This window comes from Carcharodon carcharias, chromosome 7 (assembly GCF_017639515.1).
Source record: "Carcharodon carcharias isolate sCarCar2 chromosome 7, sCarCar2.pri, whole genome shotgun sequence".
Lineage (NCBI taxonomy): Eukaryota > Metazoa > Chordata > Chondrichthyes > Lamniformes > Lamnidae > Carcharodon > Carcharodon carcharias.
Genome location: NC_054473.1, coordinates 5868929 through 5941017, shown reverse-complemented (window position 1 = coordinate 5941017; position 72089 = coordinate 5868929). Strand labels below are relative to the sequence as shown.

Here is a 72089-nt window from a genome sequence, read left to right as displayed (position 1 = left end):
AATTAGGGAGAACAAGTTACAAGCATGAGAGAGAGTGTCCATGAGTCTCTGTAGCTGAGTTTCCAAGTGGGTTACTAGCACAGCTTCGTTAGGGTAGAGGAGTTCTCAGAACCGGACACAATGTGCTTTTGTCCTCATTTTCAGCCTTGATAGATTGTCAGGTTTGCCACCTTGACCTAGTGTGCAAAAAAACTCCTTCCATATCTACAGGGAAGGCAAAGGTCAGGAACATGGTGAAGATGATGCCAAACAGAGTGCGGGTGAGGACACAGACCTGTTCCCCTCCATTCTTAACCCTGAAACTCTCTGAAGTTGAGCCATCAAACTGTATGTTGCAGAAGGAGTGGATGAGACTAAGGGGTTTTAGTGGACAGCCAATTTTCCCAAAATCTTGTTGAGTCCTGCGCTGCTGACTGTTGAATGCTTTAAAGAGATCTACAAAAGTAAGGTAAAGAGAGATATCCTCTCCCTGCGCATCTCTTGTAATTGGAGTTGGTGATGATCATGTCCACAGTAGATCGGCCAGCACAGAAACCACACCACAATTCCAGGTACACTCAGTCCACAAGTAGATGGGGTCTTTTAAATATGACCCTAGCAAAGGCCTTCCCCCAAGACGCTAAGGAGTGAGATACCCCTGTGGTTGTTGCGGTCTCCCATGTCACTTTGTTTTTATATAGTGTGAACATTTTTGCATCGTGCATCACCTGTGGAACGGAGTCCGCTTTCCAGCAGAGAAGGAGATGGTCATAAAGATGTTTATAAGGCCTGTGCCCTCAGCACCTTGCTGTATGGCTGTGAATCATAGATGACTTATAACCAAAAGGAAAAGAAGCTCAACAATTTCGATCTTGGGCTGTCTGCGGCCCATTGAGGGTACATCCCAACAGGACAAATTCACAAATGCAGCAGTCCTCTCGAAGGTGGAGCTCCCTAGTTTGTTAGCACTCATCAAACAGAGGCATCCTCACTGGTTCGGGCACATTTGCAGGATGGGAGATAGTCACAAACCCAAGGACTTTCTGTACGGTGAGGTAGCTGGAGCCAGAAGAGCAGTGGGATGTCCACAGTTTGAAGGATGCTTGCAGGTACAACATGAAGGGCCTAAGTACTGATTATTGAACCTTGGACTGATAACAAAGGAAAATGATGGCACCTCCTGTAGCTGGCATGCATCACCACATTGACCACTGGCTACAGCACCTTGGCAACAAAGCCAAAAACACCAACCCACAATGACACCTGGTACTTGCGGCAGAATCTGTCTCTCAAGGACGTTTAACAGGAGGCTCTGGTGTAGTGGCATTGTCACTGGGCTAATAATCCAGAGACCAAGGGTAATGCTCTGGGGACCTGGGTTCAAATTCCACCACAGCAGATGGTGAGATTTGAATTCAATAAAAATCTGGAATTAAGAATTTGATGATGACCATGAAACATGTTGTAAAACCCCATCTAGTTCATTAGTGCCCTTTAGGGAAGAGAATCTGCTGTCCTTACCTGGTCTGGCCTACATGTGACTCCAGACCCACAGCAATGTGGTTGACTCTTAAATGCTTGGAACCTACACCACATGAACTGCAGTGGTCCAAGAAGGCAGCTCACCATCACCTTCTTAAAGGCAATTAGGGATGGGCAGTAAATGCTGGCCTAGCCAGCGATGCTCTCATCCCATGAATGAATTAAAAAAAGGCAGTTGGTGAAGTCAAAAACTAAGACACAGAACCTTTCCTTGAGAGTCTATTGACTCTGTTCGGTGTCAACACTCCTTACCCACACCCATTGTTCCAGCTATTCCCTATTTATATGTGTTCAAGCACACATCACCTGTTTCCCTTAACAACATCATTGATATTAACAGACCTTAACAAAGTAATTAATAAGACATTAACAAAGGATTGGCCTTTTCAGCCATCAGCAAAGATGTGCTATATGAAGGCCACCGCCCCCCCAACCCCCCCCACCCCCACCACCCCCACCACCATCTGAGATGGATTGTTTGCTGTGTGTCCATCATCTTTCATAGATGGAAGGATGCCAATGTCTAACCAGGTCCAATGTAAATCAGCAAGCACGGGGGTGATGGATGCCAATGTCTAATTAATTATATTGTTACAGTTTAATGGCAATCATATTGTTAAGCAGGTGATGGGTATTTGTATACCTATAAATGGGGATAGCTGGGACACTGGTGGGTTAGAGCTAGTGTTGACGATGAACTAAGTCAATAAGCTCTCTCCAGCAAAGAAAGCTGCTGCGTCTTAGATCCAGTTAACAATGGGCGAATGGTACACAGTGTGAATTAGGACATGAGAAGGTGAGTTTTGAAGAAGTTCAATGTTACAGAGGGTATAACATGAGAAACCAGCCAGATGTACATTGGAATAATCGTGTCAGGTAGCAAAGCCACGGACAGTGGTTTCAACAGCAGATGAGCTGAGGCAGTTTGGAGTCGGGCGACATTACAGAGATGGAAATAGGCGGTCTTAGTAATGGTGACAAAATATGGTCAGAAGCTTATTTCGGGGTCAAAACCCAGAAAGATTGCAAAACAATCTAGTTCAGCCGCAGACTGTAGCCAGGGAGAAGGTTGGATTGGGAAGCTGGGGTAAGGAGTTTGGAATGGAGACTGGTGACAATGGCTTCGATCTTCCCCAAATTGAATTGGACGAAATATTGGTCCCTGTAGTGCTGGATGCTGGACTAGCAGGGACAGTGGAGAGATTGAAAGGTGTGATGATGAGGTAAAGCTAAGCAGTGTCAGGGTACATCTGAAAACTGACATGTCACCCAGGGACAGCAGGCGAGAAATAGGAGGCTGCCAGAGGTTAACGGTGTGGTGTAAATGTTGTTTACATTTTTAAAAAATCATAGAATCATACAGCACAGAAAGAGGCCGTTCGGTCCATCATGCCTGTGCTGGCACTTTGAAAGACCCACCCAATTAGTTCCACACACCACTGCTGTTTTCCCATAACCTGGCAATTTCCCCTTTTCAAGTATATATCTCAGCTCTTTTTGAAAGTTATTATTGAAGCTGCTTCCACTGCCTTTTTAGGCAGAACTTTCCAGATCAATCTTGCTGCAGAAAAAGTTCTCCTTATCTCTGTTCTGGGACTTTTTGCCAAATAGGTTAAATCTGTGTCCCTCTGGTTACTGACTCTCCTGCCACTGGAAACAGTTTCTCCTCACTTACTCTATTGAAACCTTTTTTAATTTTGACCATCTCTATCAAATTGCCCTTCTTGGCTCTAATAGAACAACTTCTCCAGCCTCCCTACAAAACTGAAGTTGGCCCATTCACACTGACCATGTCACATTGACCATGTCACATTGACCATTCACACTGACCATTCACACTGACCATTCACATTGACCATGTCACATTGACCATGTCACACTGACCATTCACACTGACCATTCACACTGACCATGTCACACTGACCATTCACACTGACCATTCACATTGACCATGTCTCACTGACCATTCACACTGACCATTCACACTGACCATGTCACATTGACCATTCACATTGACCATTCACACTGACCATGTCACACTGACCATGTCACACTGACCATGTCACACTGACCATTCACACTGACCATGTCACATTGACCATGTCACACTGACCATTCACATTGACCATGTCACATTGACCATGTCACACTGACCATTCACACTGACCATGTCACATTGACCATGTCACACTGACCATGTCACATTGACCATTCACACTGACCATTCACACTGACCATGTCACACTGACCATTCACACTGACCATTCACACTGACCATTCACATTGACCATGTCACATTGACCATGTCACACTGACCATTCACACTGACCATGTCACATTGACCATGTCACACTGACCATTCACACTGACCATTCACACTGACCATTCACACTGACCATGTCACATTGACCATGTCACACTGACCATGTCACACTGACCATTCACATTGACCATGTCACACTGACCATGTCACACTGACCATGTCACACTGACCATTCACACTGACCATGTCACACTGACCATGTCACACTGACCATGTCACACTGACCATTCACATTGACCATTCACACTGACCATTCACATTGACCATGTCACATTGACCATGTCACATTGACCATTCACACTGACCATGTCACATTGACCTTTCACATTGACCATGTCACACTGACCATGTCACACTGACCATGTTACACTGACCATTCACACTGACCATTCACACTGACCATGTCACATTGACCATTCACACTGACCATATCACACTGACCATGTCACACTGACCATGTCACACTGACCATGTCACATTGACCATGTCACACTGACCATTCACATTGACCATGTCACACTGACCATTCACACCGACCATGTCACACTGACCATGTCACATTGACCATGTCACATTGACCATTCACATTGACCATTCACACTGACCATGTCACATTGACCATTCACACTGACCATGTCAAACTGACCATGTCACATTGACCATTCACACTGACCATTCACATTGACCATGTCACATTGACCATGTCACACTGACCATGTCACACTGACCATTCACATTGACCATGTCACACTGACCATTCACACTGACCATGTCACATTGACCATGTCACACTGACCATGTCACACTGACCATGTCACATTCACCATGTCACACTGACCATGTCACACTGACCATGTCACACTGACCATGTCATACTGACCATTCACACTGACCATGTCACACTGACCATGTCACACTGACCATTCACATTGACCATTCACATTGACCATGTCACACTGACCATTCACACTGACCATTCACACTGACCATGTCACATTGACCATGTCACATTGACCATTCACACTGACCATGTCACATTGACCTTTCACATTGACCATGTCACACTGACCATGTCACACTGACCATGTCACACTGACCATTCACACTGACCATTCACACTGACCATTCACATTGACCATGTCACATTGACCATGTCACATTGACCATGTCACATTGACCATGTCACACTGACCATTCACACTGACCATGTCACATTGACCATGTCACATTGACCATGTCACACTGACCATTCACATTGACCATGTCACACTGACCATTCACACTGACCATGTCACACTGACCATGTCACATTGACCATGTTACACTGACCATGTCACACTGACCATGTCACATTGACCATGTCACACTGACCATGTCACACTGACCATTCACACTGACCATGTCATACTGACCATTCACACTGACCATTCACACTGACCATTCACACTGACCATGTCACACTGACCATGTCACACTGACCATTCACACTGACCATTCACACTGACCATGTCACATTGACCATGTCACATTGACCATTCACACTGACCATGTCACATTGACCTTTCACATTGACCATGTCACACTGACCATGTCACACTGACCCTGTCACACTGACCCTGTCACACTGACCATTCACACTGACCATGTCACATTGACCATTCACAATGACCATATCACACTGACCATGTCACACTGACCATGTCACACTGACCATGTCACACTGACCATTCACACTGACCATTCACATTGACCATGTCACATTGACCATGTCACATTGACCATTCACATTGACCATTCACACTGACCATGTCACATTGACCATGTCACATTGACCATTCACACTGACCATTCACATTGACCATGTCACATTGACCATGTCACATTGACCATGTCACACTGACCATGTCACACTGACCATTCACATTGACCATTCACATTGACCATGTCACACTGACCATGTCACACTGACCATTCACACTGACCATTCACACTGACCATGTCATACTGACCATTCACACTGACCATTCACACTGACCATTCACACTGACCATTCACATTGACCATGTCACACTGACCATGTCACACTGACCATTCACACTGACCATGTCACATTGACCATGTCACATTGACCATGTCACACTGACCATTCACACTGACCATTCACATTGACCATGTCACATTGACCATGTCACACTGACCATTCACACTGACCATTCACACTGACCATTCACACTGACCATGTCACATTGACCATTCACATTGACCATTCACACTGACCATGTCACACTGACCATGTCACATTGACCATGTCACATTGACCATGTCACACTGACCATTCACACTGACCATTCACACTGACCATGTCACACTGACCATGTCACATTAACCATGTCACACTGACCATTCACATTGGACCATGTCACACTGACCATTCACACTGACCATGTCACACTGACCATGTCACACTGACCATGTCACATTGACCATGTCACACTGACCATTCACATTGACCATGTCACACTGACCATTCACATTGACCATGTCACACTGACCATTCACACTGACCATTCACACTGACCATGTCATACTGACCATTCACACTGACCATTCACATTGACCATGTCACACTGACCATGTCACACTGACCATGTACACACTGACCATTCACACTGACCATGTCACACTGACCATGTCACACTGACCATTCACACTGACCATTCACACTGACCATGTCACATTGACCATGTCACATTGACCATTCACATTGACCATGTCACACTGACCATGTCACACTGACCATGTCACACTGACCATTCACACTGACCATTCACACTGACCATGTCACATTGACCATGTCACATTGACCATGTCACACTGACCATTCACATTGACCATTCACACTGACCATGTCACATTGACCATGTCACACTGACCATGTCACACTGACCATTCATATTGACCATGTCACACTGACCATTCACACTGACCATTCACACTGACCATGTCACATTGACCATTCACACTGACCATGTCACACTGACCATGTCACACTGACCATTCACACTGACCATGTCACATTGACCATGTCACATTGACCATTCACATTGACCATGTCACACTGACCATGTCACACTGACCATGTCACACTGACCATTCACACTGACCATGTCACACTGACCATGTCACATTGACCATGTCACATTGACCATGTCACATTGACCATGTCACACTGACCATTCACATTGACCATTCACATTGACCATTCACACTGACCATGTCACATTGACCATGTCACACTGACCATGTCACACTGACCATTCATATTGACCATGTCACACTGACCATTCACACTGACCATTCACATTGACCATGTCACACTGACGATGTCACACTGACCATTCACACTGACCATTCACATTGACCATGTCACACTGACGATGTCACACTGACCATTCACACTGACCATTCACATTGACCATGTCACACTGACCATTCACACTGACCATGTCACATTGACCATGTCACATTGACCATTCACACTGACCATGTCACACTGACCATGTCACATTTACCATGTCACACTGACCATTCACATTGACCATGTCACATTGACCATGTCACATTGACCATTCACACTGACCATGTCACACTGACCATGTCACACTGACCATTCACACTGACCATGTCATATTGACCATTCACATTGACCATTCACACTGACCATTCACACTGACCATTCACATTGACCATTCACACTGACCATTCACACTGACCATGTCAAATTGACCATTCACATTGACCATTCACATTGACCATTCACACTGACCATTCACACTGACCATGTCACACTGACCATGTCACATTGACCATGTCGCACTGACCATTCACACTGACCATTCACATTGACCATGTCACATTGACCATGTCACAATGACCATTCACACTGACCATTCACACTGACCATGTCACATTAACCATGTCACATTGACCATGTCACACTGACCATTCACACTGACCATATCACACTGACCATGTCACATTGACCATGTCACATTGACCATTCACATTGACCATTCACACTGACCATGTCACACTGACCATGTCACATTGACCATGTCACACTGACCATTCACACTGACCATGTCACATTGACCATGTCACATTGACCATTCACATTGACCATGTCACACTGACCATGTCACACTGACCATGTCACATTGACCATGTCACACTGACCATTCACACTGACCATGTCACATTGACCATGTCACATTGACCACGTCACACTGACCATGTCACACTGACCATTCACATTGACCATGTCACACTGACCATTCACACTGACCATTCACACTGACCATGTCATACTGACCATTCACACTGACCATTCACACTGACCATGTCACACTGACCATTCACACTGACCATTCACATTGACCATGTCACACTGACCATTCACACTGACCATTCACACTGACCATTCACACTGACCATGTCACATTGACCATGTCACATTGACCATTCACATTGACCATGTCACACTGACCATGTCACATTGACCATTCACACTGACCATGTCACACTGACCATGTCACACTGACCATTCACACTGACCATGTCACACTGACCATGTCACATTGACCTTTCACATTGACCATGTCACACTGACCATGTCACACTGACCCTGTCACACTGACCCTGTCACACTGACCATTCACACTGACCATGTCACATTGACCATTCACAATGACCATATCACACTGACCATGTCACACTGACCATGTCACACTGACCATGTCACACTGACCATTCACACTGACCATTCACATTGACCATGTCACATTGACCATGTCACATTGACCATTCACATTGACCATTCACACTGACCATGTCACATTGACCATGTCACATTGACCATTCACACTGACCATTCACATTGACCATGTCACATTGACCATGTCACATTGACCATGTCACACTGACCATGTCACACTGACCATTCACATTGACCATTCACATTGACCATGTCACACTGACCATGTCACACTGACCATTCACACTGACCATTCACACTGACCATGTCATACTGACCATTCACACTGACCATTCACACTGACCATTCACACTGACCATTCACATTGACCATGTCACACTGACCATGTCACACTGACCATTCACACTGACCATGTCACATTGACCATGTCACATTGACCATGTCACACTGACCATTCACACTGACCATTCACATTGACCATGTCACATTGACCATGTCACACTGACCATTCACACTGACCATTCACACTGACCATGTCACATTGACCATTCACATTGACCATTCACACTGACCATGTCACACTGACCATGTCACATTGACCATGTCACATTGACCATGTCACACTGACCATTCACACTGACCATTCACACTGACCATGTCACACTGACCATGTCACATTAACCATGTCACACTGACCATTCACATTGGACCATGTCACACTGACCATTCACACTGACCATGTCACACTGACCATGTCACACTGACCATGTCACATTGACCATGTCACACTGACCATTCACATTGACCATGTCACACTGACCATTCACACTGACCATTCACACTGACCATGTCATACTGACCATTCACACTGACCATTCACATTGACCATGTCACACTGACCATGTCACACTGACCATGTACACACTGACCATTCACACTGACCATGTCACACTGACCATGTCACACTGACCATTCACACTGACCATTCACACTGACCATGTCACATTGACCATGTCACATTGACCATTCACATTGACCATGTCACACTGACCATGTCACACTGACCATGTCACACTGACCATTCACACTGACCATTCACACTGACCATGTCACATTGACCATGTCACATTGACCATGTCACACTGACCATTCACATTGACCATTCACACTGACCATGTCACATTGACCATGTCACACTGACCATGTCACACTGACCATTCATATTGACCATGTCACACTGACCATTCACACTGACCATTCACACTGACCATGTCACATTGACCATTCACACTGACCATGTCACACTGACCATGTCACACTGACCATTCACACTGACCATGTCACATTGACCATGTCACATTGACCATTCACATTGACCATGTCACACTGACCATGTCACACTGACCATGTCACACTGACCATTCACACTGACCATGTCACACTGACCATGTCACATTGACCATGTCACATTGACCATGTCACACTGACCATTCACATTGACCATTCACACTGACCATGTCACATTGACCATGTCACACTGACCATGTCACACTGACCATTCATATTGACCATGTCACACTGACCATTCACACTGACCATTCACATTGACCATGTCACACTGACGATGTCACACTGACCATTCACACTGACCATTCACATTGACCATGTCACACTGACGATGTCACACTGACCATTCACACTGACCATTCACATTGACCATGTCACACTGACCATTCACACTGACCATGTCACATTGACCATGTCACATTGACCATTCACACTGACCATGTCACACTGACCATGTCACATTTACCATGTCACACTGACCATTCACATTGACCATGTCACATTGACCATGTCACATTGACCATTCACACTGACCATGTCACACTGACCATGTCACACTGACCATGTCACACTGACCATTCACACTGACCATGTCATATTGACCATTCACATTGACCATTCACACTGACCATTCACACTGACCATTCACATTGACCATTCACACTGACCATTCACACTCACCATGTCAAATTGACCATTCACATTGACCATTCACATTGACCATTCACACTGACCATTCACACTGACCATGTCACACTGACCATGTCACATTGACCATGTCGCACTGACCATTCACACTGACCATTCACATTGACCATGTCACATTGACCATGTCACAATGACCATTCACACTGACCATTCACACTGACCATGTCACATTAACCATGTCACATTGACCATGTCACACTGACCATTCACACTGACCATGTCACATTGACCATGTCACATTGACCATTCACATTGACCATTCACACTGACCATGTCACACTGACCATGTCACATTGACCATGTCACACTGACCATTCACACTGACCATGTCACATTGACCATGTCACATTGACCATTCACATTGACCATGTCACACTGACCATGTCACACTGACCATGTCACATTGACCATGTCACACTGACCATTCACACTGACCATGTCACATTGACCATGTCACATTGACCACGTCACACTGACCATGTCACACTGACCATTCACATTGACCATGTCACACTGACCATTCACACTGACCATTCACACTGACCATGTCATACTGACCATTCACACTGACCATTCACACTGACCATGTCACACTGACCATTCACACTGACCATTCACATTGACCATGTCACACTGACCATTCACACTGACCATTCACACTGACCATTCACACTGACCATGTCACATTGACCATGTCACATTGACCATTCACATTGACCATGTCACACTGACCATGTCACATTGACCATTCACACTGACCATGTCACACTGACCATGTCACACTGACCATTCACATTGACCATGTCACACTGACCATTCACACTGACCATGTCACACTGACCATGTCACATTGACCATGTCACACTGACCATTCACACTGACCATTCACATTGACCATGTCATACTGACCATTCACACTGACCATGTCACACTGACCATGTCACACTGACCATGTTACACTGACCATTCACACTGACCATTCACACTGACCATTCACATTGACCATGTCACACTGACCATTCACATTGACCATGTCACACTGATCTTTCACACTGACCATTCACACTGACCATGTCACATTGACCATGTCACATTGACCATTCACACTGACCATGTCACACTGACCATGTCACACTGACCATGTCACATTGACCATGTCACATTGACCATGTCACACTGACCATGTCACACTGACCATTCACACTGACCATTCACATTGACCATGTCACACTGGCCATGTCACACTGACCATGTCACATTGACCATGTCACACTGACCATTCACACTGACCATTCACACTGACCATGTCAAAACCCTTTCTAATTTTAACGGTCCCTATCAGGTCACCCCTCAGCCTTCTCCCTACTAGCAAAAAGCGCCCCGGCCTGTTCAACTTTTCCGGATACGTAAAAGCTTTCAGAGTTTAATTTTACACAAGGTCATCTCGTTCCAGTTTAACAGAATCTCTGTTAACTCAACAGGCTCCTGTGGTGATTAGTCGGGACCACCACGATGTCAGCGGGACAGACAGCCCGTACAGAGAAACCTCGAACATTTACGATGGATCAGCATTTTGTGCAGGTTGGTTTCATTCGCTGGATGGACTCTATAAAAGAAGCGTCAGTGGAATGGGAAGAGGCCATTCAGCCCTTCGAGTCTGTACTGTCTGCCATTCAGTTAGGTCATGACTGAACTCCATCCACCCACTGTGGTCCTGTAACTCAACACACTTACCTAACAAAAAAACCTATCAATCTCAGTTGACCTTGAACCATGGACCTGTGTTGACTCTTTGAAAGAGTTGTCCAACTTACTGCCACCCTGCCCACTCTTTCCCTTTTCATCTTCAGCTCCCTGCCTGAAGCCCAGTCTGACCCACAGCACCGTGACCTCCACCGCGTGTAGGGCAAGGAGGCAGGTCCCAAATCCACCCCAGCCGGAACAGGGATCAAACCCCATGCTATTAGCACCAATCTGATCGACACCGGCCCTCCAGCCAACTGAATCAAGCGGCTGCCCAAGGCATCCCAGTTGCTGTGGCAACATACACTTTTACATGTAGTCTGGAGATATGGACAGTGATGGCAGAGGCTCCAACATCCTTTCTATCACATGGTTGACCAGGAATCTCTCCCGTTCTCACCGCCTGCCATTGGCATGTGTTGGAAAGATTTGTAAGTTGATATTCAGCCTGTTTGGCCAGATTGCAAACGCACCTTCTTTGGCCATCAAATCTTGGAATGGGACGTGAATCCAGTGGTCCAGGATCAGAGGCAGAGATGCTACCCACTGCACCAAAAGACCTTCTCTGTGGGCCTTTAACAGGCCACAGATTACGTGCGTTGTAAATGTCAAGGTCTCTCCACACCTGATTCTGCTGTCTTGGCCCAAGAATAACCATGGCTCAGACACTTCTGTCAGGAACTGTGGGCAGGCCACTGAGACTGGAGAGGGGGTGGGGGGGACTTCTGGCAGCTGGAGATTGACAGGCAGAAAGTCTAAAAATCCTGCTGGTGCATTGTGGGCATGGGTGGGGGGGGATCAAAAATCACCCATTGCAGCAATCATCAGCTGCTGAAACCATCTTTTATTACCCGTGGAGCTGACTATTTCAACACACTCTAGGCTGGCTTCCCACTTCCCACCCTCCGTCAACTTCAGCTCAGTCAAAGCTCTGCTGCAAACCCTTTGCACTAAACCCCACTCACTCATGACCCCCCTGTGATTGTTCACCCACATCGGCTCCCGGTCTTGCAATGCCCCAGTTTTAAAATTCTCATCCTCATGTTCAATGGTTTCCCCATTCCCTATCTCTGTAAGCTCCTCTAGCCCCTACAATCCTCTCTATCCCTGGAACTTCCTCCAGCCCCTACAATCCGGTGGGATCTCTGTGTTCCTCCAGTTCCAGCCTCTTGAGCATCACCAATTTGAATCGCTCCACCATTGGTGGCCGTGCTTTCAGCTGCTAAGACCTAAGCTCTAGAATTCTAAAAGGGTTGGATGAGTAAAAGTGGGAGGAGGCTCAAGTGGAGCATAAACACCAGCATGGACTGGTTGGGCCAAATGGCCTGTTTCTGTGTCGTATATCCTATGCAGTCCTATGCATGTAACTTCCTCCCTAAACTACTCCACCTCTCTCTTCCTTTAAGACGTCCTTATAACTTAAACTTTTGGACCAAGTTTTTCGGTCACTTACCTGAACACGCCCTTACATGACTCGGTGTCAAGTTTTCTGTTTAATAATCGCTCCTGTGAAGCACCTTGGGGGCATTAAAGGCGCTATATAAATGCAAGTCAATGTTGCTCCTCTTCAGTTTACTGCTGGACTTCCCTGTGACAATGCCCACTCCAAACATGAGGAACGCCCAGGCACCAGCTCCACTGACAGCATTCCAGAATGTCCCAAACACATCCATGGAAAACTAAGAGGAGAAGGCTCAACAGGAGGAAAGGGTGATAAATGGATGGTGTTTGCTAATCAGAAGCCAAACACCACTCGCTCTGAACAGTATGACTAACATTGCCCATGTTTCCCCTCTTTATTCCCAGACATGGCGGTGCAGAACTTTGTTGGTGATTCTTTCCGAGGAGCAACTTGGGTAGCTTTGCACAACGGTGGAGGTGTGGGATGGTGAGTGTGAAACGAAACATGCTAATGATTGAACCTTTAGCTGAGCGACAGAGTCGCCCACCTTGGAGGAGGTGAAAGGTTCAAATCCTGGCGAGCAGAGACTGCAGTAGAATCATACAGCACAGGAGGAGGACACTCAGCCCATTGTGCCGGTACTGGCCCTTTGAAAGAGTTAATGACCACAACAAATTGTTCATATATAAGAGTCTCTAATGTAATAAAATGTCCCAAGGTGCTTCACAGGAGCATTATAAAACAAAATTTGACGCTGAGGAGATATTAGGACAGGTGATCAAAAGTTTGGTCAAAGAGGTGGGTTTTAAAGAGATTCTCAAAGGAGGGGAGTGAGATAGAGAGGCAGAGGCAGAGAGTTTTAGGGAGGGAATTCCAGAGCTTGGGTCCAGGCAGTTGAAGGCACGGATGCCAGTGGTGGAGAGATTAAAATCGGGGATGCTCAAGAGGCCGGAATTAGAGGAGACCTTGGAAAGCTGTAGGACTGGAGGAGGTTATAAAGATAGGAATCGGTGAGGCCTTGAGAGTTCTATACTTTGCCCATAGCCCTGTATATGGAACAGACTGTCCAACGAGGACTCACATCCAGACGACTGCCCACTAGATCAGGGGTTTGTACCATCCTCTCCGAGTCGGAGGGCTGGGAGTTGGGTTCGAGACCCCATCAGACATCCTCAACTGGTGGAAGTCAGCGTGCTAACTCTAAATACTAGTTAATGTCCAGCACTTTCTGCAGGTCAATATGCCTGGCTCTCTGACCACTCCACATCATAAAGGTAGGCCTCTTTAGCCTTGGTGGTAGTCCATCAAAAGAGACGGTGCTCCAGAAATAAAACCATAGGGGAGACAATGGGAAACAACCTGAGCTACTCTACCCCTAGTGAGTGACTCAAATGTGAACAGCAATGGAGAGGGTTTGGAGGAGGATGATGTGGTCAACAGTGTCAAAGACAGATTGAGAAGGGAAGGAGGAAGAGTTTACCTGAGCCACAGTCACATAAGGGTGTCATTTGTGACTTTGGTAAGGCTATCTCAGTCCTTTGACAGTGCGGAAACCTGATTAGAAATAATCAAACACAGAGTAATGGGAAAGATGGGCAGAGATCTGGAGGACGATAAAGCATTCTTTCTGGTGATTGTGCCCCTTCAAAGGCCAATATCTCCTCCCTGAGGTACCCTGAACTGAACCAGTGCTCTGCACAACTCCAACATAATTCAAACCCCTTTGTATGGGGATATCAGTAGATGATAATCCAGCAGGTTCTATGAAGGGCCCAAAAGGGATTACTTCTCACACAGAGAAGATGAAGATGAAAAACTCTCTGCAGATATCCAGCATCTGTTCAACACTTGGGTTCTGGCATTGAAAGCTTTGGTGATATCAGATACTGTTGGGTTCTTTTTAATATCCTCCACAATAGTCCATAAATGTTATTTCACTTGTGGCTTCAATTACGCTAACTCTCAACAGCAGTGAATATTTGAATCTTGAAGACTTAATTCAATTCCTAATGTACAGTGAACTGTAAGGAGAGTGCAATGCTCCGCACGTTTCAATATGAACCTTACTGGATCACTTCCACATTTACATTCATCGTTAAACAAAGCTAAGATAAAAATGCTAGGGCTCCAACATGGGTTGCCAGCCAGGCTGAGAAACTTAACACTGAAAAGGCAAAGTAAATGCAGCATTAGTGCTTCAGCGATGTTAAGCTTGGATTTTAAGCCCTGTAGATCTGTGAAGGAAAGGAAGATTGAAGAGGTGAGGGACTCCAAGGTTTCGGAGCCTTGGAAAAGCAAGAATTAAAAGCGGAAAGGTGTGCGGTGTAGATGCAGGGCAGCTTGTGAGGGTGGGGTATACAGGGCTGAGGAGGGATGAGAAGGAAGGTCAGAGGAGCACTGATCAAAGTCATTTTGATAAAAGAGTGAAAACTATCCAACAATTAACTCCAGGTTAATGAAAGGAAAGCTTCCTGGAGGAAAGGATCCAACTGAAATTACTTTTGAGTGATCTCAGCCCAGCTCCTTGGTGCAGAGCAGCAACAGCACAAAAAGGCAGCACAGCGCTGTCACGGGAGGGGGTAGCTGGTGTACATTTAGGAATAACGGTGGGGAGCAGGAATTGGGGAAATTCCCGGCTCAGCCTGCTCAACGCGGGAGAATGTGCCCACAAAGGCGGGATTTTCATAGCCGGGGGCTGTGTGTGGGGGGTGGGGGGCAGGTACTGGCGGAGGATGGGTGCAGGCTGGAGTTGGGCCTGCCAGACCGGGGGAAGGGGTCGGAGGCAGACACAGTGTGTGGAGTCAGGCTGGTTGAAAGGCCCATCTTGGTGCTGTGGGTCTTTGCCCCAGTTATAATGTAAAACGTAAGGCCCTCTGGCCCTCACTCCTCACACCCCTCCCCTCGCCCTCCACACACTCCCCATGGCCCATCCATGCCATTTCTCCTTTGCCAGATTGTGCTCCCTACTCACCCCCTTGCCCCTCATGTCCCCTTTGTCAACCTATGTCACTTCCATACCTATTCACCCACTATACACAGGATAGAACCAATGAACCCTATAGTGACAATAGGATGTGTAAAAAAAAAAGGCTTTAAAAATAACCATTCAGTCATTACTTTTCACTATGTTAAAAAAAATCCTTTCACTACAGTCCAGTAAAAGTGTCAATCATCCAGGCCAGTGCATAAATAGAGGGTGAGGCTCGGGGCCTTCACTTGCCTTCTGGGAGGAGAGACAGCCGGACCTGCGAGGGACACCTCTACCTGGGCAGCAGATAAATAGAGGGTGAGGCTCGGGGCCTTCACTCACCTTCCAGGGTGGAGACAGCCAGAGCTATGAGGGACACCTCTACCTGGGCAGGGGGCTGAGTTTGAAAAAAAGTGGTGACATCACAGGAAAACTGTAAGTTCTTCAGTTGGTGAGAAGCTGCTGTTAGGGGGTGTCTTTAAATAGCTTAAAACTAGAAAAACGTATCATTTATAAAGCAGTAGCTAGTTGGATTTCAGTGAGGAACGCTAGCAATAGGAAAGTAAAGTTAAATCAAGTCAAAGTGATGTAGAGTAATAAAGTAAACCAAAGTAAGATAAAGTTAGTGTAAGTGTAGTAAACCTAAGTTGCTGGTAATTTATTCTACTCATTCTACTTACTCTAAGTGTAATAAATAGTTTTTAGAGTTACGGGGTAGCAGGTCAGCTCGGCCAAGTGGAGTGTGCATCCTGCGGTACGTGTGAAGTTGTGGACACATCATGCGTCCCAGACAAACATCTGTAGGAAGTGTTACCAGCTGCACAAGCTTGAGCTCCGGGTTTCGGAACTTGAGCGGCGGCTGGAGTCACTATTGTGCATCTGCGAGGCAGAGGACTACAGGGATAGCACGTTTAGGGAGGTGGTCACACCCGCAGGTCAGAAGCGTACAGCCAGAGAGGGAATGGGTGACCACCAGTCAGTCTAAGAGAACCAGGCAGGTAGTTCAGGAATCCCCTGAGTCTATCCTGCTTGTTAATCGGTTTTCCATTTTGGGCGCTGATGAGCACCACGGGCACCATGGGCAGCCCAGCTGTACAGTGGGGGAGGAAGGAGAATGGAAGGGCAATAGTGATAGGGGATTCCATAGTCAGGGGATCAGGCAGGTGTTTCTGCAGCAGTAAGTGTGACTCCAGGATGGTGTGTTGCCTCCCTGGTGCCAGGGTCAAGGAGCAGCTACAGGATACCCTGTGGGGGGAGGGGGATCAGCCAGAAGTCCTGGTCCACATTGGCACCAACGACATAGGTAGGAAGAGGGATGAGGTCCTGAAAGCAGATTACAGGGAGTTAGGAAGGAAATTAAAAAGCAGGACCTCAGAGCAGTAATCTCAGGATTACTCCCAGTGCCACGTGCTAGTGAGCATAGGAATAGGAGGCTTGATCGATTAAATACGTGACTGGAAAGCTGGTGTAGGAGAGAGGGCATCAGGGTTCTGAGGCATTGGGACCAGTTCTGGGGCAGGTGGGACCCGTACGAGCTGGATGGGTTACATCTTAACAGGACTGGGACTGATATACTCGCAGGGAGATTGACGAATGCTGTTGGGGTGGATTTAAACTAGCTTGTCAGGGGGGTGGGAACCTGAAGGGAAGCCCAAATTGGAAGAAAGTAAAGTTGGGCCAGAATATTGTCACTGGCGTGTGGGATTGGGCCCGACACGCCAACGTGTAACATGGCGTAAGATGACATCGGGCGTGTGTCCCGATTCATCACGCGTCATTTCGTTCAGTGGATGCACACCGGAGTCGGTTGCGCACTCGCCGAGCTGTCAGCAGTCTATTAAGGCCATTAAAAAAATAATTAAAGCTCATTAACAACGCTGCCCGTCCAGTCTTAAAGTTGGCGGCAGGCAAAGAGCCCAAGCGGCCTTTGCGTTTTCCAGGAAACCTCATCCACGGGCGGGATGAGGTCTCCTGAAGGTTTTATAAAATAATTAAATAATTGTTTCCACATTCACAAACATGTCCCAGCTCGTGTGACATTGTCACATGAGGGGACATGTTTAAATAATTTTTTTACTTTATTTGTAACAAAGTTTTATTATCAACCGGATCTCCCTGCCTCAGGGAGACCTCTGTGCTCTTTCGCATGCATTCTCTCCCTCCTCCTCTACCCACACAGGTAGCGCTGAGCGCTACCGGCCACACATTATGCTGGGCAGGCCTCCATTGGCTCCATGCCCGCCCGCGTCCCCTCTCGAACAGCTCGCCCGCCAACTGAAAAATTCATCCCTTGGCAAAGGGAAGTAGTAGTGAGACCAGAAGGTGGGAGAAACAAAGCAGAGCATTGAGTGTGCTTTGAAGGCAGAATGATGTCAAAGAAACACAGTTAAGGACACTCTCCACCTGAATGCGCGCAGCATTCACAATAAGGTAGATGATCTAAAGACACAAATAGCGGTAAGCGGGTATGATATAATTGCCCTCACGGAAACATGGTGACCAAGACTGGGAACTGAATATTCACGGATATTCAATGTTTAGGAAGGACAGACAGGAAGAGAAAGGAGGTGGAGTTGAGCTGATAATAAGGGATGGAATCAGATCATTAATCAGGGAGGATCTCAGATCAGGAGAACAATGTGTGGAATACGTTTGGGTGGAGCTAAGAAACAGTAAAGGGCAGCAGAGACATTGGTTGGAGTTGCTTATAGGCCACCAAATGGTAATGGTAATGTGGGAGATGGTGTTAATCAGGAGATGAGAAAAGCATGTAGCATGGGCAATACAGTAATCATGGGTGACTTCAATCTGTATGTAGACTGGGTAAACCAATTGAGCACTAATGCTGTGGAAGCCAAGTTTCTGGAGTGTGTTAGGGATGGTTTTCTAGAGCAGTATGTTGAGCTATTGACCAGTGGACAGGCTACTTTAGATCCAGTATTATGTAATGAAAAAGGGCTAATTAATTATCTTGTCGTAAAAGAACCTTTAGGGATGAGTGACCGCAATATGATAGAATTTTACATTATGTTTGAAAGTGAGGTAGTTCAATCTGAAGGAAGGGTGTTAAAATCGAATAAAGGAAATTATGAAGGTATGAGGGGAAAATTGGCTGAGGTGAATTGGGAAAATATATTAAAAGGTATGACTGTACAGGGGCAATGGATAGTTTTCAAAGAACCATTACATAGCTTACAGCACCAATACATTCCTTCAAGGTGCATAGTTCCCAAAAAAATCAGTCAATCGTGGCTGACAAAGGAAGTTAAGGATTGTATAAGATTAAAAGAAAAGGCTTATAAAGTTGCCAGAAGTAGTAGTAAACCTGCGGATTGGGAGGTTTTTTAGAAAAAAACAAAGGAAGACCAAGAAACTGGTAAAGAAAGGGAGAATAGAATATGAACGTAATCTAGCAAAAAACATAAAAACGGACTGTAAAAGCTTCTACAGGCATGTAAAAGGAAGCTTTTGACTAAGACAAATGTGGGTCCACTACAGGCAGAATTCACAATGGGGAATAGAGAAATGACAGAGAAGCTAAATGATTATATTGTGTCTGTTTTCACTGAGGAAGACACAGGAAATCTCCCAGATTTAGAGATCCAAGGAACTAGGGAGGATGAGGAGTTGAAGGAAACTAATATAAGTAAAAAGGTTGTATTGGGGAAATTAATGTGTCTGAAAGTTGATAAGTCCCCGGAACCTGAACTTCTGCCAGGGTGTTGAAAAAGGTTGCTATAGAGATAATGGATGCGTTGGTGATCATTTTCCATAATTCTATAGATTGTGGAATGGTTCCTGAAGATTGGAAGGTAGCAAATGTCACTCCATTATTTAAGAAGGAAGGGAGAGAGAAAACAGGGAACTACAGACCTGTTAGCCTTACATGAGTAGTAGGGAAAAAGCTAGAATCTATTGTAAAGGATGTGATAAATGGACATTTGGATAATAATGATCTGATTGGGCATAGTCAGCATGGATTTGTGAATGGGAAATCATGTTTGACAAACTTGTTGGAGTTTTTTGAGGATGTTATTAACAAAATTGATAAAGGAGAGTCGATGGAGGTAGTATACTTGGATTTTCAGAAGTCATTTGATAAAGTCCCCCACAGGAGGTTGATTAGCAAAATAAAAGCACATGGGATAGGAGACAATATGCTGGCATGGATTAAGGATTGGCTATCGGGCAGTAAATAGACAGTAGGAATAAACGAAAACAAAAACAGAATTACCTGGAAAAACTCAGCAGGTCTGGCAGCATCGGCGGAGAAGAAAAGAGTTGACGTTTCGAGTCCTCATGACCCTTCGACAGAACTTGAGTTCGAGTCCAAGAAAGAGTTGAAATATAAGCTGGTTTAAGCAAAGTTCTGTCAAGTTGAAATTATGTCCCCTGGTTCTAGACTCCCCAATCAGGGGAAACATCTTCCCTGCATCTACCCTGTCTATTCCTGTAAGTATCTTGTAGGTTTTCAAGTTCTGTCGAAGGGTCATGAGGACTCGAAACGTCAACTCTTTTCTTCTCCGCCGATGCTGCCAGACCTGCTGAGTTTTTCCAGGTAATTCTGTTTTTGTTTTTGTTTTGGATTTCCAGCATCCGCAGTTTTTTTGTTTTTATAGTAGGAATAAACGGGTCATTCTCACATTGGCAGACTGTGACTAGTGGGGTACGACAAGGATCAGTATTTGGGCCCCAGCTGTTCATAATATATATCAATGATTTGGATGTGGGGACCAAATGTAATATTTCCAAGTTCGCAGATGATGCAAAACTAGACAGGAATGTGTGTTGTGAGGAAGATGCAAAGTGGCTTCAAGAGGATTTGGACCGACTTAGTGAGTGGACAAGAACATGGCAGATGGAATATAATGTGGAAAAATGTGAGGTTATCCACTTTGGTAGAAGGAAAAGATACGCAGAGTATTTCTTAAACAGTGAGAGATTAGAAAGTGTAGATGTACAAAGGGACCTGGGTGTCCTTGTCCATAAGTCACTGAAAGCTAACATGCCGGTGCAGCAGGGAATTAGGAAGCTAATGGAATGTTAGCCTTTATCACAAGATGGTTTGAGTGCAGAAGTAGTGAAGTCTTGCTTCAATTATATAGAAACTTGGTTAGACTGCACCTGGAGAGCTGTGTGCAGTTTTGGTCCCCTTACCTCAGAAAGGGTATTATTGCCATAGAGGGAGAGCAACGAAGATTCACCAGACTTGTTCCTGGGATGGCGGGACTGTCTTATGAAGAGAGATTGGGGAAACTGGGCCTGTATTCTCTAGAGTTTCGAAGAATAAGAGATGACCTCATTGAAACCTACAAGATACTTACAGGAATAGACAGGGTAGATGCAGGGAAGATGTTTCCCCTGATTGGGGAGTCTAGAACCAGGGGACATAATTTCAAAATAAGAAGGAAGCCACTTAGGAACGAGATGAGGAGAAATTTATTAACTCAGAGGGTTGTGAATCTTTGGAATTCTCTACCCCAGAGGGTTATGGAAATTCAGTCATTGAGTATGTATAAGGTAGAGATTGATAGATTTCTAATTAACAATAACGTAAAGGGTTATGGGGATAGTGTGGGTAAAAGGCATTGAAGTGTTCGATCAGCCATGATCATACTGAATGGCGGGGCAGGCTTGATGAGCTGAATGGCCTTCTCCTGTTCCTATGTTCCTATAACAGAAACAGCAGGCAATTGAAATCACTTAACCTTGAACAAATAAACAGTGCAATTGACAGCAGAGATCAGAGAGTCAGAGCTGTCAATCAAGCAATGTCCTCCCTGGGGCTCAGGTGTTTCATCAGAGTAGTGGATGTCTGGGCTTTCAGCCAAGCCTCATTATATATTCTTGGCTATAGGGTGCATTAGTTCTAATATAGTGTATAGTACATCAATGGGCATGGAAGTGTCATGGCTTGGCATGGGGGTCATCAGGGACCATGGGGGGAGGGCCATAGCTTGGCACAGGCAGCATGAGGGCCCATGGATGGTAAGCAGAATAACTTGACATATGGGGCATGGGGGGCCATGAGGGTAGGCAGAATGACATAAATTGGCATAGGGGGCATAAGAGGCTGTGGGGTGGGTGGAGGACAAAGCTTGATGCGGGGGCATAAGGGACCATGGGGGATGGGTGGGAGACATAGCTTGGCAAAGGGGGCATGCTGGGCCATCGGGAGTGGGTTGGGGGGTCATATCTTGGCATGGGGGCATGAGGAGGACCTTTTGAACTTACCTTTTGAAAGTTACCTCATGCAGACTGTGGTTCACGACACCTTTGAGGTGCCATGAACCACGGGCCCTTTAAAACCAGGCCCGACTCCATTAAAATTGTGAAGGAGGAGGGGATCCCTATCTCCCCAGCGGAGCCAGCGAGGTCAGCAGAGCTGGGCGAGGGCTCGCAACTTGAACCCGAACTCTTAAAAGGCATTCTTGAAAATCGCACAGCCCAGGAACGTGGTCACAATCCCGGTATCGAGGTCCACCTGCCATTCTTAAAGAGCTCTCGAGTCATCCCACTCCATGCAAAACCAGGCCAATGTCTCCCTGATGCACAAGGCTGCTTTCATCCAACGATAGGTCACAGACCCTCTGGAATTTGCCAGAATTGAAGATCAATCTCCAGTCAAAGCTGGGAATTATCCAGCAGAAATATTATAGCAGCATTTCCTTTGAATAAATTGTTTATCATTTCTAAACGTGTTGCAGAAGCGAAGAAAAGCTGTTTGACTGACAGTCAAGAATCAACCAATCAGTTAACACTCTGGTCACTTTCCAATTGAATTGGGAAGCCGGGACAAAGAGGATGGTTAATGCCAGGCAACCAATGGCGTGCCTGTGGCTCATGGCTAAGGGTGGGAGGCCATGTGATGACCAGAGACTTGTCCAACCAGAGTCAGCAACACTTTCTTGTTGATGGGACAGTATAGAGGGAGCTTTACTCTGTATCTAACCCCATGCTGTACCTGTCCTGGGAGTGTTTGATGGGGACAGTGTAGAGGGAGCTTTACTCTGTATCTAACCCCGTGCTGTACCTGTCCTGGGAGTGTTTGATGGGGACAGTGTAGAGGGAGTTTTACTCTGTATCTAACCCCGTGCTGTACCTGTCCTGGGAGTGTTTGATGGGGACAGTGTAGAGGGAACTTTACTCTGTATCTAACCCCGTGCTGTACCTGTCCTGGGAGTGTTTGATGGGGATGGTGTAGAGGGAGGTTTACTCTGTATCTAACCCCGTGCTGTACCTGTCCTGGGAGTGATTGATGGGGACAGTGTAGAGGGAGCTTTACTCTATATCTAACCCCGTGCTGTACCTGTCCTGGGAGTGTTTGATGGGGACAGTGTAGAGGGAGATTTACTCTGTATCTAACCCCGTGCTGTACCTGCCCTGGGAGTGTTTGATGGGGACGGTGTAGAGGGAGCTTTATCTTATATCTAACCCCGTGCTGTACCTGTCCTGGGAGTGTTTGATGGGGACGGTGTAGAGGGAGATTTACTCTGTATCTAACCCCGTGCTGTACCTGTCCTGGGAGTGTTTGATGGGGATGGTGTAGAGGGAGTTTTACTCTGTATCTAACCCCGTGCTGTACCTGTCCTGGGAATGTTTGATGGGGACAGTGTAGAGGGAGTTTTACTCTGTATCTAACCCCGTGCTGTACCTGTCCTGGGAGTGTTTGTTGGGGACAGTGTAGAGGGAGATTTACTCTGTATCTAACCCCGTGCTGTACCTGTCCTGGGAGTGTTTGATGGGGACGGTGTAGAGGGAGCTTTACTCTGTATCTAACCCCGTGCTGTACCTGTCCTGGGAGTGTTTGATGCGGACAGTGTAGAGGGAGCTATGCACTGACTGGGAATGTTTCTCATTGGTATGCAGGGGAGAGGTGATAAATGGTGGCTTTGGGCTAGTCCTTGATGGCTCTCCGGATGCTGAGGAACGAGCTAAGATGATGCTAAACTGGGATGTCTCCAATGGGGTGAGTGACAGATTTTTTCCACTATGCTTCTACTTTCTCTTTTATTGAAATTAGATTAAATCAGCAAATGTTTGCTTGTGTGTTAAATCATAAAATGGTACAGCACAGAAGGAGGACATTCGGCCCATTGTGCCGGTGCTGGCTCTTTGAAAGAGCCATCTGATTACCTCCATTCCCTTGCTCTCTCCCTAAAGACCTCCGAATTCCTCCTTTTCAAGTATATATCTTTTAGTACTGTTGTGTTTACTTCCAAAACAACTTAGATCGCACCCTGAACGTGTAAACCATCCCAGTGCATCCCGCACATAAGTGTTATGAAGTAAAATTTGACCCTGAGCCACATTAGGAGATATTAGTTCAGATCACTAAAACCTTGGTCAAAGAGGTAGGTTTAAAGGAGGAAAGAGAGGTGGAGAGGTTTGGGGAGGAAATTCCAGAACTTCGAGGCCCAGGGAACTGAAGAAAATGGTGGAATGATTAAAATCAGGGATGCACTTGAGGCCACGAGAGGAGGCGCACGGGGCTGTAGGTTTGGGGGAGGTTACAGAGCTAGGGAAGGGGCCAAGGAGAAATTGGGGACAAGGGATAATCATTTTAAAATCGAGGCTTTGTTTAACCAGCAGCCAGTGCAGGTCAGCGAGCACGGAGGTGATGGCTGATTTGGACATGGTGTGAGCTAGGACGTGGGAAAGCAGAGTGTTGGATGGCCTCAAGGTTATGGACTTGAGGGAATGTGCTGGAATAGTCATGTCTGGGGGTGATAAAAGCATGACTGGGCAGTAGATGGGCTGGGGGTGAGGTGGAGTCAGGCATCGCTATGGAGATGGGAATATATGTCTTAGTGATGGCACAGATATGTGGTCGGAAGCTCATTTCGGGGTCAAATATGACACCAGGGGAGGGAATTCCAGATCATAATAGCTTGCTACATAAAAAAAAATCGCAGCTGACATCTGGTTCTTGCTGATTCCTTTGACCTGTGTCCTCTGGTTACCGACCCTCCAGCCAGTGGAAATAGTTATTTACTCTACCCAAACTCCTCAAAATTAAATCTCATTTTAACCTTCTTTGATGTAAGAGGACTAATCCCATTGTCTGTGGTCTAGTAACTGCCCAGAGGGAGGTCCTGTGGTGCAATGGGAACTCTCCTTGCCTCAGAGTCAGCCCGGGGTTCAAGTCCCACCCCAGGACTTGATGGTCCAGGAAGGTGTGTTAACAACACAGGCTGATTATCAAATCCTTCCAACACATGTCCACAAACAGCAATTAAATAATGACAAGATAATCTGTTTTTCATGATGTCGGTTGAGGATAAATATTGTCCAGGCCACTGGAGAGAATTCCCCCAATCTTCTTTGAAAAAGTGCCAGGGAATCTTTCACATGCACACGAGAGTGGGGGGTGGGGTGGGGGGTGGGGGGGGGGGGGGGACAGGACGGAGGGTCTGAAAGGTGCTATAGAAATGCAATGTCTTTGTGCTGCAGGTCGCTCGTCGCTGCTGGTCTGGCAGTTGCAAGGCCCACGAGGCGATTTGCAGAACGATGAAGGAGCACAGTGCCCTGAGGGTAACACTCCCTCACCATGTCGAAGATGAGGGGATCCTGGACAAGGCGCTGCAAAATTAGGAAGTAGGACCACCACACAAACTGACTGTGCACCCGCATCCCCCCCTCCCCCCACCTCCCCCCTTCCTCCCCGCTTTCCCCCCCCACCCCGCCCCCACTTCCCCCTGCCCTGTCAGATCCAATCATTCTCTGAATTTGACTGAGATAAATGTGAATTATTTGGAGTCAAAACCGTGTAATGGTCTGAGAATAAACAAGACATTGTTCACAACAGCTTCTGTTACCATCTTTTTTTTTCTCAATTTGCCTCTCTCTAAGGTGTCATTTATCACAGGATATTGGAGTAATTGCAGTGCTTTGCGGGTTGTTGCCATTCCAAATGATCTGTATGGCAACTGCCAGTGTTAATGATCTTGAATGATGACTGCAGAGTGCAGCCACCATTGCTCTTGTTCTAACTACATAAGACTGCCTTGTTTCACTGTCTTAAACCACACACGTCAGGCCAACTGTTTCAGATCAGTGAGATGGGCTTGGTGATAAGTCTCTTTAAACCTGTGTAACATACACCAAGCACCAAGGGGCGGGTTTGAAAGGTAACTAATGGTTTTGTCTGTTAACAAATTGCTCTGCGAGAATTTTAACATCTGTTTTGACCTGGAAAGCATTTGTTTTACATTTGTCTCCAACTGACGGTGTGTTTCATGTGTCTATGTCAGGGGAACAGAGATTTGAAAGGACTGGTGCTGCCTGTCTTCTTCCCTTTTAACCCTCTCCTCTGAGAGTGGGCCCAAAGAAACCGAGCTGGGAAGAGTGAGGTCCAGCTTTGAGTCTCCAGATCAGGGTGTTCTGGTGCAGTTTCAGGCCCAGTTCCTATTTTAACCAACTGGAGTTAGTGTTTTTCCTGTCAGGTCAAACCCAAAGTGCAGAGAAGCCAGAACTAGAAGGGGCCCCCACAAGGTGAATGAGTTGTATTTGTGCAGCACTTTTCCTGACCTTCGGACAGCCCAGAGATTTTCGCAGCTAATGAGGTATTTTTGTGACCTTCCCTTGCAATAGTCCCGATGGGTGGAGTTTCCTAACATGCGAACCAGGGACAGATTCTCATCCTCTGGGAGTGCGCTTTGGGGAGATAGCGACACTCATCCCAGTTTTCTGCATTTGTACTTTGTCCCTTCATTGTGCTTTGCTGCCACTTGCTGGTGAATGAGGAGAAGTAACTCTACAGCCCCAAACCTCCCTACCTCTGTAACCTTCCCATGACCTACAGCCCTCCCTATCTCTGAAACCTCCTCCAGCCCCTACACCCCTCCCTATCTCTGTAACCTCCTCCAGCCCCTACACCCCACCCTATCTCTGTAATCTCCTCCAGCCCCTACACCCCTCCTTATCTCTGTAACCTCCTCCAACCCCTACACCCCTCCTTATCTCTGTAACCTCCTCCAACCCCTACACCCCTCCCTATCTCTGTAACCTCCTCCAGCCCCTACACCCCTCCCTATTTCTGTAACCTCCTCCAGCCCCTACACCCCTCCCTATCTCTGTAACCTCCTCCAGCCCCTACACCCCTCCCTATTTCTGTAACCTCCTCCAGCCCCTACACCCCTCCCTATCTCTGTAACCTCCTCCAGCCCCTACAACCCTCCCTATCTCTGTAACCTCCTCCAGGCCCTACAACCCTCCCTATCTCTGTAACCTTCCCCTGCCCTACACTCCTCCCGACCTCTGCAACCTTCCCCTGTCCTACACCCCCCCGACCTCTGTTACCTCCTCCAGCCCCTACAACCCTCCCTATCTCTGTAATCTCCTCCAGCCCCTACACCCCTCCCTATCTCTGTAATCTCCTCCAGCCCCTACAACCCTCCCTATCTCTGTAACCTCCTCCAGCCCCTACGACCCTCCCTATCTCTGTAACCTTCTCCTGCCCCTACAACCCTCCCTATCTCTGTAATCTCCTCCAGCCCCTACAACCCTCCCTATCTCTGTAATTTCCCTCTGACCTATAACAGCCCAAGATCTCTGCGCTCCTCCAGTTCTAACCTCTTCAGCACTCCCGATTACAATACTTTTTTCCAAAGGTATACTTTAGTCATAAAATTTATAAAAGAACATTAGAAAACATTTCAAATTGAATATTAACAGTGTTAACTGAATATTATTAAAGTGCAATAAAGTTCAACATTTCTCCATACAACATGTCCCACTCTGCAGTGCCTCAGTATAAGTGTAACACTCTTGTTATTTACAATATACATTCCATGTCAGTCACAACGCCTGTGTGGTTCTACACCATTTCCAGCCCCTCGTTGTACTATAGCTGAAAGTCCTTAGACAGTGACCTTTCCCCATTGCCTCTTTCCACTCCAATTCACCTCCCCCATATCAATATATCCTTCTATTCTTTTTTCGCTCATATATATCTAGTTCCCCTTAAATGGATCAACACGATTCACCTCAACCACTCCCTGTGGGGGTGAGTTCCAATTCTTCCCACTCTTTGGTAAAGAGGTTTCTCCTGAGTTCCCGATTGGATTTATTGGTGACTGTCTTATATCGATGGCTCCTTATTTCTGGTCTCCCTTACAAGTAGAAACATCTTTACATCTCCCCTATGGACCCCTTTCATAGTTTTTAAGGGTCTCTGACATATCACCCCCTCAGCCTTCTCTTGTTGAAAGAGTCTGAGCCTGTTCAGTCTTTCCTGATAGCTATAACCTCTCAGTTTCCTGATAGTTATAACCTCTCAGTTTTGATAGCATCCTTGTAACTCTTTTTTTGCATCTTCTCCAGTGGATCCATCAAGATGCTCCTCTGTGTGGCATCCTTTTCTTCCTACACTGATTTTGGAGATCATTACCAGGGAAACGAATCCGAACCTCCTCAATAGCCAGCCCATGTTTTCATTCCTGCACAGTGCCAGCAGGGGAGTCTGACCAGGCTTATCCCGATTCACTCAGCTGCCGGAATCCGGACCATGTTTGCACAGCTGCGCCAATGTGTGACGAGTGTGATCCAGATCCTCCAACTGGGACAGACTCCAGGTTTCCCTTCAGTTGTGATGAAGAATAGGTTGAGGCTACCTCATTACAGAATGGTCACTAACCCCTCGCTCCTGCTCTCTCCTCCTTGCTGTTGGACCTTACCACCTTACTACAGTAACCAAGAACTCAGTAACATTCAGCAGGTCTGGCAGCATCGGCGGAGAAGAAAAGAGTTGACGTTTCGAGTCCTCATGACCTTCTGAGGACTCGAAACGTCAACTCTTTTCTTCTCCGCCGATGCTGCCAGACCTGCTGAGTTTTTCCAGGTAATTCTGTTTTTGTTTTTGTTTTGGATTTCCAGCATCCGCAGTTTTTTTGTTTTTAACTCAGTAACATTGCCCATCTCCCCCTGCTCTTGCCTGCTACAACACAGAGGGGCAGCACTTTCACCATAACTCATACCAAGTCTCATTCACCTATCAGCCCTGTGCTCACTAACATACATCGGAGCTTGGCCCAATGATGGTTTGACATTAGCGTTCTCACCTTTCCTTACTGCTTCATGGCCTTGTCCCTCCCTCTCTCTGAAATCACCCTAAAACCCTCCCAAGATCTCCACACTCCTCCAATTCCGACCTCTTGAGCATATTCAATCATAATCGTTCCATTAACAATGCACTTGGAAAGATCAGAACAAGTCAACATGATTTTATGAAAGGGAAATCCAAATGTGTTTGAGTGTTCTGAGGATTTGTCTAGTAGGGAAGATAAAAGGGAACCAGTAGATGTTGTAACCTTGGAGTTCCAAAGGTATTTGTTAAGGTACCACAGAAAGGGTTCATACACAAAATAAGGGCTCATGGGGTTGGTGGCGATATATTAGCATGGATAGAGCATTGATTAATAGACTGGAAACAGAGAGCAGGGATGAATGGGGTATTTTCAAGTGGGAAGGATGTGACCAATGGACTGCCTTGCTGGGGCCTTCACTGGCAGGATGTGCCTTCAGCTGCCTGGGCCCTAAACTTCAGAATTCCCTCCCCAAACCTCTCCACTTCTCTAGTCTCTACCCCTATCTCTTCCCTCAAGACTCTTCTAAAAAACTAACTCTTTGACTAACCAATATCTCCATGTGTGGCTTGGTATCAAAATTTGATTACTAACACCATTATAAGGTGCCTTGGGAAGTTTTACATAATGAAATATGTTTCACATTCATGTTGTTATTGCAACCCAGCCCAGAGACATGCACACCAAATGATGGTGACACTCTCAGTGCAGTACTGAGGGAGTGCTGCACTGTCAGAGGGTCAGTACTGAGGGAGTGCTGCTCTGTTGGAGGGTCAGTACAGAGGGAGTGCTGTACTGTCAAGGGTCAGTACTGAAGGAGCGCTGCACTGTCAGAGGGTCAGTACTGTGGGAGAGCTGCACTGTCAGAGGGTCAGTATTGAGGGAGTGCTGCACTGTCAGAGGGTCAGTACTGAGGGAGAGCTGCACTGTCAGAGGGTCAGTACTGAGGGAGTGCTGCACTGTCAGAGGGTCAGTACTGAGAGATCGCTGCACTGTCGGAGGGTCAGTACTGAGGGAGTGCTGCGCTGTTGGAAGGGCTGTACTGAGGGAGTGCTGCACTGTCAGAGTAAAAAATTCTCAAATTCTAGAACGGTCCCAAAAGATTGGAAGTTAGCAAATATGGCATCGCTAATCAAAAAAGGAAGGACAGAGGAAACAGGTAACTACAGGCCAGTTAGCCTGACATCAGTCATTAAGAAAATGCTGGAATCTTTTATTATGGCAGTCTTAATAATGCCCTTAGAAAAGCATAGAATGATTAGAACAAGTCAACATGATTTTATCAAAGGGAAATCCTATTTGACAAATTTATTTGAGTTTTTTGAGGATTTTACTAGTGAATGGGTAACCAGTAAATGTAGTAAACTTGGATTTCCAAATGTATTTGTCAAGGTACCAGACAAAAAGTTCATACACAAAATAAGGGCTCATAGAGTTGGTGGTGATATATTAGCACGGATAGAGGATTGATTAACAGACAGGAAGCAGAGAGTAGGGATAAATGGGGCATTTTCAAGTTGGCAGGCAGTGAATAGTGGAGTGCCGCAAGGATCAGTGCTGGGGCCTCAGCCATTTACAATCTATATTAATGGTTTAGATGAAAACACAAATAATATATTTAAGTTTGCTGATGATGCAAGCTATGAGGAAGACACAAAAGGGCAGAAAAGTGATTTGGACAAATTAAGTGAGTTTGGTAACAACATGGCAGATGGAGCATAATGTGGGGAGCGTTATTCATTTTGGTCATAGGAATAGAAAAGCAGAGTATATTTGAAAAGGCTGTTATGACCCCAGCTGGTGTTATTCACTGAGCAAGCGAAATCCCAGAGGGAAACTTGTCTTACAGATTATAAACTTTTTAAAAAAATTCTACTGATCCCAGAAGCATAGAATTCCAGTAATGCTTTGATGATTTTAAAACTAAAAGATTTATTAACAAGAAGATGAATTAAGCACACAAAATTAAAGTTACATAGTTAAAACAGTTTTACAAAACAGCCCCAAAAGAACCCACTTGGTCAAAACACACAAGTAAACACCTTCTTGGTGACACTCCATTATCGATTATTCAGCTTTAAAAATCCAGGAATATTACCCAAGGCAAAACTGCTGTCACTTTAGTAAAGGTGTACCACATGCTGTAACTTTTCTATGGTTCTATGACTTCTCACTCTCTTCCACTCTGCTGTGGAAATCCAGGAATATTCAGAGACAAGTCTGCTTTCTGAGGCAAAGACTTTTTTTGGTTTCTGGATGGCACAGAGCTGGTCCCAGGGCATCTCCCCCACACAGCCACCACAACTCAACTCAACATCTTTCCTAAAAAAATCCCTTTCCCCCTTTCATCTTTGATTCCACTGTCCTCAGTACCTTCTTGAACTCAAAGTTTCCAAAATAGAAAAATATTTCATGTTTTCCTATTGCCTCCCTGTTCAGGTCAAATAAAAGTTAATAACCTATCCCCACCTATCACCTAATGTACATTTTCAAACCCCAGCCTCTTTACTTGAAATCCAACTTCTCCAGAGCCTCTCATTACAAATGCATGCATCTAGCACTTTTACCTTTCATTTCTCAGTTCCCACAGACAAGCTATCTTTACTAGCCTCCCCCAAGTTTAATTAATCATGGAAACACACACACACACAACAACTTTCTTTACAGAATAACACCATATTCCCAAAATATATTTTTTAAAAGTCCATCTTCACAAAGGTGTAAAGCTTGTAAATGTTGGCATTCAGAGAAACGGGGTGTGCTTGTACAAGGAGCACAAAAAAAAAATCACATTGTTAACCCCATTACGATCTGGTTAGGAACCATGAACATTTAACGAGAAATTTGACTACTGCATTTAACCAATAGAGCCACATCACAAGATTTCACTTTTTTTTAAACAAAGCAAATTTCATTGTATATAAAATTAAACAAAACAATCACTATTAACTTAACAATATGGTTTATAACTACATATGTGATACACAACAATCTTGAAGTTACTTACTTCCATTAGGACCACTATAAGTATGCCAGCCTTCTGGAGAATTCACCTCGGCTCCGTCTGTTGTCAGAGGTAAAACTTGCATTTACCATCTCTTGACTGTGGAGGCCTCAGTCCCTCATTCTGGTTACTTTTCAAAATTTCTGGGCTAATCACCTAGTTGTTTTCTTTGCCACAGGACACTGAGGCCCACTGCAGATTCTCTCACTAGTTTCAAAATAGGAAATCTTCAAGCTTCTGGTCCCTCACAAAATTCTAACTGACAAAATTCTGACTGACATTAAAGCCTCATCCACATTCCACACATTCAATGATGAAGTTAGTTTTTTTATCAATCTGCTTACAGCACAGGTCTATCTTACTGTCATTTACTTTGGCCATCTTCTAATGATCAGCAAACCACACAAGGTCCAAATTGCAACTACCACTCTCAGCAAACACCCTGATAAGTTGAAACCAGAAAATCCCTCTAATCGCCACCCATTTCCATGATAACATCGCCCGCTCAGGGGCTGTCCTCAAACCAACCTTTAGATTAATTATCCCTCATTTACATTTTTGTTTTGCTCTGATCAAGCTAATGTGTTTTATAGTTTTTTAGGGTTTACTAAATGTTCTAAAATTAACTTGGCTCTACCTCCCGTCTTTTATGGAATGCCCGTCTTGCAAGGATTGCAGGCGTCATGTTCTTTAGCTAAGTAAACCCACCTGCTGTTTTATAAACTCTATCTCTTCTCTATTAAACAAGATTGGGTCATCTTTTGAAGTGCCATTTCTTGAGATGCTTTGGCAATCTTTAAAGCTCAGCATTTTAATTACCTTAACATTACAACTTTAATCTTTCCAGACTAAAAATTACCATGAACGATGAACCATATATTTGCAACAGCACGCAGGTACAGCAAGCAATTAGGAAGGCAAATTGCATGTTGGTGGATGCTGAGAGGTTGTTTCCCCTGTCTGGGGAATCTAGAACACAGGGGCACCATCTCAGGGTAAGGGGCTGATCATTTAGGACTGAATTGAGGAGAAATCACTTCACTCAAAGCGTTGTGAATCTTTTGAATTCTCTACTTTGGAAGATTGTGGATTATATTTTTTATTTGTTCATGGGACTTGGGTATCACTGGCTAGGCCAGCATTTATTGCCTTGTTCAGAGGGCAGTTAAGAGTCAACTACATTGCTGTGGGTCTGGAGTCACATGTAGGCCAGACCAGGTAAGGATGGCAGATTTCCTTCCAACTAATCCCTCTAGCATTTCCCCACTATTCTCCAGAGCGGGTGGAAAGTGTGTGAAGATAGGAAACAATCAGATAAAAAAACAAGTACAGGATTTGAATACAGAACATATTTGAAAATCACAAATGTTATATCTCAGAAGGAGGCCATTTGGCCCATTGTGTCTGCACTAGCTCTCCAAATGAGCGATTTCCTTACTGCTACTCTCCCACCTTCTTCCCATAACCCTGTACATTCTTCCATTTCGATTGAACCTGCCTCCACCGCACTCTCAGGCAGTGCATTCCAGACCTTAACCGCTTGCTGTGCGGAAACGCTTTTTCTCATCTCACTTCTGCTTCTGTCGCTGATTGCTTTAAACCTGTTGCCTCTCATTCTCAATTCTCTCTCGAATGGGGCAACACTTGCGTCCTATTCGCTTTGTCCCACCACCCCTCATGATTAGGAATGCCTGGATCGTGCCTCATCTCAGCTTTCTTATCTCCGAGGGAAGCAGCTCCAACCTCTTCAACCTGAGTTCATGACTGAAGGTACTCATCCCTGGAACCATCCTCGTGATTCTTTTACGCACCCTCTCCAATGGCTTCACATCCTTCCTAAAATGTAGCACGCAGAAGAGAAAGCAACATTCCAGCAAAGGCTGAACTAGTGTCTTACACAAATTTAACATCATCTCCTTTTTCTTATACTCTATGAATAAAACCGGAGGATGCTCTCCTGCTTTATTAACTACTCGTCTTAACATGTGCCGCCACCAAATATACAAGAATTTACTTGGATATTAAAATGCAAGTCAGTCATTCTGATCCTTTTTCAACGCCTGGTTCCTGATCCTGATCCGGATGGGCTCCGATCCGATTCCTGGTTTTACCGATGCCCGGTTACCAGTCCGGATCCGGATGGGCTCTGATCCGCTCCTGGATGTACCACTGACCAGTCACTGATCCTGATCCGGATGGGCTCCGATCCGCTCCGGGATTTCCGACTGCCCGGTTGCTGATCCGGATCCGGATGGGCTCTGATCCGTTCCGGGATTTCTCCTCCGCCCCTCCCCCCCCCCCCACCCCCCCCCCCCCCCCCCCCCCCCCCCCCCGCGCGCTGGGAGCCGTTTCCCGCCGGAGCCGCGGGGAGACCGGGGATGGAGCAGCAGGGGCTGGGCCCGGGCCCGAGCCTGAGCCTGGGCCTCGAGTACCAGCAGCTGCCGCGCACACAGCCACACGGAGCGGAGGAGGCGGGAGGCCGGGCCCTGGAGGCCGAGGCCCCGCCGCTTCCAGGCGAGGGCGGGCCGGCCGCCCAATATTCGCTGTTCCTGAACCAGGCGGCCGAGTGCCGGGCGGCGGCGGCGGCGGCGGCGGCGGGCGGGGAGGGCGCCGGGCGGGCCGAGCCCGAGATCTTCGTCGTCTTTAACCTGGCGGGAGAGGCGGAGCTGGAGCTGGGCCGGGAGGGCGAGGCCGAGGCCGAGGCCGGGGTCGGGGTCGGGGTCGGGGCCGGCCCGGGGATCCACCTGGGCCCAGGCCTGGAGGCCGAGCCGCGGCCTCGAGTGGCTCCGGCGGGCCGCCCGCCGGCTCACCAGAGCCGCCTGCTGCTGGAGGCGGAGGAGCCGCCGCCGCCGCCGCCGCCGCCTCTGCCGCCCCCTCCCGAGGGCCCCGGGCTCCTGCTGGAGCCGCCCCCGGCCCCTCTCCTCAGCCCGGCCGACAACCCGCCCGGCCTCCCCGGGGAAAGGGCCGGGGCCTCGGCCTCTCCTGGCGGCCTGTCCGGCACCATCACCATCAACAACCGCAACCTGGTGGTGCGGATCGAGAACGGCCTCCTGATCGTGGCGGCACCGGGACCGGGCCCGGGGGACGGGGAGGCCGCGGCGGGGGGCCCGGCCGGGGAGGAGGCCTCCCAGGCCCAGGCCCAGGCCCAGGCCCAAATCCAGCCGCCGGCCGCGGCCTACGCCGACCCGGCCACCCCGCGGCTCGAGGAGCTGCCGCCGCCGCCGCCGCCGAGGAGGAGGAGGAGGCCTCCGCCGCCCTCGGGCCTGGAGGAGGAGGAGGAGGAGGAGGAGGAGGAGGAGGCGGGCGGCGTCGGGCTGGAGTGCGGGGCCGGGCCGGCGGTGGGCGCCTCGTACGGGGACCTGATCCTGACCGAGAGCGGGGACGTGCTGATGAAGCTGTCGGAGGGCCTGGGCCTGGGCCTGGGCCGCGGCAAGGCCTCGGGCTCGCTGTACCCCTGCCCCGAGCACGACTGCCGGGAGGCCTTCGACAAGAAGCACCGGCTGAAGGTGCACCTGCTGTCGCACAGCCCGCGGCCCTTCCGCTGCTCGGTGCCCGGCTGCGAGTGGGCCTTCACCACCTCCTACAAGCTCAAGCGCCACCTGCACTCCCACGGCAAGCTGCGGCCCTTCGGCTGCCAGGCCGAGCGCTGCGGCAAGCGCTTCACCACCGTCTACAACCTCAAGGCCCACATGAAGGCCCACGTCCAGGAGCTGGCCTTCGTCTGCGAGGTCTGCTCGCAGCCCTTCGCCACCGCCCTCAAGCTCAGCGGGCACCGCCGCAGCCACTTCGAGCCCCAGCGGCCCTTCAAGTGCGACGTCCCGGGTAAGTCGGAGAGCCACGTTCTCCACCCCACCCCACCCACCCCCCCCCAGGGGGGTGGGGGTTGGGGGGTCGGTCGGTGGGGGGGAAGAAACAACCGCAAAACAGCGGCGGCCCAAAGGGACACTCGGGGCGGCCGGAGGTAGCGAGGGACGGTGAGCAAGCGACCTCCCCGGAAGGCATTTGATAAAGTTCCCCACGAGAGACATTGTTGACTAAGCCCGCGGCATTGACCTGGTTAAGGAATCAGTTGAACGGGAGGTGGAATAGGAGTGTGGGCAGGATGTGACTGTCGGTGTCTCGCAAGAATCTGTGTCGGGTCTTCGCCTTCTTTATTAGAATAACGGGATAGAAAAGCACCTATTGATGTTTGCTGATGACACTAAGGCTGCGTTGTGCACAGCGTAGACAAAGCGCAAACCAGTTGTGTTGAATGGCCTGCAATGGCGTTGCTTCTAACACCAGAATCGTAAATCACAGAAAGGGACCAAAATCAAAAATACTGTAGATGCTGGAAATACTCAGCAGGTCAGGCAGCATCTGTACAGAGAGAAACAGTTAACGTTTCAGATCAATGACCTTCCATCAGGACAAAAAGTCATCAACCTTGGACATTGGACTCTGTTTCTCTCTTTGTAGGTGCTGCCTGACCTTTTGAGTGTTTTGCAACATATCAGTTTTTATGACGTGAGGCCATTCAGCCACTCTCTGAATGATGTTAAGAGAGCAGTAGGCCCACTTGATTGGCGGCTTTAGTTTTTACCAGACAGGCTAGTTTCTCAACAACAATGTGACCGTTGTTCTGTGGCACTACAAGGGAGCATGAATTTGACTCAGAGCTTGGTTAAAGTGATAGGTTTTAAGGAGGAGAGACACAAACATCATTACTGTGATTCAGACACTAGGCTACCCATGGATAGTGCTGTGGGAGTTCTCATGCAGGTGCATGTCTGTAGGATTTTATTGCAGCTCTGTGGGCAGTTTGACTGAGACATTCAAATGGACACTTTTGTATTGTAAATGTGGACCAACAACTCGAGGTGGAAGATATGGCATGCGTGTTTTGTTTTAAAGTTGGCAAAACTCATTCTCTGTTGCAGGTTGCGAGAAGACATTCATCACCATCAGTGCCCTCGGATCTCACAATCGTTCCCACTTCCGAGATCAGGAGCACTTCACCTGTTCTTTCCCAGGCTGTGACAAACGTTATGACAAAGCCTGCCGCTTGAAGATTCACCTGAGAAGCCACACGGGTACGATGATAAGTGGAGCAGTCTCATTCAGCCAAGGCTTATTCACTAAAGCTCTTAAAGGGATCTCACTCTGGGTAACTCTTGATGACAGGACTGTGCTGTTTAAAACTGGCTGTCATTGTGGAGTCGCTGTCATTGTCAAAACAACTCTTGCTTTCAGTGACTGAAAGCATTGGCACTCATCCCCTTGTGTGGACACTGCCATCACATTAATAGTTTCCCTAAATTTGAATGGCCTTTTCCAGCTGCAGCCTGGTGTCAGTTATTGTTATTCTACTGTTGGCTCTGTACTGTAGTCACAGACAGACGCTAAATGCACACAATTCCTAAGTCTTATGGGCTTGGTGCATTTAATGCTATGAGAATATTTTCTCAGTGTCGTATCATCATTGCTGGATGTTAAAATTTTAGCTTGGTTGGAATGCTGTAAAATATTTTAGCTCAACTGGAATAAATGTCACCGCAGATTTTTAAAAGGACAATCTTTCTTGTGCAGGTGAAAGACCCTTTATATGTGACTTCGATGGCTGTGGCTGGTCGTTCACCTGCATGTCAAAATTACTACGACATAAAAGGTAAATTGAAAAGCCCAAAAATCAGTGTTAGTTTTCATAGGGATTTAATTTACATCAGGCCGCATGTGCGAAGCTGAATTTTATTAATTGAAGCATAATACAGCGTCGTCGCTGTTGTAGCGTGAGAGACGCAGAGGCCCATTTGTACATAGCCAGGGCCCACAAACAGCAGTGTGATGATGAGCAGACCATTTGTTTATTGTTGAAGACATCGGGGAATTGCCCTGCTTTTCAAAACAGTGTTGCCCACTGAGCTGTGGCTGACACATGATGGGGGCAAATGGCCCCCACCTGTATGCTTTAAACATCTCATTTCATTCCCAGGATCTCGAAATGCCTCAGTCTTCTCTTATAAGCTAAAACATTTTAAAATGTTATTCAGATCAACCATGATATAATGAATGGCGAACAGGCTTCTGAGCTGACTGGCCCCCTACTTCTAAAACTAGCCTGGTGTTAGCTAGTCAATATCATTATTTCCCATCTTCTCTTTTCCCCTTTACAGCCTTGGTGCATTCCTCGTGTGTGACCTTTAGTACTTCACCCAGGTCTCAGAATAAATTGCATCAAGTTTCTGGTGCAGTCCTTTCACAGCCTGAAGTTGCAACGTGATGAGCTCTAAAGTTTGTTTTCTTTTCTCTAGGACCCACGAAGATGATCGGAGGTTTGTCTGTCCTGTGGATGGCTGTGGAAAATCATTCACGAGGGCAGAGCACCTGAAAGGGCACAGCATCACTCACCTCGGCACGAGGCCGTTTGTTTGTCCTGTTGAAGGTGTGTCCTAGCTAGTCTGTGTGGGTACAGGAGCTGTACTTTGTCAAAGTTCCTTGAAATTAGAAGAGCAACTGAGTGCTCAGTGGACAGAAAGAAAAGCCCACGAGTCATGTGAGTGTAGATGCGAGACTTGAAGTAGGTCTATGATGGAATTCTCTCCACTTGCCTGGATGGGTAAAGCTGCTGGGGTAAGTATTGGCTAGGATATTGGGGAGAATTATCCTGCATGTGCTGTGGAATCTTTTATATACGCCTGAGAAGTCAGACAAGGCCTTGATTTCACATCTCATCCAAACAACGGCATCTCTAACAGTGAAGTGTTCCCTCAGTAAGTTATGGGCTCAAGTCTCTGGAGTGGGACTCTAACTCATTCTTCTGATTAGGGTGAGACTGCTCCCTCCTGAGTCACAGCTGTCTCCTAATGTTGGCCTATGTAGCAGTCAATGGACTTCAAAGTAATTGATTATATGTGAAATGGCACTTAAGCTTGGTGCTACATAAACACAGATCGTTCTCTGCCATTTCCCCCAATTTTATCTCAGATTTTTGGGATTCAAGTCCTATTTTTATGTATCAATTGAATTGGGTCATACATTGTAGCACAACATATTGGTTGTACTGTAATGTTCCCATCTCTCCTCTGCCACCAAAGTACTTTAGAATTAATATTTAGACAAAACAAATCACTTGAGTTGAATTACAAAAATGAGATAGAAGTTTTGGAGAAAAGATTTACAAAAATGATGTCAGCACTGAGGGTTTTACCATGCAGGAAAAAATGAACGGGCTTGGTCTCTTACTCTAGAAACGGGAAGGCTGAGGGGTGACCAGATTTGAGGTCTTTTAAGACTGTGAAAGGTTTGGTATAGTGGATCTACAAAAGATGTTTCCAGTTGTGGGTGGTGGGAGTGTAAACATAATCTGGTCACTAATAAATCCAATTGGGTATTCAGGAGAAACTTCTTTAACCCAGAGAGTGGGGAGAATATGTGACTCACTACCCCAGGGAGTGGTTGAGGTGACTAGTGTAGTAGCAGTTAAGGGGAAGCTGGATATAAACACAAGGGAGAAAGAAATGAAAGGGTGAGATGAAGAGGGATTGGGGGACACTCATGAGGAGTATAAACGTTGGCATAGACAAGTTGAGGAAAAGGCCTGTTTCTTTGCTGTACATTCTATATTTTTTGTATTTATATATGTGTACATTTTCTATCTGTACACATTCTGTATTTTTTATTTGTTCAGATGAAGGTATTGGAGGCCTGGGACCTTTTTTCTAGAATGAATTGTCTTTACATAATGCGAGTTTCCCATGTCCTCAGGTTGTGAAGCTCGATTCTCAGCGCGGAGCAGCTTGTACATCCACTCCAAGAAACACCTGGAAGATGCGGACAAGGTGAAAACACGCTGCCCTCTCTCCAACTGCAGCAAGCTCTTCAACTCTAAGCACAGCATCAAGACCCACATGATGAAGCAGCACAATATCAGCCCTGGTATGGTCACCTTGACTCGCTGGGCCTCTACTTCTAATTGTGGTAGTGTTTTCTGGCCTTGGGTCCTGGGCAGTGCAGGATTCCAGGAACTGTACCCTCCCACTGGCCTGTTTCAGCGGACACCCTAACAATGGGCTGTTGAAATGAGCTGATTTTAAAGTACTGCAGAGGTTTGGGCCCCTGTCCCCCTCCATGTCAGCGATGTTTTCTGCCCTTGAGGAAAGATTCAGAAGCAATGTTCCTCCATGGCCGTCCTGAATGTTCACGCTGTGCACAGTTGTGGTTACACCTGTCAGTGTTGGCTAGAACATAACACCTGGAACTAGCTTCTGCTCTGTGTCGTTGCATATGAGAGTGTGAGAGGCCGTTGGGCCCGTTAGTATTCATTCTATTGATTTAGCCACCCAATCTATCCCTTTCTGGGGCTGAGTCTGAATCAGACCATTCACAACTTTGGTGTCATATATGACCCCAAGATAAGCTTCTGACCCTATATACACTTCATTTCCAAGACCACCTATATCCATCTCCAAAACATGGCCTGACTCTGCTTCTGTCTCAGCTCAGCTGCTGCTAAAACCTTCATCCGTGACCTTGTTACCTCTTGACTTGACTATTCCAACACTTACCTTGCTGGCTTCCCATCTTCCACTGGCCATTAACTGCGTTTTATTCAAAATTCTGATGATATCTTAACTTACCCTAAGTCCAGTTCATCAGTCACCCTTGTGCTTGCTGACTTGCGTTGACTAGTTAGGCAATGTTCAGTTTTAAAATTCTCATTCTCTCTTCAAATCCCTCCTTTCTCTCGTCTCCCCTGCTAACCCTCTTCATTCTACTCCTTTAAATCTCTCCTTAAAACCTGCTCTTTGACCAATCTTTTGGCTATCTGCTTGAACTCTCCTGTGAAGCACTTTGGGATATTTTATTTTGTTGAAAGTGCTACATAGTTGTTGTCCATGATGTGTCACAATCTGGATTTTATTAATTTAATAGAGATGTTCAAAATTATAAAGGGTTTGTTCGAGCAAATAAAGAGAGACTATTTCCAGTAGCAGAAGGGTCAGTAACCAAAGGATACAGGCCTAAGGCAATTAGGAAGAGAACCAGGGTGGGATACAGAATATTTTTTATTCAGAGAGATCTGGAATTCACTGCCTGGACAGACGGTGGGAGCAGATTCAATAGAAACTTTTAAAAGGAAGTTCGATAAATACTTGAAAGGAGACAGTTGCAGGGCTCTGAGGAAATATCAAGAGAGTGGGACAAATTCAATAACTTTACCAAAGATTGGGCTGAAATAGCCTCCTTTCATACTGTTTCTACAATTTTAAATAGAATTGGTAGTGTCTGCTCTGAACTGATAGATTTGCCAAACGTCTCTGTTTCAGATTTGTTCTCCCAGTTGGAGATGACGGGCTCCTTGACCCCAAGCAGTGAGCTGACCAGTCCAAGCCAAGGCGACCTCAGCAACGTGGACATTGCATCGCTCTTCACCACTGTCCCTGTCAATCCAGTCAGCATCTCACCGGACATATCGCTCGTGAGCTCTGGAATCCTGACAATTGACGCTGCCTCTGTGGGATCCACTCTTGGAGGGGCGGTTTCTGTTAGCAGCAACGCCATGGCGCAAGCCTCAGACCCTCTTATAGTTGCCACCACGGATATGTCACACACCATAGACAGCACTCTGGGCCTCACTGCTGGCGTCTTGCAGCAAAATAGCTTGAATTTAGAAGGTGTGCAGCCAGTCAGTACGGAGGCCCTGGGGTCCCTGAGCTCCCTGTCAATGCGGTCTGTGGGGACCTGTCAGGAACTGCAGGGACTGTCATCCAGTGGAGCCCTGACCCCTTCCTGCAGCCTGGGGGCAAGCCACGTCCCAGAACTGTTGACTCCAACTAAAGTGGAACGGCACGTGCTGAGTGTGTCCGATATGATGAGCCAGCAGGAGACGGGCAAGGTGGTCACTCAGTTTGTCTTCTCCAGTTTAAACCCTCCGACTGGCAACTTCAGCGCACAGAAAGAACTAGAGTTAAACATGGTGCCCTGCTGCCCTTTTCTGGTAGGTATTGATTGTGTTGCAGACTTCCAATCACTTAGACAATTATGCTGATGGGATGAGATTGAGTAAGGGTGGGAAGAGGCTTTCAAAGAGTATCAGCACCAGCATAGACTAATCAAGCTGAATGGCCTGTTTCTGTGCTGCAAAGTTCTGTGTAATTCAGGTTTAATTGAAATTGGAGGTTTAAGAGTTCAGTGGATGAATAAGTCAGAGACAATGAATCCTGTGGCAGGTAACCTACCAGTTGACCTACCCCAAAGCCTGTCCACCATCTACAAGGTGCAAGTCAGGAGTCTGATGGATTGCCCCTCACTTGCCTGGATGAATGCAGATCCAACAACACTTAAGCTTGAACCAACCAGGACAAAGTGGCCCACTTGATTGGTACACTACCAACAAACAGGCCCTCCCTCCACCACTGACGCACAGTAGCAGCAGTGTGTGCCATCTAGAAGATGCACTGCAGGAACTCACCAAGGCTCCTTTGACAACACCTTCCAAACCCATGACCACTTCCCTCTAGAAGGACAAAGGAGGCAGATACATGGGAACACCACCACCTACAAGTTCCCCTCCAAGCCACTCACCATCCTGACTTGGAAATATATCGCCGTTCCCTCACTGTCACTGAGTCAAAATTCTGGAGCTCCCTCCCTAACAGCACTGTGGGTGTACCTACACCACAGGGACTGCAGCGGTTCAAGAAAGCAGCTCACCCCCACCTTCTCAAGGGCAATTAGGGATGGGCAATAAATGTTGGCCTAGCAGCGATGTCTACGTACCATGAACGAATATATATACTACATACGTACCAACATGCGAATTAGGAGCAGAAGTAGGCCACTTGGCCCCTTGAGCCTGCTCCGCCATTCAATAAGACCATGGCTGATCTAATGTAACCTCAACTCTAATTCCTGCCTATCCCCAATAATCTTTTACCCCCTTGTTTATCAAGAATCTATCTACCTCTGCCTTAAAAATATTCACAGACACTGATTCCACTACTTTCTGAGGAAGAGAGTTCCAAAGACTCTCAGCGACCTGAAAGAAAAACATTCTCCTCATCTCTGTCTTAAATGGGTGACCCCTTATTTTTAAACTAGTTCTAGAGCCTCCCTCAAGAAGAAACATTCTTTCCACATCCACACTGTCAAGACCCCTCAGGATCTTATGTTTCAAGCAAATTGCTTCTTACTCTTCTAAACTCCAGATGATACAATTCTAGCCTGCCCAACCTTTTCTCGTGAGACAACCCGCACATTTCAGATATCAGTACACCTTCTCTGAACTGCTTCCAACGCATTTACTTCCTTAAGTAAGGAGACCAATACTGTACACGGTATTCCAGACGTGGTCTCACCAATGCCCGTATAACTGAAGCATAATCTCCCTACTTTTATATTCAATTCCCTTCGCAATAAATTATAATCTATTAGTTTTCTTAATTACTTGCTGTACCCTCATACTAACCTTTTGCAATCCATGCACTAGGGCACCCAGATCCCTCTGCATCTCAGAGCTCTGCAATCTCTCACCATTTAGATAATAGCTGCTTTTTTATTCCTGCCAAAATGGACAATTTCACATCTTCACACATTTTACTCCATTTGCCAGATCTTTGCCCATTGACTTAACCTGTTATCTATATCCCTTTGTAGTCTACTTATGTCCTCTTCACAACTTACTTTCCTACCTATATTTGTATCATAAGCAAATTTAGCAACCATACCTTGGGTCCCTTCATCCAAATCATTTATATAAGCTGAGGCCCCAGCACTGATTCCTGTGGCATACCACTTGTCACATCCTGTCAACCAGAAGATGATCCATTTATGTGAACTGTTTCCTGTTAGCTAGCCAATCTTCTACCCATGCCAACATGTTACCCTCTACACCATGAGCTTTTATTTTTCGCAATAACCTTTGATGTGGCACCTTATCAAATGCCTTCTGGAAATCTAAGTACAGTACATCCACCGGTTCCCCTTTATCCATAGCACATGTGACTCCTTCAAAGAACTGCAACAAATTGGTTAAACATGATTTCCCTTTCACAAAATCATGTTGACTCTGCTTGAATACCTTGAATTTATCTAAGTGCCCTGCTATAATGTCTTTAATAATAGCTTCTAACATTTTCCCTATGACAGATGTTAAGCTAACTGGCCTGTAGTTTCCTGCTCCCTATGTCCACCACCCCTCCCCCCCTTTTTTTTGAGTTAGGAAGTTATATTTGCTTTTTTCCAATTTAATGGAACCTTCCCTGAATCAAGGGGATTTTGGAAAATTAAAACCAACGCATCAACTATCTCACTAGCCACTTTTAAGACCCTAGGATAAAGTCCATCAGGACCTGGGGACTTGTCAGCCTGCAGTTCTAACAATTTGCTGAGTACCGCTTCCCTCTGATTGTAATTTCCTTGAGTTCCTTCCTCCCTTCCATTTCCTGACTTACAGCTATTTCTGGGTTGTTACGTTTCCTCTATGGTGAAGACTGATGCAAAATACCTGTTCAACTCACCTGCCATCTCCTTATTTTCCATTATTAACTCCCCAGACTCATTTTCTATAGGACCAATGCTCACTTTTTCTTTTTTAATATCTATAGAAACTCTTACTATTAGTCATTATATTTCTAGCTAGCTTTCTCCTTTGCTCTTAATTTTTCCTTTCTCTGGGGGCTTTTGACAAATTTGGCAGAGCTGTCTCTCAGACTAGTCAAGCTTTTGCCTGACATAGTCATCCTCACGGAATCATATCTCACAGATAATGTCCCAGACATCACCATCCCTGGGTATGTCCTGTCCCACTGCCAGGACAGACCTAGCAGAGGTGGCGGCACAGTGGAATAGTCAGGAGGGAGTTGCCTTGGCAGTTCTCAACTTCGACTCTGGACCCCATGAAGTCTCATGGTATCAGGTCAAACATGGGCAAGGAAACCTGCTGATTACCACGTACCACCCTTCTTCAGCTAATGAATCAGTGCTTCTCCATGTTGAACGCCACTTGCAGAAAACGCTGAAGGTGGCAAGGGCGCAGAATGTACTCTGGGTGGCGGACCTCACTGTCCATCACCAAGTGTAGCTCAGTAGCGCCACTACTGACCGAGCTGGCCAAGGCCTAAAGTTCATAGATAAAAGCAAAAAACTGCAGATGCTGGAAATCCAAAACAGAAATAAAAATACCTGGAAAAACTCAGCAGGTCTGACAGCATCTGCGGAGAGGAACACAGTTAACGTTTCGAGTCTGTATGACTCTTCATCAGAACTGTTCTGTTGAAGAATCATACGGACTCGAAACGTTAACTGTGTTCCTCTCCGCAGATGCTGTCAGACCTGCTGAGTTTTTCCAGGTATTTTTATCTTTGTCCTAAAGGACATAGCTGCTTGACTGGGTCTGCAGCAGGTGGTGAGGGAACCAGCAAGAGGGAAAACGTTCTTGACCTCAATCCTCACCAGCCTGCTTGCCACGGATGCATCTGTCCTGATATCTGACAATATCGGTAGGAGTGACCCACCTTCACATTGAGGATACCCTCCATCGTGTTGTGTGGCACGACCACCATGCTAAATGGGATAGATTTCGAACAGATCTAGCAACTCGACTGGGCATCCATGAGGCGCTGTGGGCCATCAGCAGCAGCAGAATTGTACTCGAACCCAATCTGTAACCTCATAGCCCAGCATACCAGGTGATCAACACTGGTTTGATTAAGAGCGCAGGAGGGCATGCTAGGGAGCAGTACCAGGCACACTTAAAAATAAGGTATCAGCCTGGTGAAGCTGCAACACAGGACTACTTGCATGCCAGACAACATAAGCAGCAAGTGGTAGATAGAGCTAAGAGATCCCACAACCAACAGATCAGATCCAAGCTCTGCAGCCCTGTCACATCCAGTCGTGAATGGTGGTGGACAATTAAACAACTCACTGGAGGAGGAGGTTCCACAAATATCCCCATCCTCAATGATGGGGGAGCCCAGCACATCAGTGCAAAAGATAAGGCTGAAGCATTTGCTGCATTCTTTAGTCAGAAGTGTCGTGTGGATGATCCATCTCGGCCTCCTCTGGAGACCCCCAGCATCACAGATACCAGTCTTCAGCCAATTCGATTCACTCCATGTGATATCAAGAAACAGCTGAAGGCACTGGATAGTGCAAAGGCTGTGAGCCCTGATAATGTTCCCACAATAGTACTGAAGAATTGTGCCCCAGGATGTGCCGCGCCCCTAGCCAAGCTGTTCCAGTACTGCCAGAACACTGGCATCTGCCTGGCAATGTGGAAAATTGCCCAGGTATGTCCTATACACAAAAAGCAGGACAAATTCAACCTGGCCAATTACCATCCCATCAGTCTACTCCGTTATCAGTAAAGTAATGGGGCCATGAACAGTGCTATCAAGTGGCACTTGCTTAGCAATAACCTGCTCACTGACGCCCAGTTTGGGTTCCGCCAGGGCCACTCAGCTCCTGACCTCATTACAGCCTTGGTTCAAATATGGACAAAAGAGCTGAACTCCTGAGGTGAGGTGAGAGTGACTGCCCTTGACATCAAGGCAGCATTTGACCGAGCGTGACATCAAAGAGCTCAAGTTAAACTGGAGTCAATGGGAATCAGGGGGAGAAAACTCCACTGGTTGGAGTCATACCCAGCACAAAGGAAGATGGCTGTGGTTGTTGGAAGTCAGTCATCTCAGCTCCAGGACATCACTGCAGGAGTTCCCCAGGGTGGTGTCCTCGGCCCAGCCATCTTCCATCATAAGTGACCTTCCATCATAAGGTCAGAAGTGGGGATGTTCACTGATGATTACACAATGTTCAGCACCATTCGTGACTCCTCAGATACTGAGGCAGTCATGTTCAAATGCAGCAAGACCTGGACAATATTCAGGCTTGGGCTGACAGGTGGCAAGTAACATTTGCTCCACAAAAGTGCCAGACAATGACCATCTCCAAAGAGAGTCTAACCATTGCCCTGTGTCGTTCAATGGCATTTGCCTTCACTGAATTCCCCACTTATCAACACCCTGCGGGTTACCATTGACCAGAAACTGAACTGGGCTGGTCATAAATTCTGTGGCTACAAGAGCAGGTTAAAGGCTAGGAATCCTGCTAGAGGTAGCTCACCTCCTGACTCTCCAAAGCCTGTCCACCATCAACATGGCACAAGTCAGGAATGTGATGGAATACTCCCCACTTGACTGGATGAGTGCAGCTGCCACAGCACTCAAGTAGCTTGACACTGTCCAGGACAAGGCAACCCGCATAATTGGCACCACATCCACAAACATTCACTCCCTCCACCACCAATGCACAGTAGCAGCAGTGTGTACATCTACAAGATGTGCTGCAGGAATTCACCAAGGCTCCTTCAACAACGCCTTCCAAACCCACGATCACTATCGTCTAGAAGGACAAGGGCAACAGATAGATGGGAATGCCACCAGCTGGAAGATCTCCAAGTCACTCACCATCCTGACTTGGAAATATATCGCTGTTCCTCCACTGTCGCTGGGTCAAAATCCTGGAACTCCCTTCCTATCAGCACTCTGGGTGTACCTACACCACATGGACTGCAGCAGTTCAAGAAGGCAGCTCACCACCACCACCTCAAGGGCATCTAGGGATAGATAATAAATCTGGCCCAGCCAGTGAAGCCCACATCCCATGAATGAATAAAAATAAATCATTTTTTGCTGCTTTTTTTATTCTGTCCAATGTTCTGAGCTGCCATCCATTCTTGTGCAATAATATGCTTATTTAAGTTTGATACTATCTTTAATTTTTCTAGTTAATCATGGATAGTGAGTCCTTTCCTTGGAATTTTTCTTTCTTGTCGGAATGTATCTATTCTGTTATTCTGAAATATCCCCTTACCTCCACTGCATCTCTAACTTATCCTTTAACCTAATTTGCTAGTTCACTAGCTCTGCTTTTTTGCCCTCATAATTGCCCTTATTTAAGTTTAAAATATTAGTCTTAGACCCGCTGTTCTCTCCCTCAAACTGAATGTAAAATTCAATCATATTATGATCGCTGCTACCTAGGGGCACCTTCACTATAAGGTCATTAATTAAAACTATTTCATTGCACCATACCAGGTTCAGTATATCCTGCTCTCTGGTTGGTGCCAGAATGTGCTGTTCTAAGAAACTATCCTGAAAACATTCTATGAATTCCTCATCTGGTCTACCTTTGCCCATCTGATTTTCCCAATCTATATGTAGTTTAAAATCCCCCATGATTTTCACCATACCTTTCCAACAGGCTCCCATTATTTCTTACTTTATACTCTTCTACTGTGTGGGTACTGTTAGGGAGCCTGTACACCATTCCCACAGTGACTTCTTGCCTTTATTATTTCACATTGCTACCCAAACCATTTCTACATCTTGGTTTCCTGAACTTGGGTCATCCATCTCTAATGTGCTAATACCATAATTAATTAACAGAGACACACCTCCATCTTTTCCTAGTTTCCTATCCTTCCTAAATATCATGTACCCTTCAATATTCAGGGCCGAATATGTATCATCCTGCAGCTGTTCTCTGTAATGGCTATCAGATCATACTTGTTCATTTTTATTTGAGCTATCAGTTGATCTGTTTTGTTTCCAATGCTATGTACATTCAGGTACAGAGCCTTTAGTTTTTTCCTTTTATTATTTTTGCAACCTCTAGACTTATCTGCTGATTTACTATTAGATTTTTACTCTGTCCGTTCCAGTCACAGTCTGTTTATCCTTTCCCACATTAATACCTTTCTCCATTTCCTTGCCTGTACTCTTTGATTGACCACATCTTCCCAAATTTGATCCCTTGCTCCCACTATTTAAAACCCTGTCTAGTTCCTGAGGTGTATGGCTTGCTAGAACACTGGTCCCAGCATGGTTCAGGAGTGAACCATCCCAATGGTACAGCCCTCACTTCCTCCAGTACTGGTGCCAGTGCCCCATGAATTGGAACCAGCTTTTCCCACACTATCTTTGTGCATTCATCTCTAATTTTATTTACCCTTATCCAGAGATTATTACCTTTGAGATTCTGTTTTTTTAATTTAGTGCCTAACTCCTCATACTATCCATGCAGAACCTCTTTCCTAGTCTTACCTATGTCCTTAGTACTTAGGTGGACCATGACCATTGGATCCTTTCCCACCCACTGCAAGCTCCTCTCCATCCCTGAGCAGATATCCCAAACCCTGGAACTGGCAACACAGCCATCTGGACTCATGCTCTCGATTATCCCCCTGACTATGCTGTCTCCGATTATTGCCACATTCTTCTTCACTCTCCCCACTTGAATGGCATCCTTTACCATGGTGCCATGCTTAGACTGCTCATCCACCTTGCAGTCCTTCTCACCCACACAGGTAGCAAGCACCTCGTACCTGTTGGACAAAGTCAGTGGCTGAGGCTTCTCCATCACTATGCCTGACTTGCAGTCACACCCTCCTTGATGACTGACCAACTCTCAAGCTCTGCTTAAGTTAAGGGGTGGCACTGTTTCCTGGAACAACGTGTCCAGGTAGCTCTTCCCCCCCTCCCTGATGCCCCGCAATCACCACAGCTCTGAATACAGCTCAGCAACTTGGAGCTGAAGTTCCTTAGCTGCAGACACTTTCTACAGATATGGTTGTCCCGGATTGCAGTGCATTCCACAGATTCCCACATGCTGCAGTCGCGGCACTGCCTGCCCTGCCATTTCTATCCAACCTTATTTATTTAATTCGTCAATTAGTTAATAATTTACACGGCCATAGTAATAGAAAGTTGGATTCACCTAGTTTGGAGACAAGGAAGGATACTCACCAAATACGGGAAGCTGGGAAAATATAGATAAATGAGCACCTCTTGCTGCCCCTCTGCACCAAAATTCCCACCTGAACCAAATTCCCAACTACAGATGAGGCGAGTTGTTACGATCTGGAATGTGCCCCCCAAAAGGCTGTTGGAAACAGATTCAGTAATAACTTTAAAAAGGGAATTGCATATATGCTTAAAAAGGGTAAAAATTTGCAGTGCTGCTAGGAAAGAGCAGGGCAGTGGGACTAATTGGATAGCTCTTTGCAAGAGCCAGCCACAGGCATGATGGACCGAATGCTGGCTTCCTGCGCTCTATGAATCTAGGTACCAGGATAGCTTCCCATTCAGTGCTGAGCCTGTCACATGCAGGGTTGCGGGGGATGGTCACAAGATAACACTGCCAGGAAATGCTCCTGCCCAGCAAGGGTGGAATCTGGATCAGTTGTGGTGCATCCTGTGGCCAAATAGATGATTCAATCCAGACAATGCCTGTGGCACGAAATAACTCACAGCAAAAGTTGACTTCAGTGGAGAAAGAACCCGGGCTGCCGGGTTCTCACTTGAGTCTATTTAGGTCAAATTCAACCCCAAAGCTCAATGATATTCTCCCTCAAATGCTTGGGAGGATCAGCCACTTGGACATTGGACTGGGCAGGTGGAATCTCCCATTCAGTCTGCACTGTTAAGGAGAGGGATGGAGGCTTAACTTGGCACCCTTTCATCTTTAGTATTTCAGATATTAAGTGCTCCCATCGACCTGTTTAAGTGAATGTGAAAGATCTGGTAGAATTATTTAAACAGGTGCACAGGGGAAGGGAGTTGTTTTCCTGATGGGCATTGTCCATAACAAATTCAGGAAAGCAGGTTTGCTGGAGAGTTGTCGGCTGGGTTTCACTATTTAACAGCAATGAATCCACAGCAATTCATTGGGTGTGAACTGCTGTCTTATATCATTAGAGGCTTGGATATGCAACATTGCAGCAGCCGTTTTTACCAGAATGATTTTACCAAGGATGAAGTAATTTGGGTAGATACAGAGGCTGGAGAAGATGTGATTGCTTTCCTTGGAGTGGAGAAGATTGTGTAGCGATTTATTGGCAAAATTGAGAGGTTTTGATGAGTACATGGGGTTAAACTGTTTCCACTGGCAGGAGGACACAGATTTAAGGTAACTGGCAAAATCACAAAAGGGGAGAAGAGAAGTTATTTCATGCAGTGAGTTGTTCTCATAAAGATATGACACAAGGAGGCCATTCAGCCCATCGAGTCCATGCTGGCTCTCCAATGCAGTCTAGTCAGTTGCATTCCCTGCATTATCCCTGTAGCCCTGCAAGTTTATTTCCTTAAGTTTGGAACTTTCTTCAAAGGGTAATGGATGCTAGATCAGTTATAAATTCTAAAACTGAGATTGATAGATATTTGTTAGCCAAAGACATTGAGGGATATGGGGCAAATGTGGTAATATGGAGTTAGGTCGTAGATCAGCCACAATCTCACTGAATGGCAGAGCAAGCTTAAGGAGATAAATAGCCTTCTTCTGTTCCTATGCTTTGTGTCTGTAGTGAGGCTTGAACTTAACATTAGGATTCACAACACAAAAACAGAATTACCTAGAAAAACTCAGCCGGTCTGGCAGCATCGGCGGAGAAGAAAAGAGTTGACGTTTCGAGTCCTCGTGACCCTTCAACAGAACTGATTTTTCTTTACAAGGAGAGGGGTGAAATATAAGCTGGTTTAAGGTTGGTGGGGGGGAAGAGAATTGGAGGGTGGGTGTTGTTGTAGGGACAAGCAAGCAGTGATAGGAGCAGATCACCAAAAGCTGTCACAGACAAAAGAACACAGAGGTGTTGAAGTTGGTGATATTATCTAAATGAATGTGCTAATTAAGAATTGAGGGTAGGGCATTCAAGGTATAGCTCTAGTGGGGGTGGGGGGGCATAAAAGATTTAAAAATAATGGAAATAGGTGGGAAAAGAAAAATCTATATAAATTATTGGAAAAAAACAAAAGGAAGGCGGAAGAAACAGAAAGGGGGTGGGGATGGAGGAGGGAGCTCAAGACCTAAAGTTGTTGAATTCAATATTCAGTCCAGAAGACTAAAGTGCCTAGTCGGAAGATGAGGTGTTGTTCCTCCAGTTTGCGTTGGGCTTCACTGGAACAATGCAGCAAGCCAAGGACAGACATGTGGGCAAGAGAGCAGGGTGGAGTGTTAAAATGGCAAGCGACAGGGAGGTTTGGGTCATTCTTGCGGACAGACCGCAGGTGTTCTGCAAAGCGGTTGCCCAGTTTACATTTGGTCTCTCCAATGTAGAGGAGACCACATTGGGAGCAACGAATGCAGTAGACTAAGTTGTGGGAAATGCAAGTGAAATGCTGCTTCACTTGAAAGGAGTGTTTGGGCCCTTGGACAGTGAGGAGAGAGGAAGTGAAGGGGAGGTGCCGTAGGTGGGGGTTGAGGAGTAGGGGGTGAGGGTGGAGTGGACCAGGGTGTCCCGGAGGGAAGATCCCTATGGAATGCCGACAGGGGGGGTGAAGGGAAGATGTGTTTGGTGGTGGCATCATGCTGGAGTTGGCGGAAATGGCGGAGGATGATCCTTTGAATGCGGAGGCTGGTGGGGTGGTAAGTGAGGACAAGGGGGACCCTATCATGTTTCTGGGAGAGAGGAGAAGGCGTGAGGGCAGATGCACATGCAAGAGTGACAGAAGAAGCATGAAATTATGGTACTGTATTATTAGAAACAGCTTTTCAGCACAAAGTTTATCTTTTTGGTCACTGAGTGTTTATTATGACTACCTGCAGGTGCTGTTCCATTTGCTTTAAACTGTTGCTAATTAATTAAATGTTATCTAGGAAAGCGGGGGATCGGCTAGGACAGATTACAGAGCTATACAGCTTGCTAAGAAGAGGAAACAGAAAGGAGTTGGAGGCAGCACAGGTAAGGGACACTTTCAAAGTTGACTGTGAGGAAATAAGGAGCGATGCATTCTCTGGCTCCAGTTCTGTGTCTACCAGGTGTGTTTACGGCTTTTTTTTTTCCCCTTTCCATTTGTCATCTCCTTGAGCCACATTTGTCATCACCTGGTAGGAAGGTGGTTTGGGAACACTACCCGCGCTGCCGATTAAGCGGCTGCGTGAGGTGAGTCGAGTTTCACCTTTAGAAAGAAAGACTTGCATTTATACAGTGCCTTTCACACCCTTAGGATGTCCTTAAATCCTTTACATCCGTCACTATTGTAATGTAGGAAATGTGGCAGCCAATTTATACAAAGCAAACTCCCGCAAACAGCATTGAGTAAATGACATTCAGTGATGTGGATTGACAGATAAATATTAGCCAGGACATTAGGGAGAACTCCCCTGAACTACTTTGAATTACAGTCATGGGATCGTTTACTACAGCATGGTGCTTTAGCGAATAAAATCTGACATTCAGCCACATAAGGAGACACTAGGGCAAATGTCCAAAAGCTTGGTCAAAGTAGTTTGTTTTAAGGGGAGTCTTAAAGAAGGAAAAAGGTGGAGTTGTTTAGGGATGGAATTCCAGAGCTTAGGGTCCTGATGGGTGAAGGCATGGCCACCGAGGGTAGTGATAGAGATTACGGTCAAACTTTGATAGGTGTAGATATCTTGGAGGGCTGAGGGTTGGAGAAGATTACAGAGATAGAGAGGGACAAGGTCATTGAGCAATTTGAAAATAAGCATGGGGATTTTAAAATCAAGGCGTTGCTTAACTAGCAACAGTGAGGGCAGATGAGGCTTCGTTTTAACGTTTCACTCCTTCAGTACAGCCCCTCCGAGGTAGGAAATAGGGGTAGGCCATTTGGCCCCTCATCATTCAACTAGATCGTGGCTGATCTACCTCAGCGCCATTGTCCCACATTATCCCCATATCCTTTGACCCCTTTAATATCTAGAAATCTATTGATCTCTGTCTTAAACGTACTCAATAATTGATCTCCACAGCCCTCTGGGGTAGAGATACACCACCCTCCAAGTGAAGAAATTCATCCTCATCTCCTGGCTTAGCTTTTATTCTGCCTCTGTGTCCCCTGATTCGAGACCACCACCCCCCCACCACCTCCCCCCCGAGCCAGGGGAAACATCCTTCCTGCATCTACCCTGTCGAGCCCTGTAAGAATTTTGTATGCTTCAATGAGATCACCTCTCATTCTTCTAAATTCTGGAGAATACAGGCCCAGTCTCCTCAATCTCTCCACATAGGACAATCCCGCCATCCCAGGGATCAGTCTGGTGAACCTTCATTGCATCCCCTCTATGGCAAGTGTATCCTTCCTTAGGTAAGGAGACCAAAACTGTACACAATGCTCCAGGTGCTGTCTCAACAAGGCTCTGTACAATTGCAGCAAAACATCTTTACTCCTGTACTCAAATCCTCTTGCGATAAAGACCAACCTACCATTTGCCTTCCCAGTTTCTTGTTGTACCTGCATTTTAGCTTTCAATGATTTATGAACAAGGACACCCAGATCCCTTTCCACATCAACACTTTCCATGCTCAGCATTTAAGGAATACTCTGCATTTCTGTTTTTCCTTCCAAAGTGGATAACTTTACATTTTTTTCACATTATATTCCACCTGCCGTGTACTTGTCCAAACTGCTCAAATCCCCTTAAAGCCTTTTTGCATCCTCCTCAAAACTCACATTCCCACCTAGTTTTGTGTCATCAGCGCCCCCTCAGTCTGGCCCCTCTGACCGTGCGCTGCCCCCTCACTCTGGCCCTTCTGACCGTGCGCTGCCACCTCAGTCTGGCCCCTCTGACCATGCGGCGCCCCCTCAGTCTGGCCCCTCTGACTGTGCGGCGCCCCCTCAGTCTGGCCCCTCTGACCGTGCGCTGCCACCTCAGTCTGGCCCCTCTGACCGTGCGGCGCCCCCTCAGTCTGGCCCCTCTGACCGTGCGCTGCCCCCTCAGTCTGGCCCCTCTGACCGTGCGGCGCCCCCTCAGTCTGGCCCCTCTGACCGTGCGCTGCCACCTCAGTCTGGCCCCTCTGACCGTGCGGCGCCCCCTCAGTCTGGCCCCTCTGACCGTGCGCTGCCCCCTCAGTCTGGCCCCTCTGACCGTGCGGCGCCCCCTCAGTCTGGCCCCTCTGACCGTGCGGCGCCCCCTCAGTCTGGCCCCTTTGACTGTGTGCTGCCCCCTCAGTCTGGCCCCTCTGGCCGTGTGGCGCCCCCTCAGTCTGGCCTCTCTGACCGTGCGGCGCCCCCTCAGTCTGGCCCCTCTGACCGTGCAGCACGCCCTCAGTCTGGCCCCTCTGACCGTGCGGCGCCCCCTCAGTCTGGCCTCTCTGACCGTGCGGCACTCCCTTGGTCCCTCCCCTCTGACCATGCGGCGCCCCCCTCGGTCCCTCCCCTCTGACCATGCGGTGCCTCCTCGGTCCCTCCCCTCTGACCGTGCGGTGCCTCCTCGGTCCCTCCCCTCTGACCATGTGGCGCCCCCCTCGGTCCCTCCCCTCTGACCATGCGGCGCCCCCTCGGTCCCTCCCCTCTGACCGTGCGGTGCCTCCTCGGTCCCTCCCCTCTGACCATGTGGCGCCCCCCTCGGTCCCTCCCCTCTGACCATGCGGCGCCCCCTCGGTCCCTCCCCTCTGACCGTGCGGTGCCTCCTCGGTCCCTCCCCTCTGACCATGCGGCGCCCCCTCGGTTCCTCCCCTCCCCCCTCTGTCCCTCTGACCACGTGGCACCCACTTAGTCCCTCTGACCATGCGGCATCCCTCGGTCCTTCCCCTCTGACTGTGCGGCACCCCCCTCGGTCCCTCTGACCATGTGGCGCCCCCCTCAGTCCTGCCCTGAGATTGTCAGCCTGCATGTTGTGCCAAAGTCCAATTGAGTAGAAAATTGACTGAAGGACAGAGAGCAGTGAGCTGGTCGACTGTGGTGCTCCCCAAGGCTCAGCGCTGGGACCACGTTTTTTTTTGCTATGTGTAGATGACTTGGATCTTGAGATATAGAGTAAAGTTTCAAAATTTGATGCTACCAAACTTGGAGGAGTGGCAAATTGTGAGGATGACACAGAAGTTTATCCAATGGATCAGAGGCTAGCAGAATGGGCAGACAAGTGGAATTTAACACAGAGAAGTGTTCAGTGATGCATTTTAGCAAAGGAATAGGGAGAGGCAATATTGACTTAATGGCACAGTTCTGAAGAGTGCGGGAACAGAGAGACCTCGGCATGCATGGGTATCAATCTTTGGAAGCGGAAGGACAGAAATGCGAGAGTGGTTAGCAAAGCATATGAGTTCTTAGTCTTCATATATACAGGCATTGAGTACACAAGCAGGGAAGTTCTGGTCACCACACTTTAGGAAAGTGGTGAAGACCCCTGAGAGGGTCCAGAGGAGATTTAATAGAATGGTTCCAGGAATTGGGGGTGGGGGAGTTTAGTTACAAGGTTAGGTTGGAGAAGCTGGGGTAGTTCTCCTTAGAACAAAGGAGAGATTTGATAAGAGGTGTGCATGATTATGACAGGCTTAGATAAGGAAGACAAGGAAAAACTCCTTCCTTTAGGTGGTGATACAAGGATTAGGGGACCTAGATTTAGAGTTTGGGCAACAAATACCAGGGGATGTGAGGAAGAACTTCTTTTACACAGCAAGTGGCAATGACCTGGAACTCACTGCCCATGAAGGTGATGGAAGCAGGGAATAAACTTGCTGGGGTCGAATGGAGGAGTGGGACTGACTGGGTTGCTCCATGGGAAGCCAGCATGGGCTGAATGGGCTGAATGGCCTCCTTCTGTAGTGTGAATGACTCTTGAGTCTCTGGTTTGGGACTTGACCCCACAATCTTTTGACTTGGATAAAGCGCGACCAACATATTGTCCATTATCCTCCTGTGGAAATGCCTTTATGGAGTAGCCATCGTCAGAAACATGCTGGGTTGGGAGTTATAACTGAGAGGAATGGTGTAATTCTGTAAGAAAGTGTGCAAGGGCCACTTTTTCTTTCCTCTTTCCCACTGCATTCTCCCCCATCTGCCAGTTTTCCGCTCCCTAGGTGCTAGCTCACAATGGTTATTTTTTGCCCCATTTTAAGAGAATGCCAACAGTGCCGGACAAAGGAAGAAAGCCAACAGGGGACAGTCCACGCCATCCACTGCTGTGAGCCAGAACTGTCGCTTCAGTAATGTTATAATGCCCACTGGTGGCCTGACGATCCGTGACCCGACTACGGGAGCTCCTTACGTCCAGACCCAGCTATTGCAGGTAGGATTTCCCGATGGCTCAAAGCATAAGAGGTGCAGCATAGTACAATAGAACAACTGGTGTCTCAGCTTTGTCTAAAGTCTACTTTCAGCAATGGCATTCAGTACTACCCAACATGTTGTGCGGCACCACCACTGTGCTAAATGGGATAGATTTAGAATAGGTCTAACAACTCAAGACTGGGCATCCATGAGGTGCTGTGGGCCATCAGCAGCAGCAGAATTGTACTCGAACGCAATCTGTAACCTCATCGTCCGGTATATCCCCCACTCTACCATTACCATCAAGCCAGGGGATCAACCCTGGTTCAATAAAGAGCGCAGGAGGGGATGCCAGGGAGCAGCACCAGGCATACCTAAAAATGAGGTGTCAACCCAGTGAAGCTATAACACAGGACTACTTGTGAGGCAAACAGCAGGAGCAGCAAGTGATAGACAGAGCTAAGCGATTCCACAACCAACGGATCAGATCTAAGCTCTGCATTCCTGCCACGTCCAGTTGTGAATGCTGGTGGACAATTAAACAACTCACTGGAGGAGGAGGCTCCACAAATATCCCTGCCCACAATGATGGGGGAACCCAGCACATCAGTGCAAAAGATATGGGGAGAAGGCGGGAGAATGGGGTTGAGAAACTTATCAGCCATGATTGAATGGCGGAGCAGACTCGATGGGCCGAATGGCCTAATTTCTGCTCCTATGTCTTATGGTCTTATAAGGCTGAAGCATTTGCTACAATCTTCAGCCAGAAGTGCCAAGTGGATGGTCCATCTTGGCTTCCTCCAGATGTCCCCAGCATCACAGATGCCAGTCTTCAGCCAATTCGATTCACTTCACGTGATATCTGGAAACGGCTGAAGGCATTGGATAGTGCAAAGGCTGTGAGCCCTGACAATATTCTGGCAATAGTATTGAAGACTTGTGTTCCAGAACTTGCCATGCCCCTAGCCAAGCTGTTCCAGTACAGCTACAACACTGGCATACACCTGGCTACGTGGAAAATTGTCCAGGTATGTCTTGTACACAAAAAGCAGGACAAATCTAATCTGGCCAATTATTGCCTCATCAGTCTATTCTCCATCATCAGTAAAGTAATGGAAGGGGTCATCAGTGGTGCTATCAAGAGGCACTTGCTTAGCAATAACCTGCTCACTGATGCCCAGTTTGGGTTCTGCCAGGGCCACTCAGCTCCTGACCTCAGTACAGTTTTGGTCCAAACTTGGACAAAAGAGCTGAATTCCCGAGGTGAGGTGAGATTGACTGTCTTCAACATCAAGGCCACATTTGATGAGTGGCATCAAGGAGCCCTAGCAAAACTGGAGTCAGTGGGAATCGGGGGAAAAGTCTCCACTGTTTGGAGTCATACCTTGCACAAAGGAAGATGGTTGTGGTTGTTGGAGGTCAGTCATCTGAGCTCCAGGACATCACTGCAGGAGTTCCTCAGGGTAGTGTCCTCGGCCCAAAAACCTTCAGCTGTTTCATCAAAGACCTTCCTTCCATCATAAGCTCAGAAGTGGGGATGTTCACTTATGGTTGCACAATGTTCAGCACCATTCGCAATTCCTCAGATACTGAAGCAGTCCATGTCCAAATGCAGCAAGACTTGGACAATATCCAGGCTTGGGCTGACAACTAGCAAGTAACATTCGTGCCACACAAGTGCCAGGCAATGACCATCTCCAACAAGAGAGGATCTAACCATCACCCCATGATATTCAATGGCATTACCGTCACTGAATCCCCCACTATCAATATTCTGGGGTTGGGGTGTTGGGGGGTTGGGAGGGGCGGGGGGGGGGTGGTTACCATTGACCAGAAACTGAACTGGGCTAGCCATATAAATACTGTGGCTACAAGAGCAGGTCAGAGGCTAGGAATCTTGTGACAGGTAACTCACCTCCTGACTCCCCAAAGTCTGTCCACCATCTACAAGGCACAAGTCTGGAGTGTGATGGAATACTCCCCACTTGCCTGGATGAGTGCAGCTCCAACAGCACTCAAGAAGCTTGACACCGTCCAGGACAAAACAGCCCACTTGATTGGCACCCCATCCACAAACATTCACTCCCTCCACTACTGACACCAGTAATAGCAGTGTGTACTTCCAGAAGATGCACTGCAGGAATTCATGAAGGTTCCTGAGACTGCACCTTCCAAATCCATGATCTCTACCATCTAGAAGGACAAAGGCAGCAGGTAGATGGGAACACCACCACCTGGAAGTTCCCCTCCAAGCCACTCATCATCCTATCTTGGAAATATATCACATTCCTTCACTGTCGCTGGGTCAAAATCCTGCAACTCCCTTCCTAACAGCACTGTGGAAGTACCTACACCACATCGACTGCAGTGATTCAAGAAGGCAGCTCACCATCCACTTCTGAAGGGCGTCTAGAGTTGGGCAATAAATGCTGGCCCAGCCAACAAAGCCCACATCCTGTGAATGAATTTTTAAAAAGTTTCATTTTTGGAACTCTTAAACACAACTGCTGTATGTTTCTTTAAAAGTAAAACTTAACACTGGCCCTTATTGCAAGGAGATTGGAGTACAAGAGTAAGGAAGTCTTGCTACAATTGTATACGATTTTGGAGAGCACTCAACACAGTTTTGGTCTCCATATCGAAGAAGGATAAACTTGCCTTTGAAAACAGTACAGCAAAGGTTCACTGAATTGGTTCATAGAATGAAAGGTAATGCTATGATGAGAGGCTGTGTACATGGGGCCTATATTCTGTGGTGTTTGGAAGAATGAGAGGTGATCCCATTGAAAGGTACGTGATTCTGAAGGGGCTTGACAGGGTAGACACTGAAAGCTTGCTTCGCCTAGCTGAGCAATCTAGAACACGGGCACAACCTCGTGATAAGGGGTCAATTGTTTAGGACTTGGATGAGCAGAAATTTCTCCACTCAGGATGTTGTGAATCTTTGGAATTCTCTACTCCAGAGAGTTATGGATGCTCAGTTGATGAATATATTTCCAGAAGGTATTCAATAAGGTGCCACATAAAAGGTTACTGTACAAGATAAAAGCTCATGGAGGTGATATATTAGCATGGGTAGAGGATTGACTAACAGGAAGCAGAGATTGGGGATAAATGGGTCATTTTCAGGTTGGCAGATTATCAAATAGTGGAGTGCTGCAGAGATCAGTGCTGGGGCCTCAGCTATTTATGCATTATGTTAATGATTGAGTAAAGGGACTATATTGTAGCCAAATTTCCTGAAGATACAAAGATAGTTAGGAAAGAAGTTGCAGACTCTTTGTATCCTCCTCACAAAGGGATATATAGATGGAATATAAGTGGGGTAAAAAATGGCAGATGGCTTATAATGTGGGAAAATGTGTGTTTGTCCATTTTGGCAGGAAGAATAGTAACGCAGAATATTATTTAAATTGAGAGACTGCAGAATGTTGTGGTCCAGAGAGACCTGCAGGTACAGCAAGTCATTAGGAAGGCAAGTGGAATGTTGGCCCTTATTGCAAGCTGGATTCCTGTTCTTTACTGCGGTTGGGTCACAGTTTACAATTTGTGGAGGCTGATTGATCGTTTCGAAGCTGTTTCCTCCACTGAGGTTCCTGCTGTCCTCCAGCGTCTCATCCACCCCAAACTATTAGCACATTTTGGAGTTGGGCTGGTTACTCAGCTTGCATTGAATCCTGGGGATCAAATGGGAGGACTGCCAGACTAATGCAAACGTCCTCCATGAAGCTGTGTCTACCAGTATTGAAACCCTGCTCCTGCAAAACCAACGCCGATGGACAGGCCATTGCGTCCAGATGCCCAAGAGCTGCCTCCCTCGGCAGGTTCTCTCCTCACAGCTCTCCGTTGGCCAATGTTAAAAGGGCAGCCAAGGAAAAGTTATAAGGAATACGCTCAAGGTCGCCCTTAAGCATGGAGGCATTAATAACACTGACTGGGAGGAGAATGCTGCCGATCACTCAGCATGGCATCACCTGGGCCATCAAGGCACAAGCCACTTTGAGGCTCAGCGACTCGACAGTGAGGCGGAGCGGCAGTGACAGAGGAAGAAGGAAGCCAACCCCAGGGCTGCAATTTCCACTCCTCTGTTCAACAACGTTCCCCCCACTGCAGAAGAACACGTGGATCCAGAATTGGGCTCTTCCTTCATCTGAAGTTTCACCAAGCCTAACGGATGCCATCCTCGATTCTGAGGGACCGGCACCAACGACGCAGCCCCCTCTCAGTATGTGGATGAGACTGGTCACAGGCAGTGCAGGCTACTGTCCTTAGGATTTCAGGTTTTAACATTGGACCTGGTGCATTCTTCGCCACAAGAATCATCTAAGAATTGTAAGGATTGTTGTCCTCCTGTAGTTCTACCCTTCACCTTTCTATGCGCTGGCTATCTACATGCTCTTATTAACAGCCTTGTGTTAATTTATCAATTTTCGTGTTACACATAATATGGAACTTGCTTTTAGGGTCACAGTGTGTGTTTTCATACCCCCAGACATTTATGGGGGTAATTCTGCTCTCTCTAAACTTGGATAATACCTGCGGATTGGATGGAAAGTGGACTGAGGGATTTGAAAGAGTGGTGGCTATGGTATAAACATGGAGCTGTTTGAAGCTATGTTTGAGGACCCTAGAGAAAATGAGGGATGGGCAGTAACTTTTGACGACTGAGGCAGTTGAAGATTTTTTTTTAAGGAGGTGGGTGATGACAATTGTGAAGGAGAGGGGAACAATAGCTGCGCATGTGAATTGTTTGTGAGAAAAAGGACAAGGAAAGATGGCTGTGAGGGAACAGGAGGGGACCTCGACAAAGGATTAAACATGGCAGGGATGATGGGGAGGTAGAGAAGTTATAGAATTGCATGGATTTAGAACAGGAGGGCCTAGGCGGCTGGACAGATGGTCTTAAACCAGTGGGCTTCTCATACCTGGAGCTGTGATGGAGCAGAAGAGGATTGCAAGAGGCAGTTTGAGACCTGTACTTTGGGATTGACTACTCTGGGGAAATCCTGGGTTAGGAGGATTTCATTACAGGAAGAGGTGGTGTCACTTACAGGAAGAGATGGTCCAGCCAGGTCCATTAGTGATGCCCAGCTCAGTCATTTTATTTTTTTTATTCATTTATGGGATGTGGGTGTCGCTGGCTGGGCCAGCATTTATTGTCCATCCCTAATTGCCCCTTGAGAAGGTGGTGGTAAGCTGCCGCCTTGAACCGCTGCAGTCCATGTGGTGTAGGTACACCCACAGTGCTGTTAGGGAGTTCCAGGATTCTGACCCAGCGACAGTGAAGGAACGGTGATATATTTCCAAGTCAGGATGGTGAGTGGCTTGGAGGGGATCTCCCAGGTGGTGGTGTTCCCATGTGTCTGCTACCTTTGTCTTTCTAGATGGTAGTGATCGTGGGTTTGGAAAGTGCTGTTGAAAGAGCCTTGGTGAATTCCTGCAGTACATCTTATAGATGGTACACACTGCTGTCTGTGTTGTTCGTCGGTGGTGGAGGGAATGAATGTTTGTGGATGTGGTGTCAATCAAGCGGGCTGCTTTATCCTGGATGATGTCAAGATTATTGAGTGTTGTGGCAACTGCACTCATCCAGGCAAGTGGGGCGTATTCCATCACACTCCTGACTTGTGCCTTGTAGATGTTGGACAGGCTTTGGGGAGTCAGGAGGTGAGATACTCGCTGCAGGATTCCTAGCATCTGACCTACTCTTGCAGCCACAGTATTTTTATGGCTAGTCCAGTTCCATTTCTGGTCAATGGCAACCCCCAGGATGTTGATAGTGGGGGATTCAGTGATGGTAATGCCATTGAATGTCAAGGGTTGATAGTTAGATTGTCTCTTGTTGGTCATTGCCTGATGCTTGTGTGGTGTGAATGTTACTTGCCACTTGTCAGCACAAGCCTGGATATTTTCCAGGTTTTGCTGCATTTGGACATGGACTGCTTCAGTATCTGAGGAGTTGCGAATGAACATTGTGCAATCATCGCGAACATCCCCACTTCTGACTTTATGATGGAAGGAAGATCATTGATGAAGCAGCTGAAGATGGTTGGGCCAAGGACACTACCCTGAGGAACAGGGTGTGCTCCAGTTTGAATGTCAGAGATGTGAGCCTGAGGGAGTCTCTCACCTCCAGAGTAGACTAAATAAAACATCAGGATGTGTCTCTGGAATTGGCACCGTTTTTATAAGGCAGCTGTAATGTTGAAAATTCAATTCACCTTTCTTAACCTAGGGTGAAAATATATATTATTGCAGTGCCTTAAATTCACAATCCGACAGGCTCATCGTAGCCTAATGCAGGCTCCTGTCTGCAATGGATTTTTCATGGGCTTTTGGAAGTTTGCTGACAGTGGGGGGTAATTCTTTTGAATGTTTTGTGTTATTTTTGATGCTGTTGTTTGGAATCTCTCCCTGGAAATTCTTGAATGACTAATTTCAGTCAATTGCTGCTTGATGTTTGGCCATTTCAGTTGAAAATTATCAGTTTATTTATATCGGTTGCCATGTTAGGATATTGAAACCATGGAAAGGCAGCAGTGAAGGGAGGCTTTTAAAATGGGGACTTAATTACTTTATTGTTAAGGGAGATGGAATGGGAGGGTTTCAACTTTATGAAAGGCTTTGAGAGAGTAAACAGTGCAAGATTGGCTGGCCAGTAGAAACAATCAGTAGGGCACAGACTGGGGGATATGTTGACGGATTAAGTATGATCATGACTTTGGAGCCTGTGTGTTTGGACTTGAAGAGTGACTGTTACCTTCGGTGCCCTTTTACTTAACAGATGGGACACCATTTCAAACTGAGGGTGGACAAAGCTAAGGCTGGAGTCGGGACTCTCCACTGACCATGATCACATGTAGGGTTATGGAAGCAAAAACCCTGCCATCATTTCAGAAGTGGTTGACTGCTATGATGTGGATTGTAGGGATTGTTTTTGATAAATGGGCCGAAAGGCCACCTTCCATCAGCTTCTACTTCTGATGTATGTTATTAAACATTTTGTTTTAGGATGATCCGTCAGGAGATGGGGATCTGGCCTTCCAGCTCACAGCACAGTCTACAACGTCTCATTCACAGCTCACTGTTGATCTTCCTGTCAATATTCTACAGGTACCACCCTGCAGAGATGTTACTTCACAAAGCCTTCTCTTGGATTGCTCTCCTTTAGAGCAAAGAGATTAACAGAAGAGTTAATGGGGGAGATTTAGTGCTGAAAATCATGAGGGTTTTGATAGAATAAGGAGAAGTTGTTTCCAGTGACAGGAGGACCAGTAACCAGCAAAACACGGATTGAAGGCAATTGGCAAAGCAACTTGAGAGGAGGAAAGAATTATGCAATGAGTTGTGATCGGAAATGCTCCATCTGAAAGGACAGTCAGTAAAAACATATTCAATAGTAACATTCAATGGGGATTGAATAAATACTCAAGGGGAAAAATATGCAGGGCTAAGAGGAAAGAGCAGGGGAGTGGGACTGATCAAGTAGCTCATTCAAAGAGCCAGAACAGACACACAGCCAAATGGCCTCCTGTGCTATCAGATCTTGATTTTGAAATAGGTCATCGTCTTGGCCCATTAATCTAAAGCCTTGTCTGTTGTTCCCTTTCATACTTTCCTTTCATACTCTTGAAATAGCTTTAGGAGTTGCAGCCAGATGACACTCTGATCAACGTGTTATAACTGTTTCTGTCACCCATGGAAACCCATCACTATACTTATATCACTGAGCCATGCTACATTTCCCCCTTATTCCCAATGACTTCAATTTTGCTAGAGCTCCTTGATGCCAGACTGTCAAACGCTGCTGTGATTTCAAGGGCAGTCACCCTTGCCTCACCTCTGGAATTCAGCTCTTTGGTCCATGTTCTGGAACAAGGCTGTGATGAGGTCTGGAGTGTCCCTGCAGGAACCCAAGCAGAGCATGAATGGCAGCTTCTTTCTGAGTTTGAGCAGCTTTATAGCACTATCAATGACACCTTCCCACATTTTGATGAGGAAGTAATTGTTTGGATTGGATTTGTTCTGTTTTTCTTTTTGTGGGTAAGACATAACTGGGCAATTTTCCACATTGTTGGATCAATGCCAGTATTGTAGCTGTACTTGAACAGCTTAGCTAGTTCTGGAGCACAGCTGTTCTGCATTCCAGCCAGCATGGTGTCAAGGCCCATAGCCTTTGCATTATTCAGTGCATTTAGCCATTCCTTGATATCCTGTGAAGTGAACCAGATTGACTGAAGACTGGCATCTCTAATGCTGGGGACCTCGGGAGGAGGCCACAGTGGATCATCCATTTGGCTCTTCTGGATGAAGATGCTTGCAAGTGTTTTGGCTTTAGCCTTTGCTCTGATACGCTGGGCTTCCCCATCATTGAGGACAGGATATTCATGGAACAGTCTCCATGAGGTGGAAGAAGTTGTAGGGATGACAGTTCTGGGTGTCCCTTTGTCATGTCTGATGCCATCTGATCTGTCCTGTTTTATTTGGTACAGCTGAATGGTTTTTTAAAAAAAATTTCCATGGGATGTGGGTGTCACTGGAAGACAGGCATTTGTTGCCCATCCCTAATAGCCCTTGAACTAAGTGGCTTACTACGCCAATTAGAGGGCAGTTAAAAGTCAACCACATTGCTGTGGGTCTGGAGTCACATGTAGGCTGGACTGGGTAAGGACAGCAGATTTCCTTCCCTAAAGGTCATTAGGGAACCAGACAAAGTTTTTACAAAAACAGAATTACTTGGAAAAACTCAGCAGGTCTGGCAGCATCGGCAGAGAAGAAAAGAGTTGACGTTTCGAGTCCTCATGACCCTTTGACAGAACTAGGTGAATCCCAGGAAGGGGTGAAATATAAGCTGGTTTAAGGTGGTGAGAGGTGGGGGTTGGGTGGGGGGAGGTGGAGGTGGAGGGGGGTGGTGTGGTTGTAGGCAAAAGCAGTGATAGAAGCAGATCATCAAAAGATGTCACAGACAGCAGAACAAAAGAACACATAGGTGTCGAAGTTGGTGATATTATCTAAACGAATGTGCTAATTAAGAATGGATGGTAGGGCACTCAAGGTATAGCTCTAGTGGGGGTGGAGGGAGCATAAAATATTTAAAAATAATGGAAATAGGTGGGAAAAAGAAAAATCTATATAATTTATTGGAAAAAAACAAAAGGAAAGGGGAAGAAACAGAAAGGGGCCGGGGATGGAGGAGGGAAGTCAAGACCTAAAGTTGTTGAATTCAACAAGTCCGGAAGGCTGTAAAGTGCCTAGTCAGAAGATGAGGTGTTGTTCCTCCAGTTTGCGTTGGGCTTCACTGGAACAATGCAGCAAGCCAAAGACAGACATGTGGGCAAGAGAGCAGGGTGGAGTGTTGAAATAGCAAGCGACAGGGAGGTTTGGGTCATTCTTGCGGACAGACCACAGGTGTTCTCTGGAGACCAAACGTAAACTGGGCGACCGCTTTGCAGAACACCTGTGGTCTGTCCGCAAGAATGACCCAAACCTCCCTGTCGCTTGCTATTTCAACACTCCACCCTGCTCTCTTGCCCACGTCTGTCCTTGGCTTGCTGCATTGTTCCAGTGAAGCCCAACGCAAACTGGAGGAACAACACCTCATCTTCCGACTAGGCACTTTACAGTCTTCCGGACTGAATATTGAATTCAACAACTTTAGGTCTTGACCTCCCTCCTCCATCCCCAGCCCCTTTCTGTTTCTTCCCCCTTCCTTTTGTTTTTTTCCAATAAATTATATAGATTTTTCTTTTTCCTACCTATTTCCAATATTTTGAAATATTTTTAAATCTTTTATGCTCCCCCCACCCCCACTAGAGCTATACCTTGAGTGCCCTACCATCCATTCTTAATTAGCACATTCGTTTAGATAATATCACCAACTTCGACACCCATGTGTTCTTTTGTTCTGCTGTCTGTGACATCTTTTGATGATCTGCTTCTATCACTGCTTTTGCCTACAACCACACCACCCCCCTCCACTTCTCTCTCCCCCCCCCCCCCCCCCCCCCCACCTTAAACCAGCTTATATTTCACCCCTTCCTTGGATTCACCTAATTCTGTCGAAGGATCATGAGGACTCGAAACGTCAACTCTTTTCTTCTCCACCGATGTTGCCAGACCTGCTGAGTTTTTCCAGGTAATTCTGTTTTTGTTTTGGATTTCCAGCATCCGCAGTTTTTTTTGTTTTTATCTCAAAGTTTTTACAATTGACAATGATTTCATGGTCACCATTACTATACTAGCTTTTTATTCCAGATTAATTAATTGCATTTAAAATTCACCTGCTGTGGTAAGATTTGAACCCGTGTCCGTTTGGGCCTCTGGGTTACTAGTCACTACATCGCCATTTCCCCCATGCTTGGCTTGCTAGGCCATTTTAGAAGGAAGCTAAGAATCAACCCCACTGATCTGGGACTGGAATCATACCGGATAGCAGATTTCTTTCCCTGAAGGATGTTCTTGAACTAGATGGGCTTTTATGTCAATCTGGTAGTTTCATGATCACTGTTACTGAGACCAGCTTTTTATTCCTGGTTTAGTTAATTAGTTGAATTTAACTTGCTGAGCTGCCACGGTGAGATTTGAACTCGGGTTTCTGGATCATTTGTCCAAGCCTCTGGATTACAAGTCCAATAACAGAACCGTTATACTACTGCTCCCTTCTTGCTTGATGGATCCAGGTGGATTTAGTGGGATCTAGAGCTGGCCTCTATGTCAGAAGGTTATTTGGGTTTGGGCTCCACTGGGGGTGGTTTGGTTGGTAATCTAGACTATCACCAATGGAACCTCCGTCCTTTGGATGAGATTTTGAAGGCATTGGCTGCTGGTGTGCCCTTCAGGATCTCACGCTGTGATTTAAAGAATAGAAAGTTATTGCAGTCCTACGTCCAGCATACATCCTTTGCCAACACCAAAAAGTAGATTAACCGGTCATTTCACTTAATGGATTATTGTTTCCCTACTATTTTATTTTAAGATATTTCAATGCTAGAATTACACAGAATCTACAACACAGGAACAGGGCATTCAACCCGGTTTGTCCGTGCTGGTGTTTAAGCTCCATATGAGCCTCCTCCTATCCCACTTCATCACACACTATCAGTATATCCTTCTATTCCTGTCTATTAACCTCATCTGCTAATCTAGCTTCCCCCTTAAATGTATCTGTGCTATTCACCTCAATCGCCCCATAGGTAGTGAGTTCCACATTCCGCATAAAAAAGTTTCTGCTGAATTCCCTCTTGCATTTATTAATGACCATCTTACATTTATAGCCCCTAGTTTTCGATATGCTGGAAGTAGAGATTTCCTTAGCCTTCTCTCCACAGTCACAGAATGGTTACAGCACAGAAAGAGGCCATTCGGCCTATTGTGTCTGCACCGGCTTTACAAATGAGCAATGCACCTAGTGCCGTTCCCCTGCCTTCTCCCCATAACCTAAAAGGGTTCTTCTTGCAAAAGAAGCTCCGGTCTGTTTAGTTTAAGGTGTTGTATAAATGTGTGTCTTGCTTTAGGTGTAGGATTAGTGTTGGTAACTGATGCTTAATTTGATCCTTACAGGAGCCTCACCCATCAGTTGAAGATGACAGTACTGGCAATTCCCAGTTTACTGGAAGCACTATAAATCTTCAGGACTTGGAGTAACATAATCAGAAAAGCTAACAGTGGGATTCAGGTCCAGCTGATGAAATTTGCACTTCCTACAGAGCCAGACACAGCCCAGGAACTGGGAGGTTCAGACTGTGGTTCTGGGACATGTTGGGGGGGCCCAATGTTGGAAATCACAAAATCATAATAATGGTTTAACTGTGCTGCTGAAAGTGCGATTTCCTCGAGACCACAGGCTGCGATTCCATACCCAGAATCTGGGGACCCACTGAAACCTGAGCTTTGAATTTTAGGCTCCTGGAATTTGCAGCTTTGTGGGGGGCTGTCTGCTGCTGGAGGAACGAGAAAAACCTGGCATGTCGAGTCTGGGTTTAAGCTTCCCCTTTCGCAATGGTAACTAGTGGGAAAAGGCTGCAATTCTAAAGTTAACATGAGGGCTGTGTAATTTAGATTCTTTTCCCTCAGAGGGGTGGAGGGAGCGCTTCTGTAAATCATTACTGCCCTTCATTTACATACTTTTTCTCTCCTTTTTCAAACACGGATGGTTTCTAAACATATGTAGCTATCAAGGCAACAAAGCTTAACTGATCTCTGAGAGGTGTGCATTGGACTTTTATATTTCTTTCTACATCTGCCTTAAAGAGGTGGCCTGGGATCAGCTGGGGATGGAATATAGCATCTCAATAAAACTTACTGGACAGTGTCCGATTCCTGCTGTTCCAATCTGAGCTGTCAAATCTCTAACTGACTGAACTATACCACAGTGTGCACGGGATACAGAGCCTCATTTCTTAAGTTCACTGCTGAGATTTTGAAACTAAAAATCTATTAAGCCTCCTCCCAGGTCCAATTACAAGGAGGCCTGTGTTGCATTCTAAAAATGGAGTGGCATAGACGTCAGTGAGTAACTGTGGCCTGGCTCTGGAGATCACTGGCGGCCATTAATGCACCTTATCTGGCCCCCGCCCCCCCCCGCCCTCCGTGTTGGCTGGCGTGAGATTGTGTAAGAATGACTGCATATTAGCAGAGATGCTTGGATCACAAGTTACGATGGGGTGATTGAGTCTGGGGAGCGTGTCTAAAGTCTGTCACGTTCTGGGTGAGTAAGTCTGGGGAGTGTGTATAAAGTCCATCTCATCATTCTCTGCTCTCTGGACACTTTGTCAGGGAATGTGAACTTTCTGCTGTGGTGGCTTTGTCACCACAAACCTTGCCTCCTTAACACGAAGTTTAAATATGTATATTTTAAATGTTTTTATATTGTACAGTATGTATATTTATTTATTCTTTTGTACATTTCTAAAGAATATTTGTTGTGGGAGGAGATTTTGAGTGAGCAGATATGGTTGAATTTGCACTCATTTCTACTGCCTTTGCATAAATTACACACCATGAAGGCAGTGAAATTCGGTGGGGTGGGGGTGGGGGGTGGGTTGGTGCATTTACTGAGCATTAAATCTCGGTCAGGATAGAAATGGACTCTTGACAACTTTTAATTTTCACAATTAAACGGTTGGGAGAGGGAGGGGAAAATACTGCTCCATTTCTTGCTTCGATGAAACCGGTTCCTACACAGACCCTGTATGTTCTGTGTACAACTGCAAGTGTTAAAACTACTTAACGGCCTGGTTAATGCTTAAGATTTTGAAACTTAAAACTTCCTATAATTTGTTTGTCCGCGTTGTGGGTTGAGCAGTCTGGCCCAAACTCATGCAAGGCAGCATATTTATATTAAAAGAAAATGGAATTTTGGCATTTGTCTCCAGTTATTGACCTTTCCTTGGCAGTTTAACCTTTTTAACATTAGCAAGCGTTTATTGCAAAATAAGCCTTTATCTTGTTTTAATTATTCCTGTTTTTTCCTCTCTGGTAGCTGTCACATCCTCCCCGTCTGTCCTTTGATTTTGCTTTTCCAATAGCGAATCTAAGTATTTAGTGTAATGGGAATGGTCTAAAGTAACACAGTTTGAGAATTTTAATTCAGTTTTTATTCAAAACCTGGAAATAAGCTTGTATTGTGAAACTGGCGGATTGTGAAAAACTCCAACTAGTTCACCTAATGTTTATAGTAGCAAGTCAGACTTGGTTAATCATCTTGACAGTGAGGGAAAACAGTGATCAGAATTCAATGATCATTTACAGAGGAGAAACTTAACACAGTTACTAAGATGCTAGATTTCAGTAATGCTAACTTTAACACAATGGAAACACAGACATGCTGTGATTGAGTAAAACTATAGTTATTTGAGTACTTGAAAACATTTTGGTTTACTACAGGACTATCGGTAGGATTTTCCACACCCACCCACTGTCACGATCTTCCGGTCCCACCGCAAGTCCGTGGACGTCTGGCTGGGGCACCACCTCACCCACGGCAGGGACAGAAAATCCCGGCCTTTGTTTAACGCCTAAGTGGCAAAAGCTCTAGTAACCAAATACAACAGCCACACTTGACAAGATAGCATAACTCAAGGGAAGTGTATACCAAAGCGTAAAGAACAGTAGTTTCTGTGGACTGGGAGAGAGCCAATGGACAGCACAAGTGATTTAAAAAAAGGAATGTCAAGATTAACACAATTTTTACTGTTATATTAGGAAAGAAAGGATAATGTGAGCCCTTTAAA

The 72089-nt window shown here is 46.5% G+C and overlaps 2 protein-coding genes across 2 annotated transcripts in view; both read left to right on the top strand.

The window, feature by feature from the left end:
- The window catches only part of uroc1 (urocanate hydratase 1), a 226309-nt gene extending 199873 nt beyond the window's left edge, over positions 1 to 26436 (top strand). Inside the window, exons 17-20 of the mRNA XM_041191845.1 lie at positions 12155 to 12254; positions 14223 to 14304; positions 24656 to 24755; positions 26240 to 26436. Of these exons, the coding sequence (XP_041047779.1) occupies positions 12155 to 12254; positions 14223 to 14304; positions 24656 to 24755; positions 26240 to 26380 (423 nt within the window). The 3' untranslated portion in view covers positions 26381 to 26436. The remainder of the gene's footprint in view (positions 1 to 12154; positions 12255 to 14222; positions 14305 to 24655; positions 24756 to 26239) is intronic.
- An 8817-nt stretch (positions 26437 to 35253) lies between these two features.
- Positions 35254 to 71216, top strand: si:dkey-156n14.3 (zinc finger protein ZXDC). The gene is made up of 10 exons (XM_041190980.1): positions 35254 to 36697; positions 37795 to 37947; positions 38444 to 38522; positions 39166 to 39296; positions 40619 to 40789; positions 42181 to 42851; positions 53507 to 53591; positions 57708 to 57877; positions 64870 to 64971; positions 69418 to 71216. Exons 1-10 carry the CDS (start codon positions 35254 to 35256, stop codon positions 69499 to 69501), a joined length of 3090 nt encoding a protein of 1029 aa, XP_041046914.1. The 3' UTR covers positions 69502 to 71216.
- The last annotated feature ends 873 nt before the right edge of the window (positions 71217 to 72089 follow it).

Bases quoted from the DNA above. Each gene is read 5' to 3' on its own strand.
- si:dkey-156n14.3 (XM_041190980.1), top strand. From the start codon at position 35,254: ATGGAGCAGCAGGGGCTGGGCCCGGGCCCGAGCCTGAGCCTGGGCCTC. The intron at 39,297-40,618 runs GTGTGTCCTAGC...CCATGTCCTCAG, and splicing joins GTTTGTTTGTCCTGTTGAAG to GTTGTGAAGCTCGATTCTCA. The intron at 40,790-42,180 runs GTATGGTCACCT...TCTCTGTTTCAG, and splicing joins GCAGCACAATATCAGCCCTG to ATTTGTTCTCCCAGTTGGAG.